At 37.7% G+C, this 72,089-nt stretch overlaps 2 protein-coding genes and 2 pseudogenes across 7 annotated transcripts; 3 read left to right on the top strand and 1 right to left on the bottom strand.

The window, feature by feature from the left end:
* The first annotated feature begins 15,252 nt into the window (after window positions 1-15,252).
* Window positions 15,253-18,891, top strand: LOC145559600 (NEDD8-specific protease 1 pseudogene; annotated as a pseudogene). Of its 3 annotated transcripts, none has more exons than XR_014092793.1 (3): window positions 15,256-15,340; window positions 16,676-16,757; window positions 17,973-18,891. The product of XR_014092793.1 is annotated as an NEDD8-specific protease 1 pseudogene, transcript variant X1 (transcript). The 3 variants fall into 3 exon arrangements; XR_014092794.1 differs by having other exon boundaries at window positions 15,261-15,340; window positions 16,679-16,757; XR_014092795.1 differs by lacking the exon at window positions 16,676-16,757 and having other exon boundaries at window positions 15,253-15,340.
* A 1,403-nt stretch (window positions 18,892-20,294) lies between these two features.
* On the top strand, window positions 20,295-23,221 carry LOC145559599 (NDR1/HIN1-like protein 13 pseudogene; annotated as a pseudogene). Its single transcript, XR_014092792.1, has 2 exons — window positions 20,295-20,490; window positions 21,922-23,221. The product of XR_014092792.1 is annotated as an NDR1/HIN1-like protein 13 pseudogene (transcript).
* An 18,272-nt stretch (window positions 23,222-41,493) lies between these two features.
* LOC145558430 (uncharacterized) lies at window positions 41,494-53,762 on the bottom strand. Of its 2 annotated transcripts, none has more exons than XM_081619671.1 (6): window positions 53,334-53,762; window positions 51,273-52,494; window positions 50,141-50,215; window positions 45,907-46,121; window positions 44,210-44,433; window positions 41,494-42,477 (listed from the first exon to the last, which is right to left on the bottom strand). In XM_081619671.1, the coding sequence occupies exons 2-6, from the start codon at window positions 52,387-52,389 to the stop codon at window positions 41,820-41,822; spliced, it is 2,289 nt and encodes a 762-aa protein (XP_081475797.1). In that variant the 5' UTR covers window positions 52,390-52,494; window positions 53,334-53,762; the 3' UTR covers window positions 41,494-41,819. The 2 variants fall into 2 exon arrangements, with proteins under 2 accessions (XP_081475797.1, XP_081475798.1); XM_081619672.1 differs by having other exon boundaries at window positions 51,273-52,451.
* A 1,804-nt stretch (window positions 53,763-55,566) lies between these two features.
* Window positions 55,567-56,229, top strand: LOC145557475 (uncharacterized). Its single transcript, XM_081618654.1, has 2 exons — window positions 55,567-55,773; window positions 55,825-56,229. The coding sequence occupies exons 1-2, from the start codon at window positions 55,567-55,569 to the stop codon at window positions 56,227-56,229; spliced, it is 612 nt and encodes a 203-aa protein (XP_081474780.1).
* The last annotated feature ends 15,860 nt before the right edge of the window (window positions 56,230-72,089 follow it).

The raw sequence follows: 72,089 nt of genomic DNA, 5'->3' as shown, positions 1-72,089 counted from the left end.
TTAATGGGCCTCTAACTTGCTTAACCCAATACCCTTGTGTGTGACCTCATAGGATCCATTCTAGCGGGCTTTAGACCATTCGACTAGCCCAAAGATCATCTCTCATAGTCTAGCAACAGATGATGACGCCCCAAGAGAACGAACTTATTATCTCCATAATAGTGATCCTTGATATATCTAGTAATTGCACTTATCGAAGACACAACTCCTTCACCTCACACTTGAAGCCTCCCTCACATGCTTCCCAATGACCACGGCCCTAGTTACCCGGCCCAGCCAAGCCCCGCACATGCGGGCTGCTTGCTGCCAGCCAGTTCGGCCAGCACGCCCACGCACACATGTGCGGTCTGCTGTTGCCGAAGGCTGCTGCCGATGCTAGGGGTATTTAAGTCATTGTTGATTTATTATTAATTGTGTCGTCTCATCTTTTACTATTTTGACTCGACTTCCGACGCTCGGTTTCTACGCTCTAAGCTCGAATTTCCGACGTCTAAATATTTAATACTCGGGCGACTGATTAATTTCTTTCGAATTAATTCATCGAGTCGGTTTGTTAATTGCTTAGGTGTGACCCAAAGGGTTCAGTCAAGATTAAGCTGTAATATTAATTATGCATTAATATTACTGATCGGAAGCGGCCTCCACCTAGGCATTCCGATCACTTGACCTTACTGAATATATTAGCTTTCTAATAATTATGAACCCACTATCAGAATAATACACTTGTTCGAAGGACACCATTCCTTTCAATCTCCCACTTGTCCTTCTAGACAAGTGAGCATTCAGTGTATAGCCCCTTTCCTATGTCTCTTCATGAACTACAGGGTAATATTATTCGTCATCCCTGTTACGTCCAAAAGTGTTTCTCGAAATCCGAGTTTGACTGTCAATAAGCAGATGATTTCCAAAATCCATCTGAGCACAGCCATGCATTTTCACAGTCTCGCTCTTCGAGAGGCCTTGTAAACAACAAGACATGTTCCCTATTATAAGTAGGGGAACATTCCCAGTCTTGTAATGTAGCTTCTCTTACTAAGATGACCTAGCCGCCTGATAGCCGTTGTTATAATCCCCAATTACGGCAGACGTTTGACTGACATAAAAAACGGACTAGTTCTCAAACAAGAGACCTCAAAATACTCATGGTCAAGGAAAAGAGTTCCGATAGCAATAGTGAGAAATATACTTATGACGATTTTGGATCTCTTAAAGTATTCTCATAGGTCGATCCAGTATGGTTCTAAACCAATACATGTGCAAATGATTCATGACAAGCATGTCCTTGTAGCACATGAAACGGTGCTATAAATCAAACTACACACTAATCTCAACCGGACATTAATCGTCCATTGTTTAAATGGCCTCGATTAGGGATAATTTTCAATTATAATATTCAACGTTCACTTAATAGGTGTTTCCTTATCAAGACTGGTCTTGTCACCCTATTTTGAATATTCTTTAAATCGAATAGACTCATTATTTAATTCTAAACCACAATTAAATAGAAACTGAGTGATTTAAATTGCATGAAAATTTAATTACTCCAAAACTAAATGGTTCATAATAGTTTTTTACATCAACAATGTCCAAAATTTAATTAAAACACTAAAATAAGGAAATCAAAGCCTGTTTCCAATGTGCTTGATTCCCATTGCCTCAACGTGTTTATTGTGCTTCACTTGAGACAAAGGTTTAGTAAGTGGATCGGCTACATTATCATCTGTTCCAACCTTGCAAATTCTGATTTCACCTTCTGATTTTCGTTCTCTAATCATGTGAAATCACCTCTTGACATGTTTGACCTTCTGATGTTCTCGTGGATCTCTGGCCTGAGCAATAGCCCCATTGTTCTCAAAATAGAGATCTGTTGGACCCTTGATGGAGGCTACAACATCAAGTTCCCCAATGAACTTACGAATCCAAACTACCTCCTTAGCTGCCTCAAATGATGCCAAGTATTCGGCTTCAGTTGTAGAATCAGCAATTGTGCTTTGCTTAGCACTCTTCCAACTAAACGTTCCTCCATTGAGACAGAATATGTACCCATACTGTAACTTGAAGTTGTCTCTATCTGTCTGGAAGCTTGCGTCGGTGTATCCCTCAACTACCAATTCATCTCTTCCACCATAGACTAGGAATTTATCCTTGTTCCTTTTCAGGTACTTTAGGATATTCTTGGTCGCAGTCCAATGCGCCTCTCCTGGGTCTGATTGGTATCGGCTTGTAGCACTCAAGGCATACAATACATATGGCCTAGTACAAATCATGGCATACATGATCGATCCAATAAGCGAAGCATATGGAATCTGATTCATCCTTTCCCGCTCATCAGGTGTCTTTGGACACTGCTTCTTGCTAAGGGTTATGCCATGTGACATGGATAGGTGGCCTCTCTTAGCTCCTTCCATGTTGAATCAAGCTAGTACCTTATCAATATAAGTACTTTGACTCAATCCTATCATCCTCTTTGATCTATCCCTATAGATCTTGATGCCTATTATGTACTAAGCCTCTCCCAAGTCTTTCATTGAAAAACATTTTCCGAGCCAAGCCTTTACAGACTCTAACAATGGAATGTTGTTTCCAATGAGCAAAATCTCATCGACTTATAAGACAAGGAAGGCGATGTCACTCCCACTGACCTTCTTGTAAACACAAGACTCATCCGGATTCTTGATAAAACCAAACTTACTAATGGCTTCATCAAATCGCAGATTCCAACTTCTACTTGCTTTCTTTAATCCATTAATGGACTTCTTAATCTTGCATACCTTTCTAGCATTGTTTTGGTCGAAAATACCTTCAAGCAGTGTCATGTACACAGTTTCTTCTAAAATTCCATTGAGGAAGGTGGTTTTGACGTCCATCTACCATATTTCGTAATTGTAATATGCAGCAATCATTAGAAGGATCCAAACGGATTTAAGCATTGCGACTGGAGAAAAGGTTTCATCGTAATCAATACCATGAACTTGTTTGTAACCTTTTGCTACCAATCTAGATTTATAAATGAATACATTTCCATCTTTGTCGGTTTTCAACTTGAAAATCCACTTACATCCGATAGGTATATAGCCTTCGGGTAAGTCAACCAAGTCATAGACTTGATTTTCAAACATGGAATCCATTTCTGATCTCATGGCCTCTTGCCGTTTAGCAGAGTCAGTGCTTGCCATCGCTTGCTTGTAGGTTCCCGGTTCATCTCCATCCATGATTAGGATGTCCTGATTCTCGGTTAAAAACAATCCGAGATATCTATCAGGTTGAGCTCTCGGCCTCTGGGACCTACGTAGGGTAATGGACCGAGCATTTGCATTGTCGATTCGACTTTGCATATTTTGACCTTCGTCAACAGATGCTACTTAAGCACTTTGACTGTCATTTTGATTTTGTTGCTCATCCTCACGAACTTCATTGAGTTCGATTTTCCTCCCACTTGTCATTTTGGAAAGGTGATCCTTCTCCAAAAAGACACCATCGCGAGCAACAAACACTTTGTTCTCCGATTTCTTGTAGAAGTAATACCCTTTGGTTTCTTTTGGGTAGCCTACAAAGTAAACCTTATCATATTTGGAATGAAGCTTGTCCAAAATCAATTTCTTGACGTATGCTTCGCATCCCCATATCTTTAGAAAAGTCAACCTTTGGAGGTTTTTTCGTCCATAATTCGTATGGAGTCTTTTCTAGAGCTTTCGATGGAGCACGGTTCAGCGTTAGTGCCGCAGTTAAAAGTGCATGTCCCCAGAAAGAGATAGGAATATCACTAAGACCCATGGTTAATCGTACCATGTCTAACAAGGTTCGATTTCTCCGTTCGGATACTCCATTCCATTGTGGGGTTCCTGGAGGTGTCAGTTCTGAAAGTATGCCATGATCATTCAGATGGTCATCGAATTCTTGGCTCAAGTATTCACCTCCTCGATCTGATTGAAGGGCTTTGATTTTCTTGCCAAGCTGATTTTCCACCTCACTTTGAAATTCTTTGAACTTGTCCAACGATTCAGATTTGTGCGACATTAGGTAGACATAGCCATATCTACTATAGTCGTCTGTGAAGGTGATGAAATATCGATGTCCATTTCCTTTGGCGGAGATCATTGGTCCACATACATCGGTATGTATTAGACCTAATAAGTCACCTGCTCTTTCTCCCAACTTGGAGAATGGCTGGTTTATTATCTTGCCTAGTAAACATCCTTCGCAATTCTTAAAAGATTCTAAATCGAAAGAGTCAAGAGCTCCTTCTTGAAGAAGCTTCTTGATGCGTTTGATGTTAATGTTGCCAAGACGACAATGCCACAAGTAAGTTTGATTTGACTCCATGGTCTTAGCTTGTTTGGTAGTATCATTTACATTATAAACTTGTTTGTCTAAAGAAAGCACATAAAAACCATTTTCAGAATGTGCGATACCATATAAAACATTATCAAGATAAAATGAACATTCGTTGTCTTTTACTCGAAATTCAAAACCTTCGACGTCTAACGCCGAAATTGAAATGATGTTTTTGGTAAAGTTGGGAACATAGTAACAACTATCAAGTTCCAAAATAAGCCCAGGGGGCAAAGACAAACTGAGAGTTCCAACGGATACGGCCGCAATTTTGGCTCCATTGCTGACCTGGAGTTCAACCTCTCCCTTCTCTAGCTTCCTAACGTTCCTTAGTCCCTAAGAATTGGAACAAAGGTGTGAACCACATCCGGTATCTAATACCCATGATGTTGAGCTAGTGAAGTGTAAGTCTATAACGAATATACCTGATTCAGAAGCAACGGTTCCGTTCTTCTTATCTTCCTTGAATTTGAGGCAATCTCTCTTCCAATGTCCCTTCTTCTTTCAATAGAAGCATTCGGAATCAGACTTAGAAGATGCTACCTTATTCTCCTTGTTGTTTTTGGTAGCTTTCGGCTTAGGCGGAAAGTACTTCTTGCCTTTCCCCTTGAAGCCTTTCTTCCTTTTGCCTATCCGTTTAAACAACTTACCCTTTTTTATCATAAGCATATCATGCTTTCCCTCATCTTTAAGCGTCTGCTCATCTTGCTTCAACCATCCCATGAAGCTCACTGAGGGTTTTCTCCATGTTGTGCATATTATAGTTCATTTTGAACTGATCATAGCCTTTGTGCAGCGAGTGGAGAATGATTTCAATTGCCATCTCAGTTGAGTACCCCGCATCAAGCCTTCCTATGTTCTCAAATAATCCGATCATTTTGAGCACATATGGGATGACTGGCTCTCCTTTCTTGAGCTTAGTCTCAAGGATATGCCTGTGGGTTTCAAACCTTTCAGTTCGAGCCTGCTCTTGAAACATATTCTGTAACTCAGAAATGATCTCATAGGCTGATTCCTTCTTGAAGAAGGTTTTTTGAAGTTCAGGAGACATAGTGGCTAGCATAACGCACTTGACATCCCGATCGACCACTTGCCATCGGTTAAGGGCAGCCCGAGTCACCTCCTCATTGGGAGCCTCGGTCATTTCCTCATCAAGGACATACTCTTTCTGTTCTTGCATAAGAACGAAGCGCAAATTCCTTTGCCAATCAAGGAAATTAGTCCAACTCAACTTCTCCTTATCGAGAATTGAGCGTAATGAAAATTGGTTGTTTGAGTTGTTTGAAGATATGATTCTACAATTGAAAGAATTTTAAATAAAAAACCATTAAAAATTACTTAAATAAGATTGGATTTAATTCGTGCATATTTCAATACTTATTTAACGTCTTATTTTCACATACAATTGTCCCCATTTTGTGAAAATAAGGCGATTCCATGATCCAAGGAAACAATGAGTGGCTAAGCATGCTTTGGCTTGTCTTAGCACTCAATCTCCCAAGGTAAGCAACGCTTTGCTAATGGCTCTAAGCCACTCTTGGTTGAATAAATCATCGCATCTAATGCTCTCTCAACAATTTATTCACTTTTCCACGACATGTTAGGACTCCATCACTCATATCGTTGAGTACAACCAAAACCAACTTGCATACCCGGTATTCCTTATGAGTCTAGGGAGTGGTAGTGATGCCTCGCTTTGGCGTAGCCCATCACTACTCTCAATAGGTCGATAAGTGTTGTTTTGGAATTGCAATTTTACTCAATATTTAGGGACCTAGCGTTTCTATGTTGGTTGATTTAAGTGAAATTAATTAATTAATCATCACAACATTTGAAATCCTTAAACATGCATCTAACATATAATTCATATATAAATAATCATGAATATTAAGCAAAATCATTTTGATGCATATTGGCAACTAGCATGACCCCTTGAATTCTTCAAGTCTTCAAAAGGTCTTCTTTTGCAACTTCATGGCTTTGTCTTCCAATAACCTCCATCTTCAAGACTTGACCATAATTATGCAATACTAGTAACTACTATTAGGACTAATCTAAATATTAAGGTACAAAAATACTCAACGGTACGCATATCGTATTTAGATTTACAGAAATACATCACGGCACGCAGTCCGTATTTTCTATCCTAATCGGGTCCCACTAGTTGGCATTTTTATAAACCTGTGAGAGAATATACATTCCATTCATCCATTCACTATATCTGGGTGTTTAATAATGCATTAAACACGCGCGCGCACTGGTAACTAATCTAGGTGGTTAATCCAATTAACACGCCTAATTAAAACTAGTCAAAGTTGTTTAACCGATTATATAATTGACGTAATTAATAATTGAAGCTCCAACTAAATTCCGCATCCATTTTAATCAATCCAATTAAATAAGCCGGTAGAACCCAAAATTTGTCAAAATAAATTTTGCCAATGCTGCTCAAAACCGAGGCCTAGCCTCAAAAAAATTTAATTAAAATAAACAAGATTAATTAAAATAAATAAAACGGCAAACAAGCAAGCACAAAGCCAACCGCACTCAAGTGGCGCATGCCATATGATAACCAAAGTCATCTAGTAACTCGGACAATGCGGCTTGGTGCATGTGCCTCGACCACCCTCCGTAGCACAAGCTAGGCCTACACCTGGTAGTGTTGCTATGGGTTGCCTGGTGCGAGGCACATGCACTAAGGTTGCTTGCCTCATCGCACCAAGCACACACACCAAAATGCTCGTGCACCACCGTCGCACCATAGCCGTACTATAGCCGCACCATAGCCGCACCACAGCAGCTACGTGCTGCGCTACGCACGCACATAGCTATGTGCTGCTGTTGTGGCTGAGTGCACTAGCCACGCACATGGCTGCAAGAACCATCGAGCAGCCCCTTTGGCAGCCACTTGCGGGCTGCTATGAAGCCCGGCTAGCTAAGGGGGGCTTTGCCTCGTTTTGCGTGCCATAGCCTCGGGCTTTCGATCCCAATTTCGCGTGACATATTATTAATTCTAAATTAATTTTAGAACTAATTCAATGAGCAAAAATTGAAAATTTAAACAAGTCTAACTTAAATAAAATTTATTAATAAGGTGCATTCAACCAAAATAATTCCCAAGAACCATTCTTTAATTAACTTGGTTTAACTTGGTGCAACAAAATAAATAAGGCAATTTCTCATTATTAATTTAATAGTAAGAGGGAGTTGGAAAAATATGAACAAATGAAAATATCCAACTACTAACACTTGTGAATCCTTGAAAAATTATATTTTCCAATATGAAGATAAACAAATTTCTATCACAAAGTTTGAAACTTTATGTTTCCAATCAACCAAAAATGATTAAAACAACAAAGTTCAACATAACATTCATGGAATTTAGTAGCTTTTAAAGTTTCAATCACTTAACACAATTAAAGATTGAATCTTTAGCACTTTAGAAGCCTCAAAACAAAAATTTCACACTTAATGCAATTAATTTGCAATTATGTGAAAAAATAAAACCAAGCTTTCAAACACAAATTACCACCAAGTAATCATGCCTAAAGAGGTTTAAAATTACATATAAAATATCTATTGAACCAATTACATAACCACCATAAATGTACAATTAATTTTCAAGGTTAGATAGACTAAAAAATTTTCGTTAAAACGAAAAACCCCTCGAAAAATGCATTTCTGGTCGTTTTTTGGCTAAAAACTGAGGTCTGATAAGGAAAAACCATTTCTAGAACGCCATTTCCACCCAAAATTCACTATTTTTAGGTCAAAATCTGGGTTTGGGAGCTGAAGTCAGCTCTAATACGAGGTTAAAATGGATAATACGAGCTACTAATCTAATTAGCAACTTAAAACCAGAATAATTAAGCCATAAAAATGCCTTGAAAAATATGATAATTAAAAATAAACGAGCGGGGCTCCGATGCCGCTGTTAGGGTTTGGTGAGTCCCACTCACCGCGGAAAAAACCCGAGCCAAGGATCACGCTCGCAATAAATAATATCACTAATGCATAAAATAAACACAAAAGGGAAAAATAGGAAATATACCTTTGTTGCGTGCTTCGCCCCACAAATTGGGCTCTTACTTGAAAGCTTAGCCCCGAAAACACGAGAGCCGTCGACGGACATCCACCCGTAAAAACAACTACCGACTTTTAGGTCCGTTACCTTGAGGTTAGCGAGGTCCGATCAAAACCCGAGTATTATATGAGTTTAAGAGTTTTTGCAAATGCAATGCTCTATTGAACTCCTAATCAAGCACTTTTCCCAAAAACCCAAGGTGGGTATTTATAGGGAAGAGTGAGAGTGGAAATTTATATCCCATCAATGTGGGAGTATGAAATTCCACAATTTATTTTAAAGCTAAAATAAAATAAATAAGCAAACTAATAATAAATCTACAAGTGTCATTAATACATGCAAAGGAAAGTGAGGACCACTTGGAGAAGAGGGGATCATACTTGCTCCCCACTCCTTCCTCTCCTTGTGCCACTTGTCCCTCACACTTGAAGCCTCCCTCACATGCTTGCCCAATGACCACAACCCTAGCTACCCGGCCCAGCCAAGTCCCGCACATGCGGGCTGCTTGCTGTCAGCCAGTTCGGCCACCACGCCCACGCACACATGTGCGGGATGCTGTTGCCGAAGGCTGCTGCTAGCATGCCTCACACATGTGCGGGCTGCTAGCTACAGCGCGCCAGCAAGCCACGCATTATGTGCGGACTGCTGGCCGTAGTTTGGTAGCAAGCCTCGCACATGGTGCGGGCTGCTAGCTTTCCTAATCTCCTAGCACTCGGGGTTCCGATGCTAGGGGTATTTTAGTCATTGTTGATTTATTATTGATTTTTCCGTCTCGTCTTTTACTATTTTTTACTCTACTTCCGACGCTCGGTTTCGACGCTCTAAGCTCGAATTTCCGACGTCTAAATATTTAATACTCGGGTGACTCATTAATTTCTTCCGAATTAATTCGTCGAGTCGGTTTGTTAATTGCTTGGGTGTGACCCGAAGGGTTCAGTCAAGATTAAGTTGTAATTTCAATTATGCATTAATATTACTAATCGAAAGCGGCCTCCACCTAGGCATTCCGATCACTTAACCTTACTGAATATATTAGCTTTCTAATAATTTTGAACCCACTATCAAAATAATATACTTGTTCGAAGGACACCATTCCTTTCACTTTTACACGAGGAATGAATTATATTTTGGTGCCTTAGTGCACTTAAGGTGTTTTTAACATTGAGGGATAGGATTTATGGTGCTTTATGCGTTTAAGGTGTCATTGGCACCGAGGTAGAATTAAAACGGATTCAACATTAAATATTATGTGGTCACTAATTTTTCAAGAATTAAATTGGTATATTTGATTGATTGAATAATTATTGTTGATTGAATGATTATGGTTTAAGAGTCATCACCAAGTTTAATAATCTGTAAATAACGTAAAGTGAAAGAGATTACGCACCAAAACTCTTGGAACGTATATACCTTGAGTATGAACATATGGGGGAGTTATGTGACTTTATATTTTATCATAAATTCTACTGGAGTATAGGACGTTGTACATTCCTTTTATTATTATTATGCGCAGAAATTCCGCCACCTATGAGTGGTTTTGATGTTGGCACGGTTAGCTCCCGTCTTAGTAAGCTCATTTATTGGGGGAGGTTGAGTGGGAAACCCGTTCGATGAGTAATCAACGCTAAATAAATTATGTAGTTGTCTAGTTGAGAAGTTTTGTTGGATGTTGTATGATTGAAAAACAGATGCAACAAGGTAAGTTGTGTGTTGATAGGTAAATGCATGTGAGTGTGTTAATTACGCTTATGTACTCAGTTTTGTTGATTGTGTGTTTTGTGTGTTTGTTTTCCTTGTCTTTATCTTGGCCCTATGATGACCCATTTCTAATGGAGAGTAGTGGAAACAAGTAGAGAGAAGCTTTTCAGGTGATGAAGCATATTCATGACTAACGCTTTAATTATTTATGATATTATTATGCATGACTAACGCAAAAGTTTTATAGATGGTTTGGTTTTTATAAGGGCCTATAATGGTTCCAAGTTGTAGGTTGATTTATTTTACTTAGTTTAACTTGGGTTTGACTTTACTTTCGTTGGTTGACTTTTCAAGTTGACTTGTTTAGGATGGTTTTGAAATTAGTCTTCCACTGTGTGTCTTTGATAGTTACCTTAGCCGTTTGCACGGTGGCGGTAATATCTTAGATATTCTTATTTAAAGTTTTAAATAGGGCAAAACAGGTACTTTAAAAGAAAGGAATTTCTAGGGTACGGTGTTACAATAACACAATTGGGCAATCATATCATTGAGGCAAACATTATATCGGGAAGCAACATTGGGCATAAAGTTTTTATTCCTCGCATGATCTTAAGTCCATCTGACATAACATTGCCATTCAAATTTCAACGAAGGCAATATCCATTGGTGGTATGTTTTGCAATGACTATTAACAAAAGCCAAGGTTAGTCTCTTTCTAATGTAGGCTTATATCTTTCGAGACCAGTTTTTAGTCATGGTCAGCTTTATGTAGCAATATCAAGGGTTACATGGAGAAGTGGTTCAAAAATTTTGATATGTGATAAAGAAGGTCGGATTTACAATACTACAAATAATGTAGTATTCAAAGAAGTATTTCAAAGTTTGGCATAACAAGTACATTACTTCTCATAACTTACAACAAAATATTATTGTAATATGAACTCTCTCTCTCTCTCTCTCTTATTTTTTACTACGTATATCCTTTTTATTTATTTACTATAAATTTATTTTATTTTTATTTTTTTGGGAAATTCTCAATGGTCCTCTTAAACTTTTTATTTTTCTCAATGGTAAACATCAAAAAAATCAAATTATCTTTGGTAATCAACAATTTGTGTTATTAATTCAATGGTGATATTTATGAGATAAATCTAAAATTATAAGCCTAACCATAGTTAACTAAGGGGGAAATGACTAATATATCCTTGAAATCATATTTTCCTTTTTTTTTTAATAATTAAATTATTTTTTTTTAAAAAAAAAACCCTCAACAGCCACCACAGCCAACCACCACATCCACTCAACCGCCAGCCTCAATCCCCTTTCCTACCCCCGGTCGCGCCCAAAACCCCCGGCCCAAAACCCCCGGCCCGGCGTCGGCGCCCAAAACCCCCGGCCCGACGTCGGCGCCCATGAACCACCAGCCCCTCCCTACCCCCACGAAAACCTAAACCCTTTATAAACCATCCCAACCCTCGAAAAACCCCAACCGGAACCCTAGCGATGGCGGAGGAGGGTCGGCTAGGGTTTTTCGAAGGTGGGTTGATTGTTTTAGGGGGTTTCGTGGCGGAGGAAGAAGGGTTTATGGGAAGGGATTGGGTGGTTCAACTCGCGGAAGGTTGCGAAAAGGGGAGAGGTGTTAGAACGGCACCGGCGCCGAGGAGGAACGATCTGGGCACCGACGACGGGGGGCGGTGAAAAGCCGGGGGTGGCCTGGCTGGGCTGTTGGGGATTGGATGATTTAGTGGTCGCAGCGACCAGGGGGAGGGGGTTTAACTTGGCGCCGGCGCCGGGGAGGGGATCTTGGTGGGCACGGCCGGCGCCGGCCAGGAGCACGGGAATTGGGCTGGCTGGTCAGAGGTGGCGAGGGGAAGAAGTGGTGGTGGGTTTTGTTTGAGAAGGGTATTTTAGACATTTCTCTTTTCCCTCCCTTTTAAAACATTAACCAAGGTTAATATTTTTTTAAAATGCTTAACTAGTGTTACCATTGAATTAGTTTTACCAATTATAGATTACCAATGATAATTTGATATGTTAGTGTTTACCATTGAGAAAAATAAAAATGAGAGTACCATTGAGAATTTCCCTATTTTTTTGTAGGGATATCAGCTATTAAGTATCCGACCAACTACATGACACCCATTGATAGTGTGACTAATAAATTAAGGATCAATCAGTTATTATGATATTTTTATTTTTGTATTTCATTTTATATTATTTTTGTATATTTATTGAGATTCATCTTATGGTATATCACATTAATATGTTTTTTCTAAGTTTTTTTTTACTTCCACTTATTATGTTTAGTATGTAACTTTTCTAATGAACGAATGTTGCCAATACTGCAAAACCGTGCATGGCACGGGTTTTGAACTAGTAGATTAAATAAAATGAATATAAAAAGTTAACTAAGGAACTGAGATTTTTTGTAATTGTAAGTTAATAGCTAGCCATTAGAGCTCGAAATAGCTAAAATGACAATTAGCTTAAAAACATATTTAGCATGTCCGTCATTGGAGTTGCTCTAATAACTCGGATCGTCCCCACCCCTGTAACAACCGGGTTAAACCCGAAACATATTGTAAAGGGTCGGGCTTTTAATGGGGCGAGCTTATACGGGCAATTGATGAGTCGAGTCAGGTTTTGAAATGGTTACTTCTTTTATATTATGAAATTCTCTGACTTCTATCAAAACGAATTTGTCTATTTCTTTATTGAAACGTACTCTAAACTCTCCATTAAAGCAGCTTGTGAGCTTTCTCTCCTCCATTGAAGCAAGCAATTAAGGTAAGATGTTTTTCTTAATCATTAAATATCAGTTTTACAATCTAGTTTTAATCGTTAATGTGATTCATTTAAGTTGGTTGCCAACGGGGATAAGGGGAAAGGGGAGGATCAACCAACGATGAAGGTGGGTCGTCAGAGGTGGGGGGTGATATGAGCAACGGGTCTAGTGGGTGAGGGGGTTGCTGCCATGGGAAGAGGAAAGGGAGGAAGAAAGGGAAGGGGTGGTTGGTTGGTGGTAAGGGTGGTGGTTTTTTTTTAAAAAAATAATAATAATAAATCTAATTATTTGGTATTTGAGTCATTTGAGTGGGTTAGGGGTTAATTAGAAGAAATGAGAGAAAATTAGTATTTAGTTAAGTTAATTAGAGGATAATTAGGGAGATGGGTTTCCTTTCACAAAAAAAAAAAAATCAACGTGGTGGTTTTTTTAAACCAATACAAAAAACTTTTAAAAGGTTTTTTTTCGCAAAGGGGTGCTTTTAAAAGGATTTTTCCGACAAATTTGCCTTATTTTAAATTTGGTTAATTTTTTTTTTAGTTGGCTTAATATTTAAGTATATACTCTTATCTTTCAATAAATATGCTTAGGAAAGTTTGCCTAGGAGTCTGCAATGCCTCCCAAAGTTGCAAGTAACAAGAACTGGAGGCAGTAGATTAAATAAAATGAATTGTAAAAAGTTAATTAAGGAACTAAAATTCTTTTAAATTGTAAATAATAGCTAGCTATTAGAGCTCAAAGTAGCTAAAATGACAATTAGCTTAAAAAAGCTTATTTGGCATGCATGTCATTGGAGTTGCTCTAATAAGCTAGATCCATTTTTATGGCTGACATGCGTGTCATTGGAGTTGCTCTAATAAGTCGGATCCGTTTTTAAGTCACCCCTGTAATAACCGGGTCAAACCAGTAACATATTTTAAAAGGGTCGGGCTTTTAACGGGGCGAGCTTAATGGGCAATTGACGTGTTGGGTCGGATTCTGAAATGGTCACTTCTTTTATAATTTGAAGTTCTTTGATTTCTCTCAAAACGAATTTATCTCTTTATTGAAACGTACTCTAAACTCTACATTGAAGCAGTTTGTGAGCTTTCTCTCCTCCATTGAAGCAAGCAACTAAGGTAAGATGTTTTTTCTTAATCATCTAATATCAGTTTTACAATCTAGTTTTAATCGTTAATGTGATTCATTTAAGTTGGTTGCCAACGGGGATAAGGGGAAAGGGGAAGGTCAACCGACGGTGAAGGTGGGTCGTCAGAGGTGGGGGGATATGGGCGACGGGTCCGGTGAGTGAGGGGGTTGCTGCCATGGGAAGGGGAAAGGGAGGAAGAAGGGGAATGGGTGGTTGGTTAGTGGTAAGGGTGGTGGTTTTTTTTAAAAAAAAAATAAATTAAATCTAATTATTTGGTAATTGAGTCATTTAAGTGGGTTAGGGGTTATTTAGAAGAAATGAGAGAAAATTGGAATTTAATTAAGTTAATTAGAGGATAATTAGGAAGATGGGTTTCCTTTCGCAAAACAAATCAACGTGGTGGGTTTTTTTTTTAAACAAAAAGTTTTTAAAAGGTTTTTTTCGCAAAAGGGTGCTTTTAAAAGGTTTTTCTTGACAAATTTGCCTTATTTTAAATTTAGTTTAATTTGTTTTGTTTTTAGTTGGATTAATATTTAAATATATACTCTTATCTTTCAATAAAGGAAAATGTTATACATAGCCCTTAGGGCTACATATAAGCATTAAATTTATACTTGAAAATCGTAAAAAGCTAAGAAATCATCAAAATATAAACACTAATTACACTGATTTACGCGTGTTTTTGTCATGAATTCCTAATTTTTATAAAATTTCCAACAATGTATATAATGCTTATATATAGCCCTTAAGGATACATATAACATTACCCTTCAATAAATATGCTTAGAAAGTTTGCCTAGGAGTCCGCAATGCCTCCCAAAGTTGCAAGTAACTAGAAACGGAGATAGTAGATTAAATAAAATGAATTATAAAAAGTTAATTAAGGAACTGAAATTCTTTTAAATTGTAAATTAATAGCTAGCTATTAGAGCTCAAAGTAGCTAAAATGACAATTAGCTTAAAAGCTTATTTGACATGCATGTCATTGGAGTTGCTATAATAAGCTAGATCCATTTTTAAGGCTGACATGCGTGTCTTTGGAGTTGCTCTAATAGGCCGGATCCATTTTTAAGTCATCCCTGTAATAACCGGGTCAAACCCGTAACATTTTGTAAAAGGGTCGGGCTTTTAACGGGCGAGCTTAACGGGCAATTGATGAGTCGGGTCGGATTCTGAAATGGTTACTTCTTTTATAATCTGAAATTTTCTGAACTCTCTCAAAACGAATTCATCTCTTTATTAAAACGTACTCTAAACTTTCCATTGAAGCAGCTTGTGAGCTTTCTCTCCTCCATTTAAGCAAGCAACTGAGGTAAGATGTTTTTCTTAATCATCTAATATCAGTTTCACAATCTAGTTTCAATCGTTAATGTGATTCATTTAAGTTGGATTGTTATTGAACTATTTGTTTGTTTCTGTATAATTTACTTCTTATTAGGTTAGAATTTTGCTATTCATATTCTTAAGGAAGATTGATTTAATTTGATGATTGATTCTAATTTGGTTGCTAATAACCCTTGAATGTTGGAAGGGAATTATGAAAAATGGAAATCTTCAATCTAATGTTGTAATGATTCTGCATAATTTCAATCTAATGATGTAATGATTCTGGTTAATCTGATCAAGAATTCAATTCAATTGTTACTGCGCTTTCCATTAAATGCAATTTGCGGAATTTAATCTACTAGATTTACTTAATTTGATTTGATCACGCGTTTATAATTGGTACTGCTTTGCCAGTACTTGTGTAGAATTTTGATTTGATCACGCTCTTATTTGTTTTCTCTAACTTTTTCAGTAATTTGTAATGCGAAATCCGAAATTATGAGCTCAATATACAAGAATCTTTGAATTGCTTTGTTTGGGGTTTAAGAGTTGAGCTTCTTTTGAAGTATTCCTTTAAATTCTTTGAATTCTTTTTTTTTTTGACACAAAATTCTTTGAATTCTGAAGATATTCGAATTCAATGCTGTCATGGTCTTGCCTTAAGTTGTGTGTTTTGATGGCCGCTATCACTTCTGTTGTTGCTTAAACAAATGCTTTGTGCTTGGACTTAATTTCTGTGCCTTGATCACACCTATAATGCCAAATCTGAAATTATATGCTCAATATCCAAGTTTCTTTGTATTGCTTTGTTTGGGGTTTTAAGAAGTTCAGCTCATTTGAAGTACCACTTTAAATTCTTTGAAATCTGAAGATAGTCGAATTCAGTGCTGCTATGGTCTCGTCCTTAGGCTGTGTGTTGATGGTTGCTATCGCTTCTGTTGTTGCTTGATCAAATAAATGCTTTGTGCTTGGACTTAATTCCTTTTTCTTGATCACACCTATTTGGTCCTCTCATACCCAGACTAGCTGCTACATCTGATCGAATAAATAACTGTTCTTATGATTTAACAGTAGACTTACAATTTTTCTTGTTGTTGATGCTAGAGTTTTGTTGTTAATAGCTCCTTTTACATCTTTTTCTAGGTAACCATTTCTTATTCAAATCAAATGATTTCTTTTAGCAATTCATGATTTACCTTAATTTTTCAATGCATTATATTCCTCGAGGATGAGATGGATTCAGAACATATCGGGGACATAGCTCTTGTATTAATTGAATAGAACCTATTCAGCATGTTTTACTGTTTCCTTACTATTGCAGCAGGTCTGTTTTGCATCATTCTGAGTTGAATTGCTCAGAAAAATCATACGGAGTATGTTTTTTGTGTAGCCATTTGGTAAAGGTATGAGAACTGCTCTCACCGACAGCTTTCACGTGTATACTTAGAGTCTTGGACATGTACATTTTTTTTTTTCTTTGCAACTAATTTCTTTTCTGGGATTTCTTTTGTTGTGATGCACAATGACTACCGAGTTATGTTTTTCGTTCATTGCAAACTTCAAGATACAAAACTTGTTTCTCTATATATTATTTTTATGATGAGAATAATTCTTTACAAGGACCGAATAATAGGTTTTTATTGTGCCCAGTGGAAGAATTTGTTGTGTATTTTAACAAGTAGGATGTTTATATTCTGTACAGTGTTGGGACATTTGATGCATAACATGCATTAGCTTTGCTGGGCTTTGTTGTGTAGGTGAAGAGATGACCAATTTTGTCCAATATTAGAACTATATGTTCAAGTGACAATCTGACAAAAACTTTCTGGTAGGAGTAATGTAGTGAAACTAGAAAGACATTAATTACCAGAATTACGAGTACTAGTAATCAAATTATTCTGCCAGATAATGTAAACCAATTTTCATTCTTAAAACTTTTTGCTATGAGACACTGTTAAAGATGTTGAAAGAGTATAACCCGTGAATTTCAGATCATACAAGCATACTTTGTAACTTTGTTGTGTGACGTGTGTCTGTATAGGAAAGAAGTGATACACAATGACAGTACCTAACCTTTCATTGTTAGTAGTGATTGCTAGAGTACCCCTCAAATGTAGATTTGAATTACCCACAATTTTATGGTGTTTATGCTATAAAATTGCAAAATTCAGAAATTTAAGAATGTGGAAGAACAGAATATGAGGAAAATTGATAGATGGCTGTAACAAGTCTTAACAACTATGCTATTAAATTATTACTTAGTAGAATTACAACCCCGGCTTTCAAGTGACTCCCATTAACAAGCCAAAAAAAAAAAGTGAAGTTCACTATAATTTTCTGCTTTATATTATACCTCCCTGATATCCTCTATTTATTTATACACTTTGACTTCCTTTCCCTATAATCAACTGTCTGCCCTTTTCATCAGCTAACTCTAATAAAATAATGTGCATTATCAGAAGTGCTCCTTTCCTCTAAATTAGTCTTTTACAGTCTAGCCATTATTGAACAACTATTGGTGCATTTCCTTATTTCTCTAGCAGGCTACTTATATGTGCAATTTGTTTTTGAGATGGAAGTTGCTGCGAGATAATGTCGTCATGTTTTTGGTACTGCAGATATTTTGTGTCAATTTTCAGACAATGGGGAGATCGACCGGAGATGATATGATTCTTAGCTACAATGATGTGGTGCTTCGACGCTCTGACTTAGACATCCTTAGTGGGCCTCATTTTCTCAATGACCGTATAATTGAGTTCTACTTCAGTTATCTATCATCATGCTATCCCTCTGATAACATCTTACTAGTTCCACCCTCAATTGCTTTCTGGCTGCAGAACTGTTCAGATGAAGATAGCTATAATGCTTTCGTTGAACCTCTAAATCTACCTGCTAAAGACCTGGTTATATTTCCGGTCAACAACAACGATGATGTAACCAAAGCTGAGGCAGGAAGTCATTGGAGTTTGCTTGTATATTATAGGACTGCTAATGTGTTCGTTCATCATGACAGCTGTAGGGGATTGAACCATGCATGTTCCAAAAAGCTTTACACTTCTGTAGCTAAATTCATGGGCAACCTAGACTCTGATGTCAAGTATCAGGAGGGTCAGTCCTCACCACAACAGCAAAATGGTTATGATTGTGGATTGTTTGTAGCTGCCATTGCAAGAACCATATGCAGTTGGTACACAAGCAGTGAACGTGTAAACCGGGAACGTATTTGGCTTTCTGATGTGAAAGAGCAGGTGACACCAACCACTGTTTCAAAGATGAGGAACGAGATTCTGAGTTTAATTAAAGAACTCATGTCTGTGTCATGAGCTATAGAAAAGTTTGATCGATGTCCATTTTATTTCTATTGTAATTCCTTAACATCTTAGCTGTAGCTACTCTGTAGTATATACTAATACGGAGTACTCTTTACTGTCATGCTTTCCTTGATGCAGTTTAAAAACTTGTATTTGTGTTCTGCATTATGCAAAGCTGCTAAATCAATGAAGTATATGTATATGCCCTTTTGGCTCACTACTCTCATTGACATCCTCATCTCGAACTTCCCTCATTTTCATCAGTTGTCATTACACCCTTGTCCTTTCCCTCCCCTCTTCACGAAGTAGATCTAAGAGACTAAGGCCGACGATTTGTTCAAACATTGTACACACATACTAGCTACCAATGCATACAATCATACTATTGTAGTAAGTTAGATTAGCTACGGACTTAGGGTAGGTCAATTCAGATGAGAGACCATATACTAAATCACGAAAAGCAAATCAATTTTATGGTATTACTAAATATGCTACTTGTAGTTTTAAGCTAGGAGAGCATAGGAAATGAAGAACAGTTTAAAATATTGACAATGTGAACTATAAAAAATTAATTAAAAAATGTCATAGAGATCGCAAGAAATTATAATATGTTTGGTTCTTTGGTAAGAAAATTGTGCATCCTGAATGCTTAAAAATTTGTGTAATTTATTTCGAAACATTGAACATGTGATTTTGTTGGTCTTGTACTCTTGTATATATGTTGACAATCCAGCCCACTAAAATGAAAATTGCTTATTAATGGGGTTAATGAAAAATTAAGTCGGTCTAGAAAAAAAAAAAGTCTTACAAGTTACAAACTTACAATTATCTTCTACTATTAATAGATTTGTGAGTCGAGTTAAAAGTTGATCGATATCAAATCGGGTTTAGTTTAAGTTCGAGTTCGGGTTACAAAGTAATGGGTAATTGATTGTCGAAAATCGACTTGAACTTTGTAGGTCACTAATTTCACCTATTGTTTGGATATTGACGGGTTCATATCATTGGCTATACATATTGACTTCTCGGATAAAATAAAATTTTGACAGCTTTTCACTCACCCCTTACAACTAACAAGTAGTCAACCCCTATAATCCACACCAATTATCAAAACATAACTATTTTCTTAACACGACCTTACAAATCATTAAAAAAATACTCATAACACTTATCACTGTGTGAAATCAAGGAAGTATATTGCAACATCATATCAAATCAAGATAATGATCCCAAAAATTAAGAAACTTAATTCATAAAAAAAAACAAAAAAATTTGTAGTCGTTTGTATAACACGCAAGCAAGTTGCAAGTGAATAGTGGTTGGTAGGGCTAACGCGGTTATAGTGCGACGGCCAAACCGTTACACGCCGGCTCCAAAACCGTGTTATAATTTTAAACTATTGTATAAATAAATAAATACTATAATCTATCCTTAATTAAATATAATCAGACCAAATTTCATACCATAATTGTATACTAATTACCGTATTTATATATTCATTACCGTTGTTAAACCTTATTCCGTGTATAAAACCAAAAAACCAACATTCACATAATTAGCTGTCACTCAACATTAAGTTTACTCGTTCTTCTTTTTTTCCTACATTTATATAAATAAATTCCACCACTTTACTTGTTCTTTGTTTTACACTTGCTCACGTCTTACACCCATTTTATCTCTCCTGCCGAATCAAATTGCAAGATTATTGCAAGAAATTTGAAAGATTATTTAGGTTGAAATTCATTTTCATCATCATCATCCTTCCAAAAGCTCAATTTTCAATTCGACGTTTGAAGTTTCGTTTGAATTGCATCAGATTTTTCAGGTTCGTCATCGCATTTGCTTTTATTTTGATTATTAATTGCATTTTCGTGATTATTTTCTGAATTTTTAATTTGGTTGTATGAAATTTTAATGTGATCATTGCTGGGTTTTTTAGTGTTTATTTAGTCAACATTAAATTGTTAGTGGTTTTGAAGCTGATAAATTCATTCAAATCTATTCATAATTTCTTTGAAAGATTTTAATTGATTTTGTAGTAAATTTATTTAAGTGTGCAATATTTGATCAACATTCTCATAATTTAAGATATGAGAGGAAATTTTATTGTAATTCTGTAATTAGTGTACGATTCGCCGCTAATCATTATTTATAATTAATTACAACTCAAATTTGTTGATGAAATTGGACAATTCGTAAAAAGTATTACAGTACGAAAAAAGTTGTTCATGTTAATTAAATTTGAGGAAAATTAATTGGTAACCTTTTCAAAAGTGATTAATTTAGTACGTGCCGAAAAACAGAGGATAAAAGCAGAACAAGTGCAAGTGAGTCTATTCACTATTATACGTATTTTTTAAAAAAAAAAAATAAGAAATGCGGGTTTTAATTGTAATACAACCGGAATTAGTTATTGTTGTTATGTTTGAAATGTAAATTATCAACACGACAATTATTTTAAGATGGAGGGAATAATTTGTCTTCGTTATAATAACACAGACCGTTATTTTAGGACTAGAGGAATAAATTGCCTCTGATATAATTTAGATTCATTGACAAATCGTCTAGGTGATGAAGCAAATTGAACTTGTTCACCATAATGTTCACAATGTCTAAACAGATCTAAAGAATAAAGTTAATCAAATTTGATGAATACATTAACAAGTAATTTTAAGGCTAGATTGGTTTCGTATGATTTCATCATCAAAAACGAATACAATTTCCAAATAATTAAACTACCATTACGACTAATTGTGAATCGAGTAGCGTAGCACAACCTTCCTCGACCTGCTCCATAAATTGAGATGATGATATTGTCAAAATAGACCAAGTCTTTCTAAGTAGACATCATCCTACTGTAATCATCTAGCACAATTAGTCAAATAATTAGATTAATCTCCATATATTTTTTTTCTTCGTTTCTTACGTTTTGGACTTCATCTCCACTTGTGTAACACTCCTAACAACCCCAAAAATTGTTTACTAATCTCTGTTTTTGACCATTTCAGTACATTAGCTGCTTAACATCACAATACTAAGAATATTATTGAACTGCACGCTCGATTTTCGTGGTTAAATAATATTTGGATCTTCTAGGAAATGAAGGATGATTGATGCAAATTAGCTTTTGTTGTGTGATATGCATACATTATTTGATGTATAATTAACTTTTAGGGTAATGAAAAGGCATTTCCAGCTCTTTGAACATGATGTACAATAATAATAACACTAACTGATCAAATTATTTTCTTTTCAGATACTAAATCCTCTCTGGCGACACTGGCGAGTGATAAAGAGATGACTGATCAACGAGTCTACCCAAGAGAATCACCACCGGATTCTGGTGAACACTCGAATGCTAAGCTGATGGGGAATTCTAATGAACCTTCACCACCAGTATCAGGTGAGCATCAGAGGCATGGGAGGAACATGAGTCAAGACTCATTCGCCTCCTCTAAGATGAGTTATGGGTACGGTTATGGTCCTAACCCTGGAACTTACGTCGTGCAAATACCCAAGGATCAAGTATATCGCGTCCCACCACCAGAAAACGCACACAAATTCAAGCTCTACACCAAAAAGAAGGCTGGCCGAAAGGGGTGTAGACGTTGTTTTTGTTGCTTTTTCGCTGGAATACTCATCCTTGCTGCTCTACTCGCTGTCACCGGTGCAGTTTTATACCTTGTCTACAAACCTAAGGCTCCTAGCTACTCCATTGAGAGTGTGCACGTTAAAGGAGTCAACCTCTCAACAATCGCAACATCCTCAACCATTATTCCGGTGTTTAATGTAACGTTGAAGTCCACGAATAACAACGGTAAAATCGGAATTTACTATGAGCAAGGGAGCTTGATTAAGATTTACCATGATGGGTTAAATCTATGTAATGGTAAACTGCCAGCCTTTTACCAGCCCCCTAAAAGTTCAACGGTTTTTTCAACAAAGTTAACGGGGGCTGGGATCGTATTGTCCAAGTCAGCACGCAACAAACTGCTCACACAACAAAAGGATGGAAAGGTACCATTACACATTAACGTTAAGGTCCCTGTTAAGATCAAGATTGGATCCATTAAGACATGGACTATCAACATCGAGGTTTCGTGTGATGTAACGGTTAACGCGTTAGCCACGAATGCCAAGGTTGTATCAAAGAAGTGTAAGGTTAACGCCAAGCCATGGTAATGTGGGTGAGATTGTACCCTAATTGACAAGAGCTCTTTCAGGCATAATTGATGGTTTTGGTGGGACCTAATCAAAATTGATTGACGAGAAGAGGATGACAAATTATGGAATGACCTTCTTTTAATCCTAGCTTGTGTTATTTTATTCTTTGTAAAACATTTTTTGGGAAAACTTTGTTGTCAAATATTTGATGTTTATACTAATGAATTTATGCATTACAAAAATTGAGGGGGATGTTTTCTCAAGTGAAGATGGAAAACAAGAAAGGCGAAGTAGTAGAGTTATACAAAATTTGAGGACATGTGTATAATTTATGCAATAAATGATAATGTTTGTCATGAATTATGAAGATTTGATTCCCTTTTTGTTGTTTACATTTCTCATTCCACCTAGCATTTCAGATATAAAAATAGAAAAAGAAGTATCTTTTTTTTTAACACAAACTGAAGATAATTATATTAAGAGGCTAATGCCTTGAGATAATTACATCAAGCATCACATACAATTTACAACAAAAGTGGATGCCTGCCAAAATAATGCCTAGACTATAGGCTACTTCCATGTTCCTGCTGTACACAACCCCCATATAACAGTTAACATTACATTTTACTAACCCAAAAGTAAAATCCAACATCCCCAAAAGTCATATTCATCCATAGCCAAGATTAAGAGAAAACTACACTGATAAAGCTGTAGAAACCCCTGATGCTTCAGCAACAACAGCATTTCGTGCAGCAGCAACATGGAGAAGATCAGCTTCATAAATAGAACGCACACATTCTTGAACAAGGTAATGAGTTTTGTAACCCACTGCCATATCTTTGCCAAAAGCAGCTAGTTTATGAGCTAGCTCATTCTGCTCCCTAGGAATATGTGTGATGATCACTGATTCAAATTTTCCCATAACTGCAGCGACATCACAAACTGCAGCCGCAAGTTCATGATGTGGGTTAGGGCCAGTGGTAAGCAGCATTGTTCTCAAAGATAATAAAAAGAAGTATCAGTTACACTTTTATTAAAGCTTCCTTCAATCCCTCGGAAAAAACTTAAAATAAAATACATTTAAAGCATTGTGTCGCCTAAAACCTAGCTAATTGGAGTAATTTGTGCGGATTCATCCTTCTATTCTGTCTCATAGGATTTCGATTTCTAACAAGTAACAAGCAAAACTAGTAAGGTAAGGTGTTTGATATTTAACTTTAATTTTTGGGGGAGTTTTTCCATTTGGTACCATTGTACTTTGGAGTTATTCAATTGATATCCAATTTCTTTTTGGATTCCACATAATACCATTATACTTCCTCCGTTAACTATTATTTGCAACATATACTATAAATGGATGCTTACTATTATGTGCAACAAATGTTTTCTTTTGTTTTTAGGTTATCATTTCTCTCTATCTCTCTCATCACTAGAGGTGGTTATTGGACAGGGTAGCCCAATGATAATAGGGTCAGGGCCAAGCTTATAGGGCTTTTAATGGACATGGCTATTAATGGACATGACCCTTATTGGGTAGAGTCAATATAGGGCCAACATGTTTTTCCAATTTAGTTGATAAAGAAAATACATAATTTAAAAATAATTATATAGATTAATTTGTATTCATATGTATTTAATAATGGCTTTGTCCAATATTTATTTTAATTGATGTTTTGTAGGCCCGCCCATTATCGACCCGCGACCCGCATTGTCCCGACCCTATATTGACCCTATAAAATGTGACCCTCTTTGACTCTGACCCGCACCGACCCTGACCCGACCCGCCCAATAACCAGGTCTACTCATCACAAAGGGATGTTTAAGCCCTTACACTCTAAATTTGTTAAACACGAGTCTGGGCCGCACCTGCAAACTTAGAGAGAGAGAGTTTGCTTTAAAAGATCAAAGGAGGTTCCATCCCAAGACCATATGACAATAGGAGGAGTAGCCCCTTAGCCTTATAAAATGTTTAACTCTCTCTTCTTCAACCAATGTGAGACACTTACATGTGGTGACACTTGAGATGTTTATTCTTCAACACTCACCCTCACATGTAAGGTCCCTTTTAAACTTTGTCTCATGTAATTTTTCAAGCTCGAGTGCTTCTACACTCACCCTCACATGTAAGGTCCCTTTTAAACTTTGTCTCATGTGAACTTTAGCCATTTAAGGTCCCATATCGTGGGCCTAACTCTGATATCATGGTATCAATTTATTAATTGGTTGAAACTAGCAAAAAAACACTTTAAAATATCTCGGTTTATGTGCAAGAAAAATGGCTCAATCTGCATAATTCGATTTGTTTCGCGCAAAAAAATTGTGTGGTTAAAATTTTGGAGGTCATTATTACCTTTAAGGATCAAATTTTGAAATTAAAATTAGAAGAAAAAGAAATTACATTGTGGAATAAAAATAAAAATTAAATATCAAATGGAAAAATCCTAAGTACAATGATACCAAATAGAATTTTATTTTTTTTTAAATGGAATATGGCATATACTTTTAGGTGGTTCAATTGAATTTATTTGTTAGTATGGTTTGTCAAAAAAAAAAAAAAAAGAAATACACAATTATAAAAACAAAAGATATGATGTGCGAGGAGAGGATATAATATTTTTTTTGAAACAATCTAATAGGAGTTTTTTCCCGAATTTTTAGAGAGCCGCGTAGGACTTAATTTTTTCAGCGCGCCACGTAGGATAATAAATTTTATTGATAGCCAATTAAATACGAGATTATTAGTTTATTTTAGAATTAAAAAATTTAAATGACACGTAAGCAAAATTGGCAAATGAGATTTTTCAATTTAAATTAATTAAATATAAAATATTATCTTTTGATATCATGAATTTTATCTAAATATATAACAAATTATATATATATATATATATATATATATATATATATATATATATATAATATATATATATATATATATATATATATATATATATATATATATATATATATATATATATATATATATCCGGGTTGTTTATTAAATTTTAAGATATATTTTAATCTATATGTCAAATCTAATATGTATATATATATATATGAAGGGGAGTTTTTCCCACAGTTTTTAGAGAGCCACGTAGGATTTAATTTTCTTAGCGCGCCATGTAGGATTATAAATTTAAGTTGTAGCCAATTAAATAAGAAATTATTAATTTCTTTTACAATTAAATAATTCAAATGCCACGTAAGCAAAATTGACGAATGAGATTTTAAAGTTTAAATTAATTAAATACAAAATATTATCTTTAGAGATTAGGAATTTTATCTAATATTTTAAAACTTATATAAAAACAATTTAATCACGTAAATATGAAAATATTTTTTTTTTTTAAAAATACTAACAAACCATGCATCGCACGGGCTTCATCTAGTTTTAATATATATCATTGATACAAAATTAGTTAGGAATTGACGTATTTTTGTAACGATTTAAACTTGTAGACATGTAATGACTAATAATAATAATATTAGTGAAAAACATTTCTTGACTCTGTCTGAAATAACTCGTGACCAGACCTGATTAACAGGTCTACACACAGTAATAAAATTATATTAGATTCTGAAATATATTATTTTAATTGATTAGAATATATTATAAACCATGGATATGGTACATTTTGAACTAATTCCTTTGCTCCAAATAAATATTATGATACAAAAAATAAATTTATATGATAATTTATCAGAGTTATAATCTAATTATTTTTTGAATAAATTATAATTCAATTTGTACATATGAAATATTGGTACTTTATCAAAAATAAAACCCTAAATTAACAATTTTATCCTAAAATTATCCAAAGTTGATTGAAAATAAAATTCTAAACTAACTTTTTTATGCTACAAATTGAATTTTATATAACTCTATCCTACGTGGCACGACACTTGGCAAAAAGTTGAAACGCCAAGTGTCGTTGTCTCGCCACCTGGCTAAAAGTTTAGCTTTATATATATATATATATATATATATATATATATCAAACAAACCGTGCATCCCATGGGCTTCATCTAGTATAATATAAAAGAGTGATATATGTACATTAAAGGAAGTGTCACACCCTAAGTGTTATATTTTCCTCGTAGGCAGATGCACAGAGTATCGTGCATACGTTTTTTTGTTTTTGTTTTTTTTTTAAGGCGGAATGAACATTAAGTTGTTTTGTAATGAACATATATCTGTTTTGTAAAGAATATATAGCTATTTTATAAATAATTTTTTTTTTTTTTTGTAAATCCAAAGAACAACTGTAATAATAAAAAATATGAATATATTAAAGAACATTATTCATATAGTAAATGTAAATTTGGTATAAAAAGATCATGCAAGTATATGAAAAAGAATATTTTACTATATTATAATGTATCTTGTCCAAAAAAAAAAAAAAAACTATATTTAATGGACATTGTATTATTCCGATCTACAACGTATTTAGAATTTGTCTTTTTCTTCTTCCAAAATGTATTAAGTGGTCAATCTTTTTCAAGAACTTCATTTTATTTCTCATTGTAACAGCAAAACCACATAAATCACAAATTAATTCCCAATAGAACCAAAAATTACAATTTTCAACCAAACTTATAAAAACAAACACTCAAACTCAAAATAAACTAGTATGAATGTCAAATCTGATCTTACCTTTCGTTTTTATCTGTCATCTTGAACAAATTTTGGACTTTGAAATTTTGTTTGAGGTTTGAGGAATTTAAATGAGTTTGGAGTTTGTTTGGAGAGAGAGAAAGTGAACTTTTGGTAAAAAAAAAAATTATTAAAATGATTTGTAATTAATGTATGGTAAAAAAAAAAAATTACAGCACTTTTTTTCTATTTCCTTATATACAAAATTTCTTTCAAAAAAAAAAATTACAAAATTGTTGCACAAAAAACTTGTGTACATTATAAATGAACATTATGTTCTTTTCTATATGTGTCCATGTACATTATAAATGAATACTATGTTCTTTTATATGCCCATGTACATTAGAATATACCTGCATGTACATTCCGCATTTTTTTGGTAGTTTTGGGGCGGGTGCACTATACGGATAGTGCATCCTCCTACACGACCACGCTTTGTACATGTACATTAAAGGAAGTGTCACACCGCTTTAAAGTGTTTAATTGTAAAAAAAAGGTACTCCCTCCATCCCTTTTTTACATTCCTGTTTGTGAAATTACATGGGAATTAAGGAACTAAGAAATAAACAAATAACAATAAAACAAAACACAATGGGAAGTACAAAACATTAAATGATGTCTATGAGTATACAAAGATTGATTAATATTTAATGATGTCATGTCATCAATCAAGACCAATAACATACTCCTATTAGATATTAAGAATTAATCATATCTATCTATATTTTAATTACGGAGTCGTTTTCACCACAACCCTCCGAATCCCCAATCCTCAAATCTCATGCATTTAGTTTTTTTTTTTTTTTTTTTTTTTTTTGAAAACCACTAAAAATTTTTTTTTTTTTTTTAAAAAACCACTCAAAAAAAATACATTTAGTTTTTTTTTAATCGGTAAATACCATTCCACTAAAAACCAAAAAAAAAAAATACGGAGTATATATCAATAATTACCCAGGCAACTTTTTTTTTTGCTTTTTTTTTTCGCATTTTTTCAACGGATTGCAATAACTAATAACAATTCAATTTTTCTTAAACACTACTAACATTTCACTTTGTGTTATTTTCTTTCGTGTATAATATGTGTCGTGTATTAGCACGGCTACAGGGATATACAATTAATTTATCAACAATTCACCATAGAACTCAAAATCCCCAACCCTTCAATTCAAACAACTTCCACTTCTCTAATCATCAAAACAAAAATATGTACAACACACTTTTTGCGTAACTGTCCTCATCGAATAGTTGCTTGCAAAAGAAAATAACCCATATGACACTAACCGAGTAACCTCTATAGCTTTGACAAAGTAACCCCCGTAATAACTTGACACATTTGCGTGACCACCCACATATAAGAGTAAGGTTTTGTTCTTTTGAGTTTATGATCAGTAGAATAGAGCACATCATATTGCAAAAGAGTAGAGCAGGGCTTAACAGAGTTTATCAGATTTTAGCAGAGTAGAGCCAGAGCAGACCATAAATAGTTCAAAATAAGGTTCTAAGTTACTACATCTAAATCAACATCCCATAATTAAAATAAATTTTTTCTTATATTATATATTTAAAATCTTTCTAATATAATATATATCCCGTGCATTTTGCACGGGTACCCTCTAGTTTATCTAAATTTAGGAGTGAGAATAGGAAAGTAAGAGTGAAAAAATAAGAGTGAACATTAATTACATAACAGAAAAAGAGGGATAATTTGAGGGAAATTTTGTGTAAAACTACCCTAAAGATAAGGTCATTTGTGTACAACTACCCAATTTTTTTTTATTTGTTTAGTTTGAAAACATTTGGGTAACACTACCTGTTTAGGGTAAAAATACCCTAGACACGTGGACCAATGAGAGGAAGCCACGTGTCGAGCACAGGATGGCCCACGTGGCCTAACATCCTCTTGACACTTGGCGCCCTCAGATACACCTCTGAAATTGCGGCCTTCAAGGGCCCAAATCCCTAGAAGCGTAGTTTTGCGGCGCAGCCCACTGAAAGTAGGTCAAGTGACCTAGATAGGGGCACATTTTCCAAGGACCCTATAAATAGGGAGATATTTCCCACTTTGGGGACAGATTCAATCATTTATTACACCTGCATTCTCTCACATCAGAGAAATACTTGAGCTTGGAATCCGAGCAGATACCCACTTAAATTTCCGTTCTCTTTATTCCTTTTCAAGTTACTAACTTGACCGTCGGAGGCGGGGCTCCAACCACCCGGAGTCTCCGTTATTTTGCAGGTACAACTCAGCCGGATCAGACTTCGTGACGTAACTCTCCCAAGGGAAAAAAACACCCAAAACATTTGGCGCCGTCTGTGGGGAGAGTACCTCGAAGATGGTTCAAGAGTTTGTACCACCCCCTAACCGTCTGGGCGATGACCCAGAAGTCTTTACAGACCAGGAGGATGAGGATCCTCAGGTCGAAACCTTTACAGCCGATGATGGCTCGCTCAGAATCAAGAGCATCCGACCCAGAGATATTCTGGAGCGGGGTGCCTCCCAGGCAGGTACAAGTCGACCTCTTGGGCAACCGGAGGGGGAAACCCATACGGCCGCTGGATCAGCACCTGTCACCCGAGACGAACTCATAAGGTTCATGACAAGTTTCAAGGGTGAAATTAAAGAGCTAATCACCCAGAGCCGGGCTGGCCCAAGTAAAGGCCAGTCGGCCAAGAAGACTCCTCTGGAAAAGGAGAAGTCAGTCAGAGACCGGCAGCCCACTCCTCATCCAAAGGAAAAGGCAGCCGGGACCATTGATTGGTCGAAAATTCTTCTCCCAAAGAAGAACACCAACAACACTCGCCGGACTCAGCAGCCGGTGAGAAGTAAAAAATCAACTCCTGATGCCCGAGAGATTATCAACCGGAAGAGAAATCAGCAGTTGTCTGAATCGGCTTCTACGTCGAATTTTCCAGACAGCTTTAACAATAATTCTGCGGGGAACGCACCTTCCTTGCATGAGAGTCAGACAGGCGGTAATACCGTCCACTCTGGCCCTCGGATGATTGGGGCTGCACCATATGTACCTTCTCAGGTCTATGGTCAGTACCCACCTTACTATATGCAGCCAGCTCTCTTCGGAGGTCAGGCGGCATATCACAATGTCCAGCCACTGGACTAGCAGCTTCGTCTGCTCCGCATGGGTGAACAACCTTCTGCATTCACCCGGGAGATAACCAAGGCGGCCCAGCCGGCTAAGGTTAAGAACGTATTGGTTGGTACCTATGATGGTACCACCAATCCGGAAGACCACCTCATGGCTTACACCAACCTCATGTATCTGCAGGGGTTGGATGATGCCACTTGGTGTCGGTGCTTCCCGGCTACGTTAAAGGGCATTTCCCAACAATGGTTTGGTAATCTGTCAGCCGGGTCCATCGATAGTTTTAGGAAGCTTGCCTTCCTATTTGCTTCCAACTTCTCAATGAACATCCCTGCTAAGAAAAAAAGCTTGGACTTGAGCACCATTAAGCAGGGGGAGAGAGAAAGGGCTGCGCTCCTATGTCAGGCAGTTCAATCTGATTAGAATTCAGATTCAAGGACTGTCTGACGAGGTAGCCTTTACAGACTTTTTTAAAGGTCTGAGAAACGGGTCGACTTTTAAGTTCGACCTAGTCAGAAAAGGGGCCTTCACTTTACAGGCGGCTCTGAAGGAGGCGAAAAGCTACATTCAAGCTACTGACCTCTGCTCGCCAGGTAACCAGTCGGACTCCAAGAAGTCCGACAAGCTGAAAGACAGCCGGCCTGCCCAGCCGACCAAAAAGAAAGAAGAGAGCAAGAAGAGAAAAGAAATCCGGGCGGTTAGTGATTCTGACCAGCCGTCCCAGAAGAAAAAGAAAGAATTTAAACCGTACGTCCCAAAGTACAAGTTTAACAAGGACTGCAACTCCATCCTCATGGAGATTAAGGACCGGCTGTCCCTAGAGAAGCCGAATCCAATGAAAAGTTCCATTCAATCAAGGAACAAAAATAAATTTTGCCAGTACCATGAGGAAGTCGGCCATGACACCAACGACTGCTTCAGCCTTCAACGGGCGTTGGACCGTCTGGCTGACAAGGGAATGCTGAAGTCCTACTTTTCTAAGTCCCTAGCCGGGGCAAAGAAGAAGAATAAGGGTCAGTCCTCTAAGACTACCCCCCAGCCTGCTAGTAGCTCGGATACCGACAAGGAGCCGGTCTACACAATAGCAGGCGGGTTCTCATGTGGTGGCCCTACTATCCGGGGCACCAAGAGCCATCTTCGAAAGATGGACAAAGATGATGATGGGCAGGCGTCTGCAAGCTCCACCTTCCCGGATGTTCTGATCACAAAGAAGGATAGGGGCAGTGTTCGCCGCCCACATGATGACCCGGTCGTCATTGAATGTAAGGTTGCCAACCAACTAGTTGGACGGATCCTTATTGACACCGGCAGCTCATCAGACATCATCAGTCTTCAGTGCTTGCAGAAGCTGAAATACAATGACAGCAGCTTGCATCCGGTTACCCACCTCTTAGTTGGCTTTGGGGGTGGAATGGTTTACCCAGTCGGGAGGGTCGATCTACCCATCCGGCTGGGTGAGAAAGGGAAAGGACGTCACCTGGTCGTCAAGTTTTTGGTCGTTGAGGAGTTGACCACCTACAACATTATCTTGGGCCGGCCAACCCTCAACGAATCCAAGGCTGTAATCATCCCTTCCCTCATGCTCATCAAGTATGAGAGGGATGACGGCTCTGTTGGTTCCTGAACGGGGATCAGAAGACAGCCCGGGAGTGGTATCTCTCAGCCATCAAAGATACTGTGGCCCAAGACGGCCAGGAACCAATAGACCTTGACAATGTCAAGGATGCTGATCCAGTACCAGCCTCACCAGCAGCCAGGAAGAAAAGAAAGGCACCTATGCTGGTGGAGGTGAAGAAAGAGAAAAAATAGCAATCACTGACCGGTGAACGGTCGGATAAGCTCCGTCCCCAATCGGCTGGTGAGCATATTGACATACCTCAGGACGAAAGTCGTCCGGAGCGTACCGTGAAGGTTGGGACGGTTGCCTTTGCTAAGTTAGGTGTAGACTTGCACCTTCTGCTGAAAGAATTTAAAGACATTTTTGCCTTTGAAGTGGAAGAGATGCCAGGCGTCAGCCCGGATCTTGCTGTCCACAAACTCGCCGTGGATCCTAAAAAGAAGCCCATCCGACAAAAGAAAAGAAACCACGGCGAGGAAAGAAGTCAGGCGGCAGCTGCCGAAGTAAAAAAGCTGTTGGATGCTGGGTTCATTCGGCCATGTAACTTCCCCGACTGGGTGGCGAATGTTGTGCTTGTAAAGAAGCCGAATGGTACCTGGCGTATGTGTGTTGATTACACATATCTCAATAAGGCATGTCCCAAGGATAGTTACCCGCTTCCTAAGATCAACAGTCTGGTCGATTCAACAGCCGGGCATGCCTTGATGAGTTTTATGGATGCCTACTCTGGCTTCCATCAGATACCACTGTGGAAGAAAGATCAAGAAAAGACGGCCTTCGTCACTGATCAGGGGCTATTCTGTTACACTCTGATGCCGTTTGGCTTGAAAAATGCGCCGGCTACGTTCCAACGGATGATTAATACGGTCTTTATTAATCAAATTGGGAGGAATGTAGAGGCGTACATTGATGACATGATAGTCAAATCCAAGCATCAGGCGGATCACCTTGCTGATCTCCGAGAAACCTTCACCACACTCAGGCGGCATAAGGTTATGTTAAATCCTAAGAAATGCGTCTTTGGTGTTGAGTCTGGGAAGTTTCTTGGATTCCTGATTGATCAAAGGGGGATAGAGGCTAACCCTGAGAAGATACAGGCGGTGATTGACATGAAGTCACCCCGCACTGCCAAGGAAGCACAGAGACTAACCGGTTGCCTGGCCGCCTTGTGGAGATTCCTCAGCCGGTCAGGTGACAAATGCCTCTTCTTCCAAGCAATCAGGAAGAAGACCAGATTTGAATGGGGGGATGATGCTGAGGCGGCCTTTCAACGACTGAAAGAACACTTGCACTCTTTGCCAAGGCTTGTTAGCCCACTGCCTAGAGAGGTGTTATACATGTACCTAGCCGTCTCGGATCATGCCCTCAGTGCCGTTCTCCTTGTTGAGAGAGACGGTGTTCAGCTTCCGGTCTATTTCATTAGCCATGTTCTAAAAAATGCTGAGCTCCGGTACCCCATGGTAGAAAAATTTGGCCTTGCCCTGTATATGGCTTTCAAGAAATTGAAACCTTATTTTCTGGCTCATCCGGTGGTAATCTACACCGACCAGCCACTCAAGCGGCCAATGTCTACTTTGGAGTCATCCGGCAGAATGTTGAAATGGGCTATTGAAATGCAAAGTCTTGAAATCACTTTTGAACCTAGAAAGGCAGTGAAAGGTCAGGCGTTTGCCGACTTCATTGTTGAAATGACTTGACCGGTACAACCGGATAATATTGACCAGGTTTGGAAAGTGTACGTAGACGGAAGCTCAACGAAGAACGGCTGTAGTGCAGGAATTATATATGAGTCTCCCGAGGGGGACAAATTTGAATATGCACTGCGTTTTAAGTTTCAAGCCTCAAACAACGAGGCGGAGTATGAAGCCCTGCTAGCCGGAATCCGCATGTGTAAGGCAGCAGGGGCAACTAAAATTGATGCCTATTCTGATTCACAGTTGGTCGTCAGCCAGTATGAGGGAACATATGAAGCAACTCATCCGGCTATGATAAAATATCTTCAGGCAGTCAAAGAAGAGGCTGAGGCACTTGAGGAATTCCGTCTGAATCAGGTGCCTAGGTCAGACAACAACCAGGCGGATGCGTTGTCCAAATTGGCTTCATCCGCCTGCTGTGACACTCCTCGGTCGGTCTTTTGGGAAGTTCTTGAAAAGAGAAGCATACATGAAGAGCCCATTGGAATCTTGGACCGAAGTTCTACCTGGATGGATGGCATCCGGGCATATTTAGCAGACGGCAAGCTTCCTGATTCACCACAGGAGGCAGCCGTCATGAAAAAGCGGGCAGCAAACTTCGAGTTGAGAAACGGAGAACTCTTCAAGGCGGGTTTCCTCAAACCTCTATTGAAGTGTGTTACCCCAGAGAAGGGGAAAGAAGTTCTCGAAGAATTGCATGCTGGGTACTGCGCCTCTCATATAGGCAGCAGGTCCCTAGACGTCAGAGTCAGGCGGCATTACTTCTGGCCTACTCTTGCAGCAGATGCTAAAGAGTTAGTCAAAAGATGTGACAAACGCCAAAGGTTTGTCCCTCTTATTCACCTCCCGGCTACTGATTTGACGGCAATCCACATCCCAGTCCCATTTGCCAAATGGGGCATGGATATCCTAGGACCTTATACGCCTGCTCCAGGCGGAAGGCGCTACATTTTGGTGGCTGTGGATTATTTTACCAAATGGGTAGAAGCTGAGCCGGTTAAGAACATCAAGACAAAGGATGTCATCTCATTCATCTGGAAGAACATCATCACCCGGTTTGGGGTACCTATGACTATGGTGTTTGATAATGGCCCTCAGTTCGAGACCCCACAGCTCAAGACTTGGTTGGGAGATCAGGGTATCTCACACTGTTTTGCATCAGTCGGCCGACCCCAAGAAAACGGCCAGGTTGAGGCCTTCAACAAACTCATCTCAGACGGCATAAAAAAGAAAATTGAAAGAGCCGGTGGTTTATGGGCAGAAGAGTTAATTCATGTCCTATGGGCCATCCGGACTACTGCTAAAGGGGCAACCGGAGAAACCCCATTTCTTATGGTATACGGTGCTGAAGCTATCTTGCCCATTTAGCATTACGAGCCAACCCTCAGAGTTATGCTCTATGATGAAGAGGCAAATTGGGAGGCCATGCGGCTGGCATTGGACTCCCTCCCGGAACGCAGGGGCAACGCTGCCCTACGCCATGAGATATACCGTCTGAGAATGACCAGAGCTTATAACAAGAAAGTGCACAAGCGTCCTCTAAAAGTGGATGACTTTGTGTTACGAAAAATGGAGGCAACCGGTAGAGCCAATGAGGCTGGGAAGCTAACCCCTAATTGGGAAGGCCCTTATCGGATTTATGAAGAAGTCAGGGACGGCACCTACCGTTTGGAAACCCCAGACGGTCGCCGACTGCCTAGAACTTGGAATGTAGATAATATGAAGAAGTACTACTTCCGAAAATGTATATTTTTTGTAAACAGTAAGTCAATTAATGAAAATTAAGGCTTTGTTTGCAGATTTATTTTGCCATTACTATTGTTCGTCCGTCTGGGCAATGCTCAGACGGACCCTAAGTTTAACTAACTAATTTTGATACTTAGTTTACTTGAACATTATAATTGCTAGTCCGCCTGGGTAAACCAGACGGACTCTCTGTTTGAATCACTAAGTTGGATACTTGGTGTAATTTAATAATTGCTAGTCTGCCTGAGTAGAGCTCAGACGGACTCTTTGTTTGATTAATCGCGTTGGATACTTTGTAAATTATCAATTGCTTATCCATCTGGGTAATACTCAGACGGATTATTAGTTCAACCAACTAAGTTCACGTAAACTTGGCACAAAAACGCCTAGTGGCTATACAACCGGTCTCTAACAAGACCAAAGGACAATATGGCCGGATGGTTGCTTATTTTACAAAACCGCCTGTCCCAACATGGACAAAGGCGTCCGGCGACACCTCTCCGGGTGCAATCGTCGCAGAGAACAGACTATTCGTCGGTTCTATGTACCAACGCAGATGGTGAAAATTGAAAGACCAAATTGGTCAGCTCATAGCCGTTTGACCAGAATAATCTAAAGAACGATTAAGTGACCGAAAACCGGATGCCCTGAGGCATCAGTCGGTCATCGGCTGAAGTTCTTACTTAGGTTATTTATTCCAAAGTTACACTTACTCCTCCTATTGGGGCTAAAAGATTGTGTAATGGCTACGCGTTAACCCCAGACGGAAAACAACCGCCTTGGGCAAGAAGCTCAAAGCACCCGTTCTAATGGCCGGCTGTGCACTTGGTTTGGGGCAATCACCATTGTGATTGATTGGCCTAAAAACACTCCATACTCTTCCTAGTATAAAGTGTTTTCAAGCCAATCAATCAATTTGAAATAAAACCAACCACACAGCCGCCCAGGGGCAAGAGCATCCGGATTGCAAAGTGCCGCATGCTTTTTTAAGATAGGCAAAATATTAAAGAATTGAAAACATACGCAAAATTCAAATTGAAAAAACTCATAACGCAAACATATATAAATACCGACTGGCTCGGAATACTTCACTAATATTTAACATGGCGCAAAGGCCAGATCAAGTGTTAACCGGATACTTCCGGCGAAGAAAGAGAGAAATAAAATGTTAACCCAAACCCATGGTTGGTAAAAATACAACATAACACGGCATACAAGCCGGTATAGAAATAAGAATGGCATACTGCCGCAGAAGTTTGGGGAGGCCCGCCTAAGGCTGAGGTGGCTGCTCCGGCTGAGTTTGGTTGGTTTGGCCCTCGTTATGCCCATCCGCCGGCTCCTCGGTATCAGAGACATCGTATCCCTGCTCAGCAGCCCAATCCTTGCAGCGAGGAGGGGGAACATCACCCAGTAGCTGGGCATCATACACCTCAGAGGCGTAATCATACCTCGGCTTATAGACCTCAGAGTCTATTTCTGGGTAAAGGAGGCTCCAGGTGATCTTCAGCCGGGCTAAGTTGTCCCGCTCATTCTCCTCTGTCAGCCGTTTTTGTTCTTAGGCAAGCTCGTCCGACTGCTTGTTTCGCAGATTGACAAGCTCAACACCCAGGCGGTTAACGTCTGCTCGGAGTTGGGCATTTTCCTTGTCAACATCCTCTAATGCCTTGAGATCTGATTTGGCATCCTTCAGTTGCTTGTCAAGGTCATCAGCCTGGCTGTTAGCTTCATCGTTTGCAGCCGTCAAACTCCGGATCAGCTCCTCCTGTTTCAACTCTACTGCTTTAATCTTTAAATTACACATATAATCAGAATATTCGGCAGAGTTGAGATTTTCAAGGGCCCTCCGTTTGGCGTCATTTACCTCTTCCTGTTTCCGCCTAAAGGGGCCCCGGAGGCCGTCCACTCTCAACATCACCTGAGACAATAACAGCCGGCTTATGAGTTACTTAGTAGAATTAAAGATAAAAAATAACAAGGTTGTGGGATTCATTACCTCAGCCAGTTGGCCCATTATCCGGTCAAAGTCCACGACCTGCAGATCAGGTATGGAGTTCTTCTCAGACCGGGTGAGGGTCCTCACCATCCGTTTTGCAAAGCTCGCAAGATCTGGCTCGTCAGAAGTCAGATCTGCATCAAAAGTAGTACTCTGTGAGATTGAGGCAGCGTAGTCGGCATTCATCTTTTGCCGGCTGCTGACCGACCCCTTAGAGGGATCGACCTTGGTCTTGATTCTCATAAAATCAAGTGGCCAAGGTATTTCAATCCGTCCCTTACCTTGGGCTTCCGATGGGTCTCCGACTTCTGCTCCTCCCCAGGCGTTGCCGCACCGCTTGCAACATTGGGTGGATCACCACCCTTCGATGCCGTAGAGGCATCCGGCGTTTTCTACTGCGAGCGTTCTGAGCTTTCGCTCAGTTTTCTCAACACAGCAGGGGATTTTCCCCCAGTCGTTGGACGACCGGATTGGGCAGATGTTTGTTTCTGGGGTGGAGGAGGGTCCTTCCTGGCGGCTTTCGCAGCCGAAGTCTTCTCCAGATCATCTCCTTGCCTTTTGAGCAGCTTGGAGAAGGATCGTGGAATCTTTTTGACGGACTCCTGAGAAATAAACAAAGGGTAAGTATACCCAACCGGTAAAAAAAATAAAAAAATAAAATGCAAACACATCAAGTCAGGCGGTCTTACCCCGCCTTTTTTGGAATCCTTAGCCTCGACGGCTGCTTTCTTGGCAACCGCAACCTCTTTGCGCAGCAGCGCCGCAGACTTGGCCGGAGTCTTTGCCTGATCAACCATTCTCAAGGCTTCGTCTGCAAGAACAAGAATTTATAGTTAGAGAAAATTATGGCAAGTTTGCAATTAAAGTAAAATAATAATCATTCCGGATGAGAAGTATTCTACCCCTGGGAAGCATGGTACTCAGCCCGCAGGCGGACAAGAAGCACTCGTCCTTGAAGAAGTCCGGATGGGGGATCCAGTTTTTGGGTACTATGATGTGAGTCCCATCCCCCATGGGCTCAGTTGTTGTTTCAAAAAATCCCGGCTCCATTATTTGCCCCCGTGCCTTAGTAGATAATGTCGGGAGAGGGCATTTACGTCCAAGAAGAGCCGGCTCAGTATTGTGCCGGCGCAGTGTCCGGTGGTGGGGGAAGAAACCAAATAAAACTTGTCCTTCCACCCGGACCATTTGGACACTTTGTCCAAAGTCATCAAGTATTGGGGCAGGGTAGTCAGAGTATACCATGCCCCATGGCCGCCTGGAGCCTTTCTCAAATAGTGCATATGAGCGAAGGCGGAGAAGCTGGGGTTCAAGTTTTGAAACTCGCAGGCGGCGATGTAACTTAGAATATTCACCCACGAATTGGGGGTGAGCTGCCAAACCCCTAGATCGTACCCCTTAAGGATTTTCCTAATCCCGGGGTGGAGGGGGAACCGGAGGCCGGCTTTGATAACCGCCTCGTAGCAGATGAAGTAGTCATTTGCGTGCTCAATATCATCACTCCAAGCCATTACAGCGTCAGCCGGAGGGACGATAATCTCCCAACCCCTTCCAAAGGGGTGCTTTTCCTTGAAGGCCCTGAATCCGCTATTAAGAAGGGCGATGTTACCCGGCAGCATCCGGGTCCTTTTAAGGTTAGGGTTGTCAGCGACCTTGGGCGGCTGCTGATAGTCAGCCGCAAAATTGTCCTGGTCAGAGCCGGAAGATTCGGCCCTTGACCCTTGGCCGGCCTCAGCATCGCCGGCTTCATTAGAGGAGGCGGCTCCCTCGCCTTCTACCTTTCGTACCCCGGAGCTCCCGGAAGTAGAGGGAGCCTCTTCTTCGGAACCACTCTCCTCCCAATCCCTCTGTTCCCCGTCTGGGAACACCTCATCGGCTGGCACTTCCATAGTGCGCCGGCTCCTAGAGCGTCTGGCCGTTTGTTTCGTTCTGGCCATTGTGTCCTACACAGACACAGAGAGGGAGGAATTCGGAGACGAGCATATCGGTTCCGACAGTCCAGCAAAGGCACCCCCTGTTCTAGACTCAGCCGTTCCTGGGGATCGGCTGAGTGTCCTAGTCAGTGCCGAGTGGGTGGATTGAGAACTCATTTATATTCTCTAATAAACTAGGTATACAGGCGGAGAAAAAATGGTATACAAATTGAAAGGGAGAAAAGCTAAAATGGTACAGGCGGTTACCTCGCTTTTACTCTGAAAAATCTGAAAACCGCTACAGCCGGTAAACCGGGTGTTGAACTGCTCGCACTCGGAAACGTGAACTTGCTGTGACGCAGACGGGAGCAGAGAATCTCTCTCTTTCTCTCACTAAAAAGTCAAATGTGAACGTAAAGTGTGAAAGGGGGGGGGTAACTTTCTATTTATAGAAAGTGAAAGTGGAGGGAAATTTTTGATTTGAAATTCAAAAATTTTACCCGTTACTGTTCACCCATGAAAGGTGGACACGTGTCACAGGCCCCACGTGATATGCACGTGCAACCTGTGAGGGGCAAATGTTTAGGGTAAAAATACCCTAGACACGTGGACCAATGAGAGGAAGCCATGTGTCGAGCTCAGGATGGCCCACGTGGTCTAACATCCTCTTGACACTTGGCGCCCTCAGATACACCTCTGAAATTGCGGCCTTCAAGGGCCCAAATCCCTAGAAGCGCCGTTTTGCGGCGCAGCCCACTGAAAGTAGGTCAAGTGACCTAGATAGAGGCACATTTTCCAAGGACCCTATAAATAGGGAGATATTTCCCACTTTGGGGACAAATTCAATCATTTATTACACCTGCATTCTCTCACATCAGAGAAAGACCTGAGCTTGGAATCCGAACAGATACCCACTTAAATTTCCGTTCTCTTTATTCCTTTTCAAGTTACTAACTTGACCGTCGGAGGTGGAGCTCCAACCACCCGGAGTCTTCGTTATTTTGCAGGTACAACTCAGCCGGATCAGACTTCGTGACATAACTCTCCTAATGGACAAAAACACCCAAAACACTACCCATTAAAATTTTCCGTCAAATTAAGACGCTACCGGAGCCCACTTTTTTCACTTTTTCCACCCAATTAACTCTCCCAGTTTGTATAAAGGTTTTAATTTACCTTAATTAACCTAATAAGGGTTTTAATTAGAATTCATTTTAGGGTTCATGAGTTTAGTATTATTTGGGGATTTTGAATTCTAAGGTTTGGTGGTTTAATTGAATTGGGATTTTTGCTTATTTTAGCATTAATTGACCATTGTAATTGATAAAAGTGAAAAATATAGCCAAAATAATGTTTTAATTGGACAGAAAACGTTAGTGGGTAGTTCTACTCAAACGTTTTCAAACTTGCGGATAGTTCTAAACAAATAAAAAAAATTGGGTAGTTGTTCACAAATGACCCTATCTTCAGGATAGTTTTACACAAAATTTCCTAATTTGAGATATTTGGAAAAAAAAATACTTACTAAAAAAGGAAAGGAGGAATGTAATTTTAAAATACCTAAAAAGAAAGTAGGAATGTAAAAAAGGTACGGAGGAAGTAATAATTTTTCTTTTGCTGCTCAAGACTCATGAGGGGCTAGCCCCCCACACCCCCCCCCCCCCCCCCCCAAAAAAAAAAAAAAAAGAAAAAAAAAAAAAAAAAAAAAAAGAAAAAAGAAAGTTAGTGATTAATTGTTCGGTAAACAGTTGCTTATTAACAATTCTCAGATTGTTAACATTTTCTAAATTATAAGAGAAGATCTACATCATCTGGGATTTAGAGCAATATATGGGCATTGCACTTAATTTTCAGCCACTGAGCGGCCAAACCCAAAAATTCATAGTAAAAGATGAATCCAATGACAGATCTATACTGACCATTTTGCTTATACTAAACCTACTACTGTATAACTTTTGCATTTCATGTATAAAATTTAACCAATTACATCATTCTGCTATTTTTCTTACAACAACAATTGAATCTGCTGATAGAAAGCTTAGACTACATGACTTTGTAGGGAAGATATAATCAAATTAACTCCTTTTATTAAACTCGGAAAGAGTTACGAACCATTGAGACAGGAGTATATCTTTATTCTTCATCCCTGTACATATGCCAAAACCAATAAAATTTTACCCCATTTCCATTGAAGAAAGTTTAATATATATACCTGTATCTGTATACCATATGGCCCATGTCATCTGTCAAACAACTATAATTATGGATTTATGGTTGAGACATCTTGTGCTCATAGAGTCTCTTAGCTTCTTCGATTTTAGTCTGTAGCTCCGTATACATATTCAGAGAATGATCTGAAAATTTACAAAGCTCATTGAGAAAATGGACAAAACTTAGTTGGAATCGATCATAGCCTGTATTCCACTCCTCAAAGCCTTCATGAGTACGCATTTCAACCACAGGTGATGTTTCTTTGAAGGTCCTTTTCCCGTGGACTTTCTCTTGGTGAGGAATGAAGTGTGATATTTCGGTAGCTAATCCGTTGATTTTATCTGCCACTTCCGTCACTTGCAAATCTTTGAGTGAGTCATGCCAAGCACCACAGATGGTGTATATTGGAGGGCCTGCAGACCTCAATCTCCGCTCTGGTGGAGGCCCCCACCTTCGCTTCTTTGAAGATGCCTCCTGAACAATGACACATTTGTTTAACCATTCATTAATTGCCTGGATGTAAGACTTCAGAGCATTGATCCATTTGGTGAAACTCAAGGACAGTTTGTGCAATTCGTCTTCAAGTTGGAGAGTGATGTAACGACGTGATTCTGATTGTAAGGATAGTTTCACGTTTCCATTTATGAATGCAATAGTAACTATATGCACCTGTAGCTTGTGGCATTCAAACATCACTCCCCACATTCTTCGTAATCTGTCATGAAATGAACCTTGTGAGAAAAGCATTCAAACCAAGGAAAAACAGTTGAGACCACAATGATCACAAGGCTGTCTAAATCACCTCAAAAAATGCAATGAGATGGTGAGCTCAGCAACTAGTAGATTATATAATTTCAGCCACATGATGAGCAAGACTATTATAATGAGAAACAAGAAAAACTAAATGGTAGATCTCCCATCCAACAAACATAAGTCAGGGTCCGAATCTCATCTCCTCCAACCTTATGATTGAAGTAATGCTTATAAGGATGGGACTACAGGCCCTTTCCTTGAGACCAGTTTTAAACACTGCTAGATGATTAGTGTGATGGGCCTTTGGCATGTAAAAATGCAGTGGACCTTACTAGTGAGTAGAGACTACTTGCAGATTAGTGTGTTTAGTTTTTTGTAAAAAAAAAAATCTAATATATATAAATAAAGTAGACATTTTTGGAGAGCATTGGGAGCGCCACATAAGAAAAGGTATATTTTCGACCAATTAAAAATTAGATTTCTATTTTATTTTAGAATTAAAAAAATCACTCGCCACCTAAACAAAAGTGACGAATGAAATTTTAAATTTTTGCCACGTAGGTAAAAACGACGAATAGTAATTTATTAGGATTTTAATTATTTAAGAACACTAAATTTTATCATTTTTATTTGTTACAAAACTAAAAATTATCTTTAGATATTAGGATTTATATTATTTAAAAAACTTATCATTTGATGTTAATGGCTTTATGTAAATATCTGATGATATGATATTTTCATACAAAATTTTAAAACTTATAATGCAAAAAAAAAAAAATTAAGAGATCACCAAAAAAAATATTTATATACAAAATGTATATGAAAATTCGTGCATCGCACGCCACATAAGCAAAAGTAATATTTTGACCGATGAAAAATTAGATTTATATATTAATTTTTAGAATTTAAATTTTCAGTCGCCATTTAAGAAAAAATTAACAAATAGAAATTAAAAAATATATTTTGATTTAATGATTTTATCTAACTATCCGATGAATGAGATAATATTTATTTCAATTTATAAATTCAAGTTCTATATACGTAAAATTTGAATAAGAATAATTTAAAACTTAACAAAATATTTAACCTTAAATTAATGTTAAAATAATAGAATAGAAAATAACAACAAAAAATATTAAGAAATTATAAAAAAAAAAATATACAAAATGAAATATTTAAAAACCGTGCATCGCACGGGCTTACATCTAGTAATTATAATAAAATGAGATACTTTTACTCTTATCATTAATCCCACCTCATACAATAACCCCAAACTCTTCTACACCATGAAAGCTTCGACCATCCTTTACCACCACCCTAAAGACCATCCTAACCCCAAGTCCAACACAAACATCACCAACCGCCCAAACCAAAAAAAAAAAAACCCTAACCTCACCTGCCCAACTACAACACCAAAAATACCAAATTTGGGAAGTTAGAGTTTCTATGTAATCCATTATTATAGGTCATGATCCAGAATCAAGTGGCTTTCATAATGTCCATAAGGAGCCTGAACTACAGCAGATAGCCTGAAGATAAATTTTGCAAAAATATTGTCATAGAATTTTACCTATAATTCCTATTAGTATTAGTAGTAGTAGTAGACTAGTAGTCCATTTCAAAAAAAGAATTCCCCTTTTTTTTTTTTTTTTTTTTTTTTTTTTTGTAAAACTAAGAAATCTGGAAGTACATACCCTTCAATTAATTCCTCAAGTTGTGGCTGCAGCTCTTTGTCCCGCAATTCTTCGATTCTTCTTGATATTGAATCGATTCTGTGGATTGCAACTCGAATCCTAGAATGCAAATCCTTGACAACAGCACGAGTCTTATCAATCTTCTGATGACTTTCACTCGTAGATTCTTGTTCTCTCAAAATCTTACATTTCATGTCATACTCCCTTCTGACAAGCTGACTAGCCTGTAATCAAAGCAAGTTTTTACAAATTAAACAATACAAATATGAGGACGGTACATAAACTATCGTCAAGGTCATGTAAATATCACAAGCATTAGTAGATTGCCTTCAAAATAAAATCATTTTTGCCACACGTTATATGTAAAGTAGCATTCAAACAGTAACTTTCTGGATGAAATATTTTTCTTGCTCCAATAGCGGAAAAGGTACCTTCTACCCGTTTTTGCCAATTTAATAAATTATACATGCCCATTGTAAGAAAACCGTGGCAACAGAACCACATCTAATTACAGAAACTATTTCTATTGAACAACCCAACAATTAGTCAGCTATGTAGCAAGCAGTATCTGCACATAAAACATGATAGAACCTATCTAGTAACTACCATGCCAAGACCATGTCTCCCAGATTCTCAAATATCATGAAAGACATGCTATGAGTTCATGTTCAAGCATTCGACCTTTATGCCATGAAATTAGAAATGGAAAAGTTGCCATATCCAGAAAATTTGTTGCATTAAAAAATAACCTAGTGATTTGCACAATAGTGACAAACCTAAAGCCCAGTACTATACTACTATTGACCCAAAAGAAAGGTAAATTTTGGAGTTAGGATGAGCGGAAAAACACACCAAAGTTAAGACTATATAATTTCTAGAAATAACCATTAATAATCAGAAATATGATAACAAAGCACAAACATTACAACTTTTATCCGTCTGAATGAAACCAGGGAAACTTGCCTTCAAAATATTCTGACTCAACATCCTAAAAGGTCTGTTTCATCTTTTATATGTCTCAATATGATTGTGACTTGATTGACAGATAATTGAAGAACATTGTTAGTTTGTTATATTAAATATCACCTATTGCTAAAAAGATGGGAAAACAGCAAGGATTGACCCATTGATTAACCAAATACCAAAAGTTACAAGGAAGGATCTAGCATTTTACTCTAGCAGCAACAGTCTACCCAAGTTTTTTCCCAGATCCAGGCTGGTTTAATATGCTTACTCAAAACTGCTGTGTGCGTAATTCTAAGCCACAAAATAATTTGGATCCAAATTTAAACAATCGTGCAAACCACGTCTTTTATATAATTGCAGAGTCATTTAACCACAGCCCTCCAAAAGTCCAATTCTCCAATCTCATGCGTTTTGATTTTTTTTTTTTTTTATTTCCTATAACCTCCAATTACATAATTTCCACTTCTCCATTTTTTGTACAACTTCCACATCTCCTATTGTTTTTCTTTCTAATTATACATGCTACGTATATACCCTGCGTTAGCACATATACACTCTAGCAACAACTAAAAGAACAGTATGCAGTGATTTTGATAACTGCAACAAATCTTTAACTAATGGCATACCAGTACATGGATAGCTGAATCGATCCCAAACTATAAGGACGTCAATGTATATGAAAGTAAAGTTGAGAAAGGTCCAGAAAAAACAATTAAGGGAAGATTAAGTACCTTAACTTCATCATATAGCTTTCTCTCCCAGGCAAAAAGTCTATCTAAAGTAGAAGCATGACTACCAGAATTCATGTAGATATTATCAAATAGATCACTTGTAAAGTCCCCAACATCTTCTCTTGCATGTGAATCAAGAAAGTTCCTGGATGATGATGAGCGGAACGATGTAGTTCGATGCCACATCAAGTATTTCATTGCGGACTGAGTAGGCTCTGAAGAAGGACAAAAAAAATTATATCAATAGCTAATAACTCTTAAAATTCATCATACAAAATGAAATCCATTTAGGTCAGAGACAAAGAACAAATGCTGCAAGCTCTTCCAACTATGAATAAGCAAGCTTTGGCAACTGACATCAACATTAGACTAGCAAAACACAAATCTATAAACATTTAAGTTCGTGATATCCCAAAATCAAAATACCAAAGTTGTGGTATACAGTCTATGCACTTACTTCTCTAATTGTTCTGATCATTATGCATTGTCAAAAACATGCTATTCAAATTAATAGATGGGAGATTGGGAGTACATAAATTGTCAGGAAAAAGTAACTACTGACGTTTCTGATACATGCAACATATTTCCTTTAGGGATGTTTTACTAAACTTGCATCATTTCCGTTCAATGTATTTTTTTTTTTTTTTTTGGGGGGGGGGGGGGGTGAATTGACTTCACTGCACATTATATAAGCTGTGCACAATTGCTTCTACAAATTGACAAATCAGTAATGAGTACTTAGCAGGTACCTGGATGATATGGGTACTCCATGAATATGTCCCCAATATGTTTCCAATTAATGGATATGGTCAATGATTTTGGGTACAGTCCGTACTTGATTGGGGCAACTCAAGGATGTTTTTGGCAAAATTCATCGGTACCCATTCTATTTCAACTAAAAAGGGAGATTCATTTTTCTTTTACAGTTTTACCTTCATTCTTTCCATAATTTTCTTGAATTGGGGTCATATGGATGTTATGTTTTCTTCAATCATTTATATGATGCCTTTTGTAAATTCTATTTTCTTAATTATTTGTTAATTAATTTGTGTGGTTATGTCATTGTAAGTTGCGAGTCTTGTGACTGACCTAACTATTAATTATTTAATCTTTGAATTCCTTCTTTGTTATTTTTTTAAATATGCAATTAATTTTTTTCTTATTTTTTTTTGGTTGTATTCTTGCCATACTCATTTCTTAAAAATATGATTTTACTGTTTTTCAGTCCCCATACTCTTCCAGTTTTTATCCTATAACAGTTTTCGTGCTACCTAGTATATAAGTAGGGAATAATCCACTCCTAAAACTTTGTAGTACAACTCTCTCTTCTAATCACATGAGAAACAAAATGTTGTCAAAGTTCATCCCTTTCTTCACACAACAGATTTGCATGCAAAGAGAAATTATGTATGTATTGAGAAACAGAGGTAGTAAAAACTCTAAAAAGGTTTCAACACACATAACAAGGGCTATTTTTACTGATAATCTAGTATATTTCTAGTTTAAACTAATTGAACTGAAATTTTTTTTTTTTTTACTCAACTTAAATTATTTTTACTAAACTGAAATTTTTTTTATTGAATTGGAATCATCTTTACTCCCTCCGTTTTTAAATAGTTGCTCCATTTCTCCATGCGCGGAGTTTTAGGAGAAATTGGAGAAAGTAATAAAATATGGAGGTAGAGGGGTAGTTGAGAGAATAAAAAATTGTGGAAGAATAGGAGGAGAGAGAGTATTATGTTGGGTCCATTAAGTGTGAGAAATGAATTAAATATTGTAAAAGCTTTCCAAAAAATGAAATGGAGCAAGTATTTAAAAACGGCCGGAAAAGGAAAGTGGAGCAAGTATTTAAAAACGGAGGGAGTAATATTTTTACTGAATATTATTTTTTTTAAAGTGAAGAGAACAAGGCCTTACTTTTTAATACTTATTGTCATATCTTAAAATATTGTATTAGTAAACATTGTAGAAATTATAAATTTGGAAATATAAATAAAGACAAATTAAACAAGACCCACTTGGCCACTTGATATTGATTTTTCTTTTGTATTAGTGAACAAATATAATTAAAGCTTGATTACACCAGCACAAACTAAAAATATTCAGAGCAAACCAGACTACATAAATTCAGACCACACCAAGCCACCTTATTTCAATTAACGAGAACATATCCTAAAAGTCCTTCAGAAACACTAACAACAAACATTACGTATCAGTCACATGATACATGCTTATTATGCCCTTTTTCCTAGCCTTTTGCAAGGTATCCCTTTGAATGGCAATGAAGTTCCTTCACATATACAATCAACCAAATGTTTGAATAATTTCTTCACTCATGCGATTAATTATTTTTACTCTATATCAGCCCTTTTTCATTGTGAGTACTCCCTCCATCACAAATTAGTCACTCCTATTCACCACAGTAGGTTTTTTATGCAAAATAATTGACTTTATAACTTTATTGTGTTTAGTTGATAAAAGACCCCCCCCCCTTTTTTTCCCCTGTTGTTAGTGGAAAGTAGGTCATATTTTTAGGAATGAGTAGTTGTTTTAGGCTCTATTTGGTGGTAGCATTGGAGGTAGCGGTTAGCGTTTTGACTACCAGAAAAAATTTTATAGTGTTTGGCAAGGTAACGGTTCTAGTAGCGGTTAGCGGTAGAGGTAGAGGTAGCCTTTAGGTAGCTTTTCTCAAACGTTAAAAATAGTAGCGTTTGAAAGTAGCGGGTAGCGTTTGATAGCTTTTATTACTTTTTAAACAATATTTATATGAATTTTGATATATTTTAGTATTGCAACCGCTAATTTTGCCAAAAACTCATACTATCAACCGTTACTTTGACAGCTAACCTCTACCCACTACTAATTGACCGCTGCTCGCTACCTTAATAGCTACCCACTACTCAACCGCTAAAAGCTACTCGCTACCGCTACTTTTGCCAAACACGACCTTAATGATCTTACTTAATACTCCCTCTGTTTGTTTTTATTTGCATCACTCCTTGGCACTACTTGTATATTAGTTCTTCGAAATTCTTAATTGAATAACTCTCTCTGTGTGGGCACTATGAGTTTTAGCTTTCTTTCACACCAGAATCTTCAATAGGGAAGTCATTCACTTACCGAAAAGGCTAAGAGTATTTATCTACTCAAGACAATAACAATTCAATTTCTTGAATCCAACCCAAACGACCATCCCAATCATTATAACCACAAAGGTGTCCCTATAGCAGAACTGGGGAAGAATATATATCACATAGTGATGAATTTTGGCACTACTTGTATATTAGTTCAACATGATTTGAAACAAAAATGACTACAACATTTCCCTACACATCTACCTAAGAATTCATTCCTTCTTGTTTACCATTCAATTATGTTACTCAAGCAACAACGTCGATACAAACCAACACTAATTTGAGAATGAATTATGGGTCATATATGACAATTTGCACACAAACACAGAAGCAGGGCAAACTAGAAATCAAAGAGAGATAAGAAGGTCTAGTTAATAATTTGTAAATTTGTTTTATTAGTTTTCTAGACTTCAATCAATACATAGAAGCTTAAGGTTTTTAGGGTTTGAGGAAAAATCCATCAATTTTTCAACACATGATGAAATTCACTATAAAAAGCAAGTAAAACACCAGGCCTTTGTAAAATGAGGAGAGGCAAGTAAATTGTGATGACCAGCACTCCGGTCGTCTTGTCCGAAGTTTTGCTTTCATTACCTTTGTGACAGTGGCTCAAAACCTTAAATGCTTGTCTCTCTCCTCTTCTTGGCCTGGTAACTAAATTTCTATTCTCTTTTTTTCACTGTAAACACTTGCTAAGGCTTGAATTTTTCGTTTTCTTTTTTTTTTTTGGTTCCAGATTAGTCAAATTAGAGTATGAGCAATGGTCACAATAGCTAGTAGCCTAGTACTCCATTAAGCCAATTCCGATTTTCCGCACAGCAGGTTTGTGCTAGAATGACACCTCCATTTCTCAACTGCAATGTGTTGAGAAGAAAAAAGATAGAAGGATACAGTAGCTAGCACTCCGTTAAGCCATTTCGGTTCAGCAGGTAGTGCAAGAATGACACTTCTATTTCACAATTGCTATGTATTGAGAAGAAAGATGATAGATGTATACAGAGACATAGTAAGGGCAAACACAAGGCAAGTCCAATAATACGAACATAAAGACATCAGAGTCAAGGCATACACAACTGTAGGTTTAAAATAATGAAAGTCACCTTCTTGAACGTGGCTTGGATCTTCTCCACAGGAAAAACAAGCCTTGAGTAAAGTAGCTGTTGTTGACGCACCAGCTGCAAAAGAGAAGTTGCATGTTTTAGAGAAAATTTAACAAAAGTTGCCTTACAGAAGAATAGCATAGAAAGATTACACCCTTATCCTTTCACAAAGTACTGCAACTAGTAAATCACTTTAAATAGGCCCCCTTCCCAGCACAGAAGTAAAAATCCACCTCATATAATCCCAAAATTATTCCCAACCAGCAAGTCACAAGAATGTTGAATATAGATGCACTTTAAAAAATTACCACATAAAGCTATTTTGGGATCTAATAGCAGCATTAAATATATGGGACGCGGCCAGGCAGTCTCCTGAATCGAGAATTTGGTCTATGCAGCTACTTATGACCAAGTAACAGCATATAATACAAATTGTAAAGGAAATTTCCCAGGCTCTGGACAAGGTAAGCATGCATGGACCAGTGACTTTAGACAATGAGAACACTATGTAGGATTAAAAGACTCTTACCTCCCTGATGAAAAGAGAAGGGTGAGAGAAAATATATTTCCAAATGGGTTTTACACTTAAACTACAGTAAAGATGAGATAAGTTCCATCATTCGTTCCATCTCAAATTCTCAACTGCGATTTTGTATGCACCCATGAATGGTAATGTGTCTAAGCAATATTTATGAAGCGGCATCTATACAATATCAATGGAACATTTCTAACACTTTACTTCCCAATAAGAATTACATGCTAAAATCACATCCCACATTTTAGAAAGAGCCTCATAATCTACGCAAAGCACTTTATGTTAACCCCACAGACCATATGGGCATATGAAGATGCATACCAAACAGTAATCTATAATTAAACAAGTCTTAAGATTGAAGAACAAAAAAATATAGATGCATGCCAATTTGATATAAAGACTACCAGTGAGCCATTATCATAAAAGCCTCAAAATGAGATAAAAATCCAAAATACTTGAACTGAAGCTCAAGTCTTTACAGAAACTTAACATTTTTAATGACACGTGAAAAGAAATATCAAGTAATAAAGATGAAGGAAGAATTGGATTCTTCTCTCTCCAGATAATATGAAAAGAAGAAATGAGAAAGGTTCTTACACTCTTTCCCAGGCAACAAGGGACGAAAATGTATTCTGGTTGCTTCTAACATTCTCGGCACTTCTTTCCCAGATTCAGAAGCTCTAGCAAAAAGACTTTCAACTTCTCTCATACTAGAGAGAAAGTCTTTAGGGGCAATCTTATGCTCAATATCATCATCTTTCTCTGATGTTACCTTAGTTGCAGGAGTAATTGTAGCTTCTGAAGCTTTTGTTTTCAAGGGTGACAACTTAGGAGAGCTGACTTTCTCTTCATCAAAAATTTCATTCTCTGATTCAGCACTATGCGCTGTAGGAGAGGTACTTGTTCCACCATTACTTTCTTCCCGGTTTAGATTTTTAAACCTTCGTACTAGTGTATCAGAAGAGGGATCATCAAATTCATCGGAATCAGATTCTTCGCTTCCACTAGAAAAGATTTTCTCCTCACCATCTTCTAGTTCAGGAACTTCCTCATCATGTTTAATGTGTTTAAGCTTATCATTGTTTCCAAAATCATGGTCTAGATCTCTTTGCTCACCGGGAGACAAGTGATTGTCAATTGGATGGAAAAGCCCAAAATAATCCCAAGGTGAATTTTCAGGTAGATGGGATGGAGTTCCAGGCTGGTGAGTTGGAGTTTCTGATGGAGAGTGTTCGGTTCTATCAATGGACCGAGGAGTGGAATTTTGTGGTGTGCTCGATGAAGTAACAGTCCCAGTGACAACTACTGGAGGCTTTTCTTCAACTTTTCTAATGAAGCTTCCCCTGAAATTCATACGGTGCGCCTGATACCGGCCCACAGTAGGAGGTGAAGGAGATGGACCCAGACGTTCATTAGTCTCCACACGTTGTGAAACTGATGGTGAAGGATATGAAAAACGAGAATATGACCTCTCTGTCAAAGCAAGTGGTTCTGGAGTGGCACTGGTGGAAGTATACAGGGAAGACTCTACTGGACCATCTGGTTGCACAAATTTTCTTACTGCCGTTCCAGTAGCCTTCAAAGAATGGATGTAAGCATAATGAGCAGCAGCTAGGGCACACCTCCCATCAAGAGCTAGTCGAATTAATTTCTTCCTTTCACGGCATAATTTCAAGGATTTATCATCTTCTATTTTAGAGCTCGCTGCCCCCATATCCCCAGACCTCTACTTTAGACAATCCACTCATAAAAAGAAACCAAGATAGAGACTTCTCCCTATAAGTTCAGCAATCCACAAAAACCAGGAAATCAGTTATCCCTATCAATCACAAGAAACCAACAAATCATTCAATGTGACATACAATGGGGAAAGAAATATTCGAATAGTAAACTATTGAATCATCTTCGTGTCAAGATTAGGTTATAAGCTAAGCAACTCATCAAAGAACAACACAAAACTACACTGCTGCCAAAATGCAAAATTGAAGGATAAAAGCAAGCACAAGCCCAGTAATCAATACAATTACATTGAATTTATTATACAATCACAAAACTATTGCAGTTACATCATCAACAACCAAAATTCGAACACTTGAAAGTTGAAATCTTTCTAAATTTAAACCATCAGACAGATTTGAAATTATGATGACACACATTCACAACTTTCAAATACACAAACTTATCACAGATTTTAAACACAATACAAAAAGGCAACTTATTCAAAAACATAGCCAAGAACATTGAGATCCCAAAAAAGCTGCAAAATTTAAATTTAACCCTTAAAAGAGGGAAACCCCCTTAGAAAAATGCATATATCTTGTTGAATATTCATTTATACACATATCGAGGCCATAATAATAAATTAAGCTCACATCCAATTTTATGCAAACCATAACAACCGACACAAAACAAATCTCTAAATAACCTTCAATTTCCTATTATGATGATTATGGTTATATTTAACCCTTTGTTAGTAGAAATGTATTTCTATATGAATCCCCACATCAAATTCCATCCAAATAACATCATTTTTTTTACCATATAACAAAACCAGAGCAAATAACAATATTCAATTTACATTGTTTCAAAAAAAATATATATTCAATTTACATAATCCCAAAATTGGGGATAACCCCACAAAAAATAATTAAAATTTACCTCAAAAGGACCAAAATTGAGATCCCCAGATCAAAATTCAGTTGAATTCCAATAAACCAAGAACAAAATCTAATTGGGTAATTGAAAAGAAAAATCAGAATTTCTGAAACAGTAGTAAATCTCAGAATCTGAGTGATGTGAGGCAATGAAGTGTACTGTACAAATAGTTGAAAATGGAGAGATTAGATTAAAGAAGGAGTAGCATCAACATGGAAATCAGAGAAGAAGAATCTTAGAAAGTGAAGGGGATTTAATTAGTGTTACTAATCCTAGAAAGTGCGAGGGTAAGAAGGAATCTGGACAGAGAAGTAAGCATGCAAAAAGAAGTAAGCACATTTGGAAAGGTGTATGAGCTTGTGGGGCTCTGACGCCTTCTAGCAAAACTTGCTTAGTCACGCCGCACTTTGGCTTGAAAAAAGGTGTATAATTCTAAAGGGTAATTGTACTCTTGTTGATCATAGATCTAGTAATGTAATTGGCCTTTATTAGGTGTACAAATAATGGATTTTTTCAATCACTTATTTTTTCATAATTGGGCCTTTTTTAAGGGCAACTCAATTTATGGGGTGCTTATTTAATGGCAAAAGTGTAAATAATAGTGTATAGATCGGTGGGAATAACATTATTCTCTTCGTTTCATAATATCGCCTTTATTTTAAAGTAATTGCCTAGTTTAACATTATATATCTCAATGAGGAAACTTGACCAAAAGTATCTTAATTATCAATCAATCATTAATAACTTAATACGGAGTATCAATCAATTAATAATCAATTTATAACTTAATACCAAAACAAACACCGCGAATGACACATGTCATTTCCTAATGTTTTTTCTCTTCGAATTTTTCTATTGTAATTTTTTTTTTAAATGTCCATTAATATACTACCTCCGTTAACAATTATTTGCAACAAAGGGGTAACACAGACTCCTAGGCAAAACTTGTAAGGATTATTTAAGTGAGAATAATTGGGTGGAAGGGCATGTGATTAAGTCATAAAAATGGAGGGAATGAGGGGACCCTTTTTTTAAAAAAAAAAATAAATAATAAAAAAAATAGAGAATCTGAAATTTTGTAGGGTTTTGATTTCCCTCCTTAAATTTCAACCACTTAAAAATTTTTACACTTTTTGCATCTAAATTTTTTCCCTCCAATTGAATTTTTCATTCAAGGGAGGGTATCTAAACCTGCCAAATAGAATTCATTGTTCATAATATTTATACAAACCAAAAGTTCTACCCTAACCAAATTACAGAATGTTTTCCTCACAAAAGTCAGCACTAATTTTCTTCCTAAACTTCATTACAAACTGAATTAATTACCCTCCTATTAATTAGTGCAAGGTTAGAAGCAGCAACAATATTCTTCAACTCTATCTCTAGTTCAGCCTGAGTACTTCAAACAAAAAAAAAAAAAAAATAACAGTCTTAACTTCATCACTATTTCTGAAATCTACAAGCAAGAAAAGTTCACATTAAAATGTCATATTATGCCAATGATGAACTTTTCAACATAGATCAGTTGCTAAATGAAGAAGCAACAATGGAGGAAAGTGATTCAAGCTCCATGAGAGAAATTGACAACCAAAGTCAGACTATGGGTAATGATGAAGCAATGCCACAACCCAAAGGTAGGAAACAACTTACTGTCATGCAAAAAAGAAAGATTGTTTATGATATTTTACACAACATGGGTGGTTAGGATCTGCTAAGAGGCTTTCAGTCACAACAAGCAAGGAAATTCAATGTTCACAGGTCATCAATACAGAGATTATTTTAAGACATCAAGAGGCAAATGGCAGAGGGGAATGTGATAGACGTCACAAGCAAGAAGCTTGGTAAAACTGGACCCAAACCAACAGAGTATACAGATGAGTTTATGCAGTCAGTCCCTTTGTACAAAAGGATAACAGAGAGAAGCTATGGGGCTGCTCTTAGCATATCACATGTGACCATTCACAAGCTAAAGAAAAAAGGGAGGCTCAAGACACATACAAGCACAAATCACCCAGCCCTCATATCCAACCACAAGGTGGCAAGACTAAAATGGGTGTTAAGTCATCTGTTGTATGTTGAACAGAACATCAAGCCAAAGTTTCAGGATTTGCAGCAATATGTACACATTGATGAAAAATGGTTCTACCTGAACCTAGAGACAAGGAAGTTCTACTTGCTTCCAAATGAACCTAATCCATATAGGTGCCAATAGTCCACAAGATTCAAGGTAAAAGGCATGTTCGTGGTAGTGATTGGCAAGCCAATTTTTGACAGACAAAGAAATGTGCTACATGATGGAAAGTATGGAATCTTTCCATTAGTTTATGAGACTACTGCAAAGAAAAAAAGCAAGAACAAAGAAGCTGGAACTGTGGAAATTAAGGCAACACAGAATGTAAACAAGGATGCAATCAGGGAAATGATTCTCAATAATGTGATTCCAGTAATCAAAAGTAAATGGCCACCTCATCTATTTAAGGACATTTGGATTTAGTGGGATAATGCCATACCTCATAAAATTCCTAAGGATGAGGAATTCATTCATGCATGCCAGTTAGAAGGGTTCAACGTTCTGTTCATTTATCAACCATCACAAACACCAGACTTGAATGTGCTAGATCTTGGATTGTTCAATGCAATACAATTCATACAGTACCAATCATTCCCTAAGATCTTAGGGGAACTCATTGACAAAGTCAAAAAGGCATATGGCACTTTTAATCTTGTACTAAACAAGTACAGTTGGATAACACTACAATGCTGCATGGAAGAAATAGTGAAGCATCTAGTTGGCAACAATTTCACCCCACCACACAAAGGGGAGAAAAGGCTGGAAAAGACTAGGCTTGCTACTAGAACAACTAGATTTGGAGAGGGTTGCGGTTCAATAAGCTGTTGAACATCTCAAAACTTTATTCATACCAACAAGGGAAGGAAATGAAGAAGATGAAGGGATGCAAGTTGATGCAGATTGAACGCATATGAGACACAAAGTGAAGTTGACAGACTGCCACATATAACCAATGAAGATCATGGAAACAAGTGGTGAAATACTAGGTAGTATTTATTGTTTTTGGTTTTACCACACTTTAAAAGTAATTGGTTATGTGTATTTTATTAAAATTGAGGCCATATGTTGTAAGGCAGTCTGAACAATATTCTTTTGAATATGTAAAAACTTTTGAACAACTTAATGATATGAAGTTGGTTTGTTTTATGTGCAACAACTGCTTACATTATGTCTGTGAGACACATACACACACATTTAAATTCATCAGAGGGTGTTGGTTTAAGACATGAATTGCATAAGTGGATCCCTTAACAACAACTTGCATATCAAGTTTGTTAGAGCAATTCCAACTTTTCAATTTCAAGTGTCAACTAAGTCCCTTCATCATTTGGATTTATTACACAATAGGAGACTCACACATTAAGAGACTCACACATACAGGGACTCATGAAGGGACTCAAACATTTAGGCAATGTAGACACCCATTTGTGTCTCCCCAAAACCAAACCCAGTGATGAGTACCTTTCACGTCGAATCATAATCGAATGAAGTGAAAGTGTGGAAAGTCTAGTGTTGCGGTTAGTTTTTAATTCTTTTCTTTCTCTTTGTTTTTGAAAACCTATTTTAAGAAAACAGCCAATCCAGTTTGGTTTGGTCCATGTCAAGGGTCCAATAATAGTGTAGTTGGATAGGGCTTGAAAATAGCTTTCCAATGATATATTATAAGCCCAATTCCAATGAATAATGAGGAAGTTATGGCTAAATTACCAAACTGGGCCCGGTTTGATATTTATGTGCGGCCCAATGATCTAGAGGAGGGCCTAATATTGATTTATCATTCCTGATGCAATTAGAATTGATTTTAGTCTTCTAGATTTTTCTAGAAGGTTCTTTTCATTCCTAATTTAATTAGCATTGATAAATTGACTTTGGTTGACTTTTTAGAGTTTTAATCAGAATAAAAGAAGTGTTTTTAAGGAAAATACGATTTTGCCCTTCTATACGGCTAAATTTTATCAAAATTAAGAAAATGCGTGAAATTGGTTTCTAGCGCATGACGACAGGATTAGCGCCTGACGCTAATGCTTGGCGTCTGGCGCTAGCCTTAGCGCCTGTGCCCGACACTAATGTCTGGCGTCTGGCGCTAAGTCGTTTTATTCTCTTCGAAACTCTGATTGGTTTTTCTATCCATCCGGCTGATTTTCTCTATAAATAGCCTCCTAAAACCTCCGTTTTCCATCATCAATTCTCATCAATTCTTATTCTTTCTAATTCTTTCTTCTCACCAACTCTCATCAAGAAATTCTTGATTCTCTCTCTCTTTCTAAGCCTAGCTTTTTACAAACACAATTCCTCATACATTAGCACTAGACACACCTAGCATAATTCGAAGTTGACTTCGCCCTAGACGTGAAAGGTTTGATTTCTGAGGATTTGGTCCCAAATCTAGTCTTAATTTTCTTTAATTCCTTATTTCAATTATTTAATTTAGGGCTTGTTTGGCATCAATTTTGGTTTTCAGTTTCCTGTTTTTTTGAAAACCAAAAACCAAAAACAGAAAACAAGAAAAAGGTTTTTCCACTTTTCTGTTGTCAGTTTTCAAAATTATCATAATTTTAATAAGTTTATATAATTTTTGATTCATTATGGGACACATATCTTATACTTTTAGAATACAAAAAACCAAAAAACAGAAAACCACAGTAATGCCAAACGAACCCTTAATTCTTTGATTTTATTATTTTCCTTGAAGTTACTAACACGTGTATTTTGTTATTAGGAAGAGATACGAGGCATCCAAGTAAGGCCCTGTTCTTTTGAGCTTCTAGGCAGAGCAGAACAGAGCAGAGCAGATTTCAGCAGAGCAGAGCCGAGCCGAGCAGATTTCATTATTATTATTATTATTATTATTATTATTATTATTATTATTATTATTATTATTATTATTATTATTATTACTACTACTACTACTACTACTACTTACTGCTACTGCTACTGCTAACTGCTACTTGCTACTGTTACTGCTGCTGCTACTGCTACTACTACTACTGCTGCTGCTGCTGCTGCTGCTGCTATTCCTCCTACTACTACTACTACTACTACTACCACTACCACTACGACTACTACTACTACTACTGCCACTGCCACTGCCACTGCCACTCCCACTACCACTACTACTACTACTACTAATATTATCGCATTATTATTATAATCATTAAATTTTTAAAGTTAAATATTATATTAATTATTATTATTATTATTAAATATTAATTAATTATTATTATTATTAATTAAATAATATTTAATAATAGTAATAATTAATACTGGAGCTGGAGCTGGTGGAGAGCTTACTCCTCGTACTGCGCAGTTCTATGATATGATGGGTGTCTCTCATCATCTGCGTCCTTCGGCGCCGTAGTTTATACCTGTGTTTTTTTTTATTTTGACTTGTATAGAACTTTGCCTAATTGACTCATCTATTAAACATATTTGTATATACATATTATTATCTATTTATTATGACTTTATTTATCTTGCATTTATTTTTCATTTTTATGTGCTTATTTTTGTGTGCGAAGAATTGTGATAATTAATAATTTTGCGCAAAAATTCCGTCATTTTTATTATTGATGGAGGGTATCCGACTTTCTCCCTCAAAAAAGAAAAAAAATGAAAAATAAAAATTGGACTTACAACAAACTTAAAATTAAGTCTGAATAAAATCCAAAAAAGGAAAAATAATTAATATATAAAATTAATTAAAAGGGTATAAAAAGGAATTAAATAATTGTAAAGCCATTGTTCAGGTTCGAATCAGCCAAAAACGCGGTTTTTGAGAAGCTCGCTGATAAGACACGTCAGCGCCACGTGGCGCCACGCGTTTTGCGTTGGCGCCAGGCGCTACTACTGGCGCTTGGCGCCAGACTCTGGCGTTTGGAGCTAGAGAGCGCTGACTCCGAATCCTTTCCGGATTGAAACTGTGTCGATGTTGTGTATAAATAGCCCCCTGGTCAGCCGATTTTCTTCATAATTTCAGCAAATTAAATATAGTCTTAGCTTTTGAAAAAATAATCATGTCTTTAATTACTAAGAGTTTTACCAACTTCACTCATGAATGGTGTCGGTCTTTAACTGCCAAAGAGAGAAAAGAATTAGACTTTTTTCATATGGGAGGTATCTATGGTGTCAAGGGGGTAGATCTTGATATAGACTTCATTCATACCGCCTTAGAATATTGGGATACGGATACTCATTGTTTTAGACTAGGGTGTGATGAAATTAGCCCTTTACTGGAAGAATTCGGTGCTATCTTAGACTTCTATGCATTAGATCTTGCAGTAATCCCTAGAATAAATGAATATTATTATAAAAATTTTGAGCGTTTCTTTAATTTAAGAGACAAAGATCTAACAAATATTGTAGATGGTAGCATAGTTAATTTGAAAGAATTTGCACGCCATTACTTTGATAGACCTTATTCTGAATCTTTTCAAGTTTATAGAAGAAGGGCTTTTCTCTTTTACATGCTTAACCTATATCTTCTCACTAGTGGTAGAACTAATGAAGGTCAAGCAATCATATCAACTGTTTTGGAGCAAATTGAATCTAGAAGAAATCCAATGCCATTAATCGTTGGAGAGACTATGTTTAGTCTTGACGAATTGAAGAGAAATCCAAAAGCACCTTTTCGGGGCTCTCCAATTTTATTACAGGTAGAAAAATAATATTTTTAATTACAGAAATCAAAAAAAAAAAATTTTGTACAGTAATATTAATTTTTTGCATTGAATTTTTTTGCAGATGTGGCTAATGGAGAGATTAGAATTAATTAGTCCTCTCGAAAATGTTGAAAAATATACTCCAAATTGCTTTGTGAGGAGAAAGAAACGCTTCTCTAAGATGGGGCGCCATGAATGGAAAAACGTCTTTGCCTCTTGCAACTTTGCTATCAAGTGGATCATCCCTTGGTGGAGAATAGATAAGATGGTTGGTGTCAACAAGCAACCTTTCTGTCGTCTTCCAAGCTTAACCAATATGACTTTTTATTATCCCTGTAGGGTGACAAGACAGTACGACCTACTTTAAACAATTCCTTCTGGGGATCTTCGTCGTCCCTATGAATTCCCTGTTTCTCAAGAAGTAGAAAAATTTGATGCATATTGGAGCGCTAGACCTTTATGGGAAGTGATTACCCAAAAGGTTCCTCCTTCCTTGCCCAATGATGTGAAGAGGTGACTTCTCAAGAAACCTTCAAAGGACATGAAGAAAAATCATAGTATAACTGATGTGAAGAGTCGTCTAGGTGACAAGATAATTCCGGTTAAGGAACACTTGGGTGAAAAGGCTGAATTCAAAACACCTACGATATGCCTGAGAAGAAGATCTCTACAAGGATAAAGGGAAAAGAAAAGCTGACACTTCAGAGAAGAAGGCTTGGGTAGAAAAGAAACATGGAGTCCTAGCTAAGGGAGAAACTATTTACTCCAAAATTGAATGTAGGTCCTCTAAAGGATGCCTACTAGCTAAAGCCATGGACGATGAAGAGGATGCAGATAAGAATTGGAAGAGAGCAAAGAAAGAGAAAAATGATTGAAGCATTTCTTAACTTTCAATTTATTAGACTTAGTTTTAAATTTAAAGTTAATTTGTTTTATTAAGCTTTATTTAAATTCCATCAATAATGTAATTTTTAGTTTATTTTATTAATGAAATTTCAACTTTTTTAATTAAATCATCTCCTTTAAATTTAATTTATTAAAGCAATGAAAACAGAAAATTTAATTTTCCAGAATTTTTTTTCGAGTACGGAAGTCGGAAATTTTCCGAAAAACACCGAAATATGCCAAGGTACTCCCAGAAGAGTGGCGTTGCTTCTTTACGACTGGCGCCGACTGCGGCCGTTTGGCGTCTGACGACAGACGCTGTTGTTTGGCGCTACTGTCATTGGCCGGCGACAGAGCTTTTTCTACGACGCCGATGTTTCGTCGAATTTCTGTCGAATTTCTTTTTATATCTGGGATGCGAGTTTTGCGAAAATTAAAGTGGCCGCACCCGTAAAGGGTTGCCTACGTATCCTTTCCTTAGGAATTAGGCCAAACGTAGCTCTCTTGAGTATCCTACTCAAGTAATTATGGGTAGTACTTTTTAAGTTGGTCAAGATTTGTCATGTTCGAGAACTCATTGCCATCCATATCAGTTAATTTTGCTACACCTTCTGATAGGATTGTTTTGACAATATAGGGTCCGGACCAATTAGGCCTAAATTTTCCCCTTGGATCCATAACATTTTTCCTTAATGCTATTAACACCAAGTCTCCTACTTTGATGTTCCTTGTCTTGACCTTCTTATTAAAATGTCTAACCATACGAGTTTGATAGCATTGAGTATGATGTAGAGCTTGTAGTCGCTTTTCATCAAGTAGAATTAGCTCTTCATATCTCGCCCTAGTCCATTCAACTTCATCGAGTTTACTTTTTAGTGTATTGCGTAGAGATTGTATCTCTAGCTGTACAGGTTGTACAACATCCATTCCATAAACCAAGGAAAATGACGTATTTCCTGTTGATGTGCGATAACCCCAAAGTGCGAAATGGAGTTTGTCAGGCCAATCCTTGTAATTTTCTGTCATTTTCTCGATGATAGTCTTTAGATTTTTATTAGCTGCTTCAACTGCTCCGTTTGCTTGAGGTCTATAAGGAGAAGAATGATGGTGTTGAATGCCATATTTTTGTAACAATTCTTCACACTCAGCTTGAAAGTGAGTTCCATTGTCACTTATCATTTCATGTGGGACTCCATATCGACAAATAATATTCTTTTCGATAAAGAGTGCTACATGTTTTGCAGTGAGTTTAGCATATGATTGTGCTTCGACCCACTTTGTGAAGTAATCGATTGCTACTAGGATGTATTCATGACCTCTGACGTGGGGTTGGAACTAGGTCGTTGGACTAATCATCCCTAAGCCAAACAAAATTTATAAACACTTAACTAACCTAAATACAAGTATAGAGGTAAGTCAAGGGTCGAACCCAAAGGAACGGTAATGTCTAAGTGCTTTCAATTATGTGCCTAAGCTAGGTCGAAGTCTAAGGATAAAAGGTGACACTAACAACTACTTAAACAAGAAACCGAACAAATAAAGTGCTAGGGATTTGGATTCACATATAATAACAATGAACAAAGCAAATTGGGATAGGAAGTTGACTAAGTCGAGTGATGCGATGGAAAACCTATCATGCAACCAAAAGAGCATATCAAGCTATTTTCCTAGAGGTCTAACTAGCGTCAACTACGATAAACTCTAGCTAGGAACGTCACAAGACACCTCAATCGTTAAATGCAAGCCACAAATCAATGGTCCGTATCAATGTGAACCTACAACGCAAGCTAGTATGAATAACTAGGGTGATCAAGCCTAAATCAAACACACACATGCGCATAATCAATCAACCAATTTAATCACATCATCAACTCCATCAATTATTCCCCAATTTACAACAATCCATCACATCATATAAGCTTCACCATCACCCTAGCAAGCAAACTTCTCTAGCAACATCATCAAATCAATAAACAACTATAGAAAACAAGAATCAACACTCAAAGAAGAACAATTACTCTAATCAAAGATCAAGATCAAAATCCAATCAAAACAAATCAAACAAACATGAATATTAAACAAAACAATAAATGAGATAGAGTTTAGAAATGCTCATTGATAATAGAGAAGTTCTCCAATACAATTGTCACCATTGAATCTTCAATCTCTCAATCACCATTGAAATTCCTCACTTTCTCTCTCTAAAATCTACTCCTAAAACTAGCCCTAAAACTAGAGAGAGAAGCTCTCAACTAAGCTAAGAATATGATCAAAATCTAATATGAAAAACTTATTCTAAACTTGCCCCAAAAATGGGGTTACAAAGATATTTATAGAGGCGCAAAAACACCAAAAATCGAGCAACAAATTCCCAGGGAGGCGCGCCCGCGCCACCCATTGGTGCGCCAGCGCCAAAGGGTGGTGCACCCGCTCCACCTTGTGGTGCGCCCGCACCCGAGCTCTGCGCGCCCGCGCTTCTATGGGTTTCTTAGAAATTCTCGCGGCTTCGTGCGTTCGCTAAGGTCGCACGACTATGATGATGATGAACACTAGGAGTGGCAGTAGCTAATGCTCTTGATTAGTGGGTACACCACTTCTTCATGGTAGCACGGCATGAGAGCGCAAGAGCTAAGACTTGGAATTTCCACTTCCTTGCATCTTGAGCTTTCCAATTGCCATAAGCTTGCTCCAAAAGCTTCATCCACCTTAGTAAATCACCAATATCAAGACCCAAACCTCTTACAATACCTACAACCACAGAAATAGATCAAATAAAGGAGAAAATACTAGAAAACCAACAAAATGCATAAAAGCTACAAAATAAGAGTGGAAAGGTAAAACTAAGCAACAAATCATAAAACTAAGCATTTATTGAGCAAGAAAGCTATGAAAAGAGGATGAAATCAACCTAAATGCTCATCAAATGGGTGCCATTTATGACACCCATCAACCTCCTGTTCCTAGAGGAGTAATTTTACCAATAATGCCAATTCCCCATATAGAGAATGGCCATGGTGAAGTGTAGGTGTAGAGTAGAGATGGAGGAATATGTTGTAAATTGGCGTAGATTTGGCATTTAGGGCATCTCTTCACATATTGATGACAATCCCTATTCATGGTAGTCCAGTAGTATCCTTCTCGCATTATCTTCTGGACTAGCATTTTGCCATTAACATGGGTTCCACAAATGCCTTCGTGGACTATCCTCACAGCTCTTTGAGCATCCTTTTTCCCTACACGTAAGAGAGCTCGACCCTTAGGTAGCCTTTTATGTAACTCGTTGTCTATGAGGATGTATTGGGAAGCCAAAAGTCTTAATGCTCGTTTTGCTCTTTTCTCAGCATGAGGAGGGTATTCTCCTTTGGTGACATAGTTAAGTATATCTGTGTACCACGATTCTTCTTCTTCTTCTTCTTCTTCTTCATATTGGATCACTTCATCATCTTCTATAGCTTGAATATAAGCCTGTTTGTGCCTTTTCTCTATAGTTAGAGGCATTTGCTCGATTTCCGTAGGAATCCTAACCATTGAGGCTAGTCTTGCCAAGGCATCGACAAATTGATTTTCCTCTCTAGGTAGATATGTGTATTCTACCTTTTCTAACTAATTGGTGAGAGTTTCCAAATAAGTTTGGTAAGGGGCTAGACTTTTGCTCCTTACTTTCCATCTTTTAGAAATCTGGTTGATGATCAATGAAGAGTCCCCGAATATTCGTAATTTCTTCACTCCCAATGCCAAAGTTGTTTCAAGGCCTACCACGCATGCTTCGTGTTCAACAGCGTTGTTGGTAACGTCGAAATCTAGTTTTATGGAGATTGGAACGTGCTCTTCCTTAGGTGATACTAATAATACTCCAACGCCACATCCCTTTTGGTTTGAGGCTTCATCGAAGTATAAGGTCCAAGTATCATCTTCTGTGACCATCGATTCTTCGTCTGGAAATTCATTGTCGTGTATTGGCGTTGAATCTTCTATTGGAAAATATGCTAAGAAATCTGAGACCACAGATCCTTTGATAGTTGTAGACACCCATTTGTGTCTCCCCAAAACCAAACCCAGTGATGAGTACCTTTGACGTCGAATCATGATCGAATGAAACGAAAGTGTGGAAAGGTCTAGTGTTGCGGAAAGTTTTATTTCTTTTCCTTTCTCTTCTCTCTGTTTTTGAAAACTTTATTTTAAGAAAACAGCCAATCCAGTTTGGTTGGTCCATGATAAGGGTCCAATAGTGGTGTAGTTGGATAGGGCTTGCAAAGACCTTTCCAACGATATATTATAAGCCCAATTCCGATGAATATTGAGGAAGTTATGGCCAATTTACTAAACTGGGCCCGGTTTGAGTTTTAAGTACGGCCCAATGATCTAGGGGAGGGCCTAATATGATTTATCATTCCTAATGTAATTAGGAATGGTTTTGGTCTTCTAGAACATTCTAGAAGGTCTTATCATTCTTAATTCAATTAGGATTCTTTAGAGTTTTAATTAGATCAAATAGCATTTTCGACTGAAATTATATTATTTTATCTTCCAGTACGGTAAAATTATCATAGTTTCGAAAACGTGTTAAAAGCCGGTTTGGCGTCCAACCCCAGGCCTTGGCGCCTGGAACCAGGATTGGCGCCAGACGCCAGCCATTGGCGCCTGGCGCTAGCCACTGGTCCTGGCGCCAATGAGCCAGGGCTGGCGCCAAGTTGTTTCTGTGATCTTCAGACTCTGTTTTGATAAATTATCTTTTTTGACCGATTTTCTTTATAAATATCGTATCAAAAACTCCGTTTTCATTCATCTACAATCAACAATCACCAATTATCTCCAATCACCGATTATCAGTTTTCTACAATCTACGATCAATAATCATCAACATTCTCCAATTCTCTTTATTCATCATCTTTCTTTCATCAATTCTCAATTCTTAATCTTTTGGCATTCTTTCTTTCTTGCTTTTTCATACAAAATTTCGCATTCACAAGATCTTGAAGCACCTAGCCATATTCGAAGTTGCCTTCGCCCTAGACGTGAAAGGTTTAATTTCTGAGGGTTTGGTCCCAAATCTCTCTTTCAATTATTTAATTTAATTGTTTTGATTATTATTTTCCTTGAAGTTACTAACGTGTGTATTTTGTAATTAGAAAGAGGTACGAGGCATCCAAGTAAGTACTTTAATTGATTAATTGATATTATGATGTAGATATCATGTCTATATTGTTATTATGATATTCCTAGTATCATGTCTAGGTTAATTTTAATATCAAATATGATTGCTATGATGCTTCCTATGTTCTTCCTAATATTAATTCATGTTAGTATCATGTTAGGGCTAAAGATTTGATTTTTATTGCTTAGTGACATGCTAGGGTTTGTTATTAATCTTGTTAGTATCATGCCTAGGATCTTGCCGTGCTTTAACATGATTATGATGATTATGATTATGATTAGTAATATTATTATTAATGATGTTGATTATTTATTATGTTGCTTGATATATATTATATATTGTTATTGCTTGATCACCTTTATTGCATGTTAAAGGGAATTGGTATTTGCAATCACGCTTAATAAGATAATTAATAATCTTGTTAGGTTAATTGTGATTATAATTCAAGTGATCGCCAATAATAGATTTATTTGTGCATTAATGTTCAACCAACATAGATTAAACAGGTTTAGGGTTAATCCTATTGATTGTATGTTAGTCAGAAAGCGCACATGAATACGAGCAGAATAAAGTAGAGGCCTATTATTAGGGCAGGTTTAATCTCTTTTAGGTTGGATTTGTACCATCATCCCCGAACCCTTATTTGGTTCATGACCTTATGGAGTTGACGATCTCTTGGATCGTTAAGGGGTGTAACCTTCACCTCGTGAACGGTTTACAAGTTCCTTAAAAAACTTGTTGGCGACTCTTTTGCTCTATCTTCTTCCCTTTTGGACGCCACCGTACTTTAGTGTATGATCATAGTGGGGTTCAAGCTAGTGGGATTTTAAAGGCTTGAAATTATTCCCTACAGTTTTTGGCGACTCCACTGGGGAGGATTTCTATTTTAATTCCTGAATTTGTTTCGGCAATGATTTAGAATGAGTGGATGAGACTCGAAAAGTTCTAAGTATTTCATGTGCGTAATTTTGATTAACATTATTGTCATATGCATAAAAAGGTTCTCATTGGAAAGACCATCCGTAATGAGTAAAAAACATAGGATTTTACACGTAGGAAATTTGAGAAATGTCTTTCACAACTAGGACTGAAATAACACCGCGCGAAACTGGATGATTTTATTGAGCACAGAAAGCTGCTGAGGCATGTGGGAAGTAGCGTCAGGGGCCAGAGCTTGGCGCCATACTTTTTGCCGTAGCGCCAGACGCCAGTATTGGCGCCAGGCGCTACAGTTAAAAGTTGGCGCCAGTCTCTGTTTGCTGGCGCCAATTTCCCCCAATACCGAGCCAGAAATATGCGTTCTAATTTCGACCGGTTTTTCGTATTGTTTGCTCGATCCTACTTCCTGATTGAATTTTTTCTCATTTTTCTGAAACCCATATGTGTTCTACATATGGACATAACCCTCTGGGAATTCATGCTCTATCTACCCGATTGAACGCTCCTGGCAACAAAGGGTACATCTGAGATGTTGAATTCACCAAACCATGGAAGCGAGTTTTTTCTAAAAACTTGCGGTGTTCTATCCACACGCGTTAACCCTTCACGGTTAGGCTTCTACGCGGTGCATCTGAACAATTAACCATGGACCCTGTTTGACTAAACCATATCCCGAACTTTAGAGAACTAGAGCCATGGTTAGGTTGCGAACTCATTGCATCATATTGTGCCTACTTGACTAATTGTGCATTATTTGTTGTGCATATATTTTCTATGCTCCTCCTAACCGTTTGTTGATTTGTGTCGAGATTATAATTAATGACTTAAAGAACTTTGCCTAATTAATTAATTAATTGATTTGAGTCAATAAAGTTTTTTCTTCTTTTAATTGGAATCGACCTAGTACGACTTTAGGCATACCCAAGTTGACTAATAATATCGAAAACAGTCCCAGACCGAGGCTCCAATGTTGGTGCCAAAATTTGGGCTGTAGCGCCACTGTATGGTGCGTAGCGCCAGACATTTACTAAAAAGTCTGGCGCCAACCACCATATTGTGACGCCAGTCCTGTCGCTTGGCCGACAGTTTGGATTATTTGTCGAGTCATCACCTAATGTTTAATTATTCAGTTTCCTGTTTAATTCGGTTAATTCTGCTTAATTGAGTCAATATCCGAGTTTAGGCACTAAGTCCCATGGTTTTACACAAGAGTCCAAACATGTCACTTACACTCAATACACACACTATTACACATGTCTTGACCATGATTAAGGGAGTCTTATGTGCACGCGTTGTTTTTCGTCATTTTTGTAGGGGGGGTAAGTCGGATATTAATCCTACAATAAATAATAGTACTTAAGTTCCCTAAACACATGTACATTATTGCTCCCTAAAAATATACCTTTTTTTTTTTCTTCTATTTAAATAAAAGCCATAAAGTCAAACTGATTCGAGTCAAGTAATTAAAACGCAAATTGGCTTAATCTACAGCGCGTGGTCAAGAAAGGAAGGACGATTAATCAAAGATAACCTCTTCGTACAAGTCCAACTTTTCGACAAACCTATAGCCCGCAAGAGGAAAGCAAGAGTTATAATGGCAACTCAGGAAGAAGTTAACGATCTCAAGAACCAATTGGCTACTGTAACTGAGACACTAAAGCTTCTCGCACTTAAGATCGAGGATCCCGCGAAGCAACAACAGATGGACCTCATGCAAGAAAGCCTAAGCAAGTTGTCCAGTGACTACAAGTTTCAAGAACTCACATCCCAAGGGGTCTCGCTGGATAAGGATCTTCTTCCGCAGAAGTTCAGTGCCAACGACATCCCAAAGTTTAGGGCAATCGACAATCCCTACTTCCATCTAAGGGCATTTGAAACAATAATGAGTATCAAGGGTATCGATAAGAAAATTTTCCCTTCTCTGTTCTCGCTATCTCTCAAGACCGTTTTCCAACAATGGTTCTTTTCTCTTGAAAAAGAAAAGACCTCTACCTGGGAATCCATAGCAAACGCTTTCGTTGATAGGTACAAGTGCAACGTTCAAGTCGAAACTGACCATAGAGAACTTGAAATTCTCAAGCAGAAGGAGAATGAAGGCTTCACATCTTTATTTAACAAGTGGAGAGAAACCTCAGCTAAAATGATTGAGGTACCAAGTGAAAAAGAGTCCGTGAGATTGTTCATTAAAAATCTCCAAGAAAAATATTCAAAACATCTTAAATATCAAAATAATCTTCATACCTTTAAGGCTGTTTATGATATTGGGATTAATATTGAAGATGACTTAGCTAAATCAAAAGCTGCCAACAATAACTCCAACAGTGGCTGGAAAGGAAAGAAGAACGACAATCCTTCTTCTTCCAAAACCGCCCACTCAAATAATGTTAGCACCTTTAATCTAGGAGAAGTCCTTGCCATGAACAACCAAGGACAAAAGAAACTGTTTAGGAGAAACTTCACTCCTATTGGCATGAGTTATGACACCGCATTTGATCGGCTAAATGCAAAAGGTCTTATAACTCCCATTGGACCATTTGGAGATCCACCAGTCGAGAAAAGGTCGCCTAATTGGAACCCCAATGCACATTGCAAGTATCATCAAGGTAGGGGCCATTCTACCAAAAGCTGTTGGAAACTTAAGGAAGCTATCCAAGACTTGATTGACAGTAATAAACTGCCGTTGCCTCCTGCCAGTAAGAAACCGAGTATTGATAATGCACCTCTAGCTCACACATTGGCTATTTCCGATGAAGAAAGCGAAGTCGACCCCTCATCTCTCATTAAGCCTGTCAGAGTGACCGAAGAAGAAGAAGAAGAGATCTTTTTCGATGTCGAGGATAATCCTCCAGAACTAGCAAATGAGGCAGAGATACGAATACTCACACTATATCTGAGGGAGACATCACAACTGTTACATGAAACTCTCAAAATTCTGAATGAACTTCGCAAGGAATATGATCAAGAACCTAAGAGAGAATCCACACCAGTAAAAACGACTTATGAGGCAAAATACTTTCCCTTACAAGTCACCGAAAGACCCAAGAAAAGCAATAAAATTTATACTCCAATTGGGATCCCGTATGCACAAATGTTTAAAATGCTCTCCGAGAGTGGCAAGGTCAAACCTCTCGAACCAAGACCATTTGAATCATTAAAAAGAACAGATAGATATTACTGTCAATACCATCAGTCAGGAGGACACACCATAGAAAACTGCTTCAAATTCAAGGATTTGGTGCAGAAAATGATTGATAGAAAGGAATTAGTCCAAGTTCAACAAGAAGAGGATATAAATGTTAATGGAGTATGGGATAGTGATGAAGAAGATGTCTATCTAAAAGACATATTAGAACCTTCACCTTCCATATCATACACCACAGACGATATTTGGGCTGAAGAAGATACATCAATAGACGTCCTCACAAGATCCGGGAGAATACAACCTCCTATTTCAACGCAACCCATGCCTACCGCACAACAAGTTCCCATACCTGTCATCGAGGACAATGACATTGTTAAAAAATTCAAGAAGACAAAAGTCGAGATGAATGTATGGAAGCTTCTAGCAACATCTCGAGAACATAGGTTGGCTGTGATGAATGCCTTGGATAAAATTGGGATCGATTCTGACACCACTCCTGAGGGACTAGTTAACTTCCTCACGAGTGATCTCCCTAGTCCAATTAATCTAATCACCTTCTCTGATAAAGATTTACCCCCGGAAGGTGACAAGCACTACAAAGCGTTAAACCTCACAATAGTCTGTAAAAGAATGAATGTTCCCATGACACTGGTAGACAATGGATCGGCTATTAACGTCTGTCCACTTAGGACTGCGAGGATGCTCGGCATAAAGAATGAGGATTTAACTCTGTCTACACAAGGAATAAGAGCTTACGATAATACTTGACGTCAAGCTCTTGGCAAAATAACCCTAAATGTGACGGCAGGAGCAATAGAACATGCTACTACTTTTCAAGTGGTAGACATCAAAGCCTCATTCAATCTGTTGTTAGGACGCCCTTGGCTCCATGATCTAAAGGCCGTCCCTTCATCTCTCCACCAACAAGTGAAAGCTATAGTTGGAGGAATCCCCATCACTATTGATGCTTCACCAATGAGGATCAAGTCAATAGAGAATCCAATCATCAACGTGGAGCACGACGAAGATGATGAAGACCTATGGGGCTTTAACGAAGAAGTCTCCTTAATCCAAGAGGATGAAAAGACATCTCTTTGCCACGACCCCCATTCCAACATGATTATCAACACTATGCTGAAAAAACAAGGACACTTCCCTGGGATGACCTTAGGAAAGAAGAAAGGGATAGAAAAATTAATAAAGTCACCTGGCCTCCCTAAACTAGATACTTTCGGACTTGGTTTCGAACCGACTCGGAAAGATCTCAAGCGAGCCCAGGACAAATTAAAAGCACGTAGGGACGCTCGCATTCAAAAGAAAGCAATTCCCATGGATTAGTACCCTCTTACGCTTAATGGTCAGTTTATAAAGGAAGGAGAGGACTATCCATGCTATGAATTTCCCGAACCATTTGTTGTAAATGGCATACGAAAACCAGGATTCGAGATTTTCTTGGATTGCTATTTCACTGATGAAATCCCAATTCCCGTCCATAAGGAGAAAGCACCTCCATGTTTTGACTTTAACGTCATGGGATTAATGTTTGGGCAAGAAAAGAATGAATCAGTTTATGAGGAAGACAACTCCTCACTCATTCAAACGGTCCTACAAAGTGAAAACTTCGATCCCTCGAAGCTAATTACTCCAGCTGAAGGATTACTGCAAGGGTGGCGCAAGACTATCAAGGTGATTACTCCGAGTGGGAGGAAGATATCAATCACGACAGGACAAGGGCCAATGTTTGAAGAATCGTCAGGGTCAGAGTCAGAGTCTGAGTCAGAGTCTTTCCCTTTAGAATCTTCTAAGTCTTTAGTTATAACGCCTTCCCTTCCTGTTTCTTCTCCTAGGATAGTTAGTGATCCAGTCCCTGAGGACATATCACTCTTTGATGTAATGATCTCAGAGTATA

This window comes from Chenopodium album, chromosome 9 (assembly GCF_948465745.1).
Source record: "Chenopodium album chromosome 9, dcCheAlbu1.1, whole genome shotgun sequence".
Classification (NCBI taxonomy): domain Eukaryota; kingdom Viridiplantae; phylum Streptophyta; class Magnoliopsida; order Caryophyllales; family Amaranthaceae; genus Chenopodium; species Chenopodium album.
The sequence above is the reverse complement of the archived record's forward strand: the minus strand, read 5'-3'. Positions and strand labels throughout refer to the sequence as shown.

Excerpts from the sequence above, each read along its gene's own strand:
- LOC145558430 (XM_081619671.1), bottom strand. The coding sequence starts at position 52,389 with ATGGGGGCAGCGAGCTCTAAAATAGAAGATGATAAATCCTTGAAATTA. Across the intron at positions 46,122-50,140 it reads TCCAAGCCACGTTCAAGAAG|AGCCTACTCAGTCCGCAATG; the intron begins GTGACTTTCATT and ends GTCCTTCTTCAG. Across the intron at positions 42,478-44,209 it reads CTTGAGGAATTAATTGAAGG|ATTACGAAGAATGTGGGGAG; the intron begins GTATGTACTTCC and ends ATTTCATGACAG.
- LOC145557475 (XM_081618654.1), top strand. The coding sequence starts at position 55,567 with ATGTTCGTGGTAGTGATTGGCAAGCCAATTTTTGACAGACAAAGAAAT. Across the intron at positions 55,774-55,824 it reads TTCTCAATAATGTGATTCCA|TGGGATAATGCCATACCTCA; the intron begins GTAATCAAAAGT and ends ATTTGGATTTAG.